Genomic DNA, 72089 nt, shown 5'->3' with positions numbered 1-72089 from the left:
TGAACATGTCAACATTCGTGGGCACCCCCATCACTGCTACTTCATTTGTCATGGTACTGATCATTAGCATGGCTCTGAGCGGGCATACCCCTGGAGTGGAGCACACTATCCCTCGTTCTGTAAAGGAGATGGTCATATTGAGTTTACTGAGGAGATCCCTCCCTTGCAAATGTATGGGAGAGTCTTCGTGGTATTGCAGGGGTGCTCGCACCATCTTCCCTCCCTCTGTTATATCCAAATCTTTTGTGTAAGGAACCTTTAAATTTACCCCAGAGAATCCCTGCATTTCCAAATTTTGGCCAGAGAGCGGAAACCCGCCTTCCATGAGGCACTGAGTCCACCATAAAGATAAACTGCTTGTTTCCTATCTTTGCCCCAACCAGTGGTTCCTCGTCTGGACGTAGGGTTGTCGACAGGACTGGACACGCAAGTGCTCTCTGTGGGTTGTCCTAATCTGGGTGGGTATTTGTTCCCAGGGGAGAGAAAACATTTTCCCAGACCATTGCTGTTCCACAAAACAGTGCAAGCGCGCCATTTGCTGTAGTAGCAAAGAGATTTGTGTGGGTGTTGCCCATGGTGTTTTGATATGCTAATTGTGGTTGCATGCCCTGTTGTGGTGCTTGTGGCCCTTTGCTGAATTGGTTGGGTCCCTTGTTGAAAATTATTATAATATTGCACTTGCTGCCCATGACCGCCCATCGGTAGTCCATAAGGGCTGCCCGGGTGAGGGTGGCCAAATTGCTGCTCATTTCCCAGTCGTTGAGGCCCTTGGTAATATCACATGGGTCGGGCGCGGCATTCCCTTGAAAAATGTCCCCACCTTCCACAAGTCCAGCATTTCCCTTGGCCTCCTCCCCGGGGCCCTTGTCCTCCAAACCCACTTCTCTGTCCACTGTACCCACCTCGTCCTCTTCCAGGCCTTTCCTGCATTGTGGTCCCTTGTATGGCTCCTCTCTGGCCCATTGCCCTTGTCCATTTGCAGACCACGTTGCTGCCATCTTGCCAGTGAAACTCCTGACCCCTCCTCTGGTCTCCCTCTCATCCTGTAGGCAGGGTGGTTTTTACTGCCGTGACCTTCACCAGTTTATTTTGTACAAGTTTGGCCTTGTCTGCCAACCTCTCAGGTGCAATTTCTTTTTCTCTTTCTTTGATCCTCCTACAGTGGTGTACTATAATGCTCTGTATTTTAGGCCATCCTTTGGCTTCTATCCCGGCAATTTTATCTAGGGCCTTCTGTACCTCCTTCGGGACGCCTCTCTTGAAGATAAAATAGAAAATGGAGGTTGATTGGTCCCAGGCCGTGCCCGTCTCTGACCTCCACAAGTCCTGCACTCAAAGAATGCATGCACTGAGCAGCCTCTTCCTCATCCCCCATGGTGCATTGCATCACCGAATATAAATCTGGGGTGTCAGGGAAGGTCTTCCACAGCACATCCCACCCTTGAGCCCGTTCATTTTTAAAGGCTGACCCATCATGACGGTTACAATCTATTGTCTTTCCAAGGAAACCTGCTTTCACCCAACTTTGTCTGCCTGGTCTTCCACAGCGAACACCAGCAAGCTTTTGACATCCCCTAAAGCCAGCGGGACCCCTGCGGTATGTTTCTCAAAAGCATATATCCACTTTCCTGCACCTCCTGAAAGTGGAGGCAATGCCTTCAACAAATTCTTCTTCTTCATCTGTGCCCATGGTATGTAATGAGGCCTCCCTGCTCCCTTGTGAATGAGGGACATTTGCAATTGCGTTACGCTACCTGTCCTACTTACCTTTACTCCCTTCTTCTTACTCAATGACATGTTTCCCAACCTGCTCGGAGCCTCCCATGCCACCTTTCTCGCACTACCCCATCCTCCGGCTCTACTAGCAGCGTTAGCGGCATACCTGCCGTGGCCACTCCTTCCTCATACTCATCCAAGTCACTCCAAACCTCATCTATTTCCTTGTTCCTTGTCAGATTCTGCACTTCCCTGCTCTTCACTTGCTTGGCTACCTTCTTGTCCTACTCGTACTACTTTTATTGGGGTATTGTTAAGGTGGAAGAAAAATTCCCCTAATTTTCACTCATCCTCTGTTAGGCTAGATGGTTTCCTGGATGGTAGTGGTGACGGTGTTGGCCCACCTGTTGAGATGGACACCGGCTCCCTTGCCCCAGGCAACATTGACCCCTGTAACACAGAGCTCGCAATCGTGTCAATTCCATTTGTGTGGTAGCGAGTTGCCTTTCTAAGTCATTAATTAGGCGTGTGAGATTTACTGGTGGGGCACACTTGGGAGCATATAACCCTCTAGAGTCATAGGGGGCGGGGCTGCGGGTGCAGAGGGCGTGCTTGGCAGGGGCAAGTATGATGGGTCACAGTACCCCTCGGCAGGTCTAGTTAGCAGTGGGTAAAGTCTGGTGGGCACTACGTCCCCTGTTTTTGTTAGTTCCCCTCCATCCGCTTCTCCTCCCCCCGACTGCTGGGCCCAGCACCTTCTCTTGCAGCGCTTCCTTATCTGTGCTACTTACAGGGGGCATTTCCTCAAACATCCTCCAAAGATCTAACACTTCCCGTCTATTTTGAAGTTGCTTTCCCCAGTATTTGGCCAACACGTGTGTTGTCATGAGATCTAATATGTTTTTATCAAATGATCCCCCTTCTGGCCTTACTTGGGACGCGCCCTCACTGTTATCTCAGTAAGCAATTGGTCATGGTACTTTTTAATTCTCTCGCTGTATAGAGGGAGGTGCTGGTAAGTATGTGCCAATGGTGTATCTCCCACCATGGTTCCTTGCTTGGCTTTTGTGTGTGTTCGTATCTGTGTGTGTCTGTGTGTGTGTCTGTGTAGGATCACGAAACACTTCTGTTCACCTTATATCACTTAATATGCCACTTATAACATCACAGTTTAAAGAACCTTTCACATACACCTTTTCGACTCCAACATATTTTGAAAACATAATCTGAACAAATTCAACACAAAACGTGTTTACATATACTCATAGACGTATGGACACGCTTGACTTTAACAACAATTAACATAAAACACAGATCTGTTACCCTTCTGGTCACACCTCCCCCTTTCCCTTGATCACACTGTTATATTCTCTTCCCACACTCACTCTTCTCGTTCCCTGGCCCTGGGCCCCTTTTGGGGCGATCTTTAAAGGAGTTGTGCACGCAAGAAAAAAAATGTGCTAATATCTCCCGAGTCTATTCATTACACAAGACTCCTATGTTTTTCTATTTTATCTCCACTTATTTCCTGCACTGGCACTCTTCCCGTATTCCGTTACCTCTATATTCACAACCTTATGGCCATATAAAGAAAAGAGAAGGAAAATGCCTACCAGTCAACATTCATAGAAGCCCTATATCCTAGATCTGACTCCCCCACTATTCCCTCACCGTTACACTTATATTCATCACTCCCTTTTTAAATCCCCCTCCTTTAAGGTTCTCGCAACCAATAGACATGTGTCCATGGTGATCCGAGAGCCTCCGTTCATGGTCTATCCACAATTGGGGCTGCCGCAACCAAGCTGTGACCCGCCCCGGCAAGCAGACGGGTATTTGCAATGGCCGGGACCCTTGGAACCTCTCTGATGCATACGCTCACTGGTCAGACGCAGGTGGCAATGGTTTTGCTGGGGGCATCCTGGCTCTCACCGCACAACACAGGGGTGTCTCTCGGGCAACCTCGATCACGTCCCAGGGGTCACGAAGTGAAGGTAGAAACTCTCCACCCTTCAATTAGAAACCCAGAATAAAGGACAAATCCCAGTAAGAAATCAGACCAGGAGATTGGTTGAGAGGGAAATAAAGGATTTTATATAAGATTCAGCATCCAGAGAACTCTGCTGCCTTGAGAGCGCTCTGGCACACAAATGAAAGCAATACATTTTTAAAGGGTTACAGCGTCATAAATGACGTTTTCGATATAGTCTGCAAGTTACATTTGGATTGGTGAGGGATTGGGCCCCAGTATGGCACTATAGGGGCAGGCTCCACGAGATTGGCTGGCAGATTGGTAGGCTGGTAGGCATCACGTGGGACAGCTGGGCTGGTTCGTGCGAGGTGAAGGTCAGTTCGGGTCCAGGAGAGGTGGCTGGTGCTGTCTAACTAATATACACGCTATCACAGGACATGCAGTAAATAATAACCCATAAACTTTAACCTTGGTATTAAGAGAGGCCTATAAATTGTACACACGTATTTACATTATCCTGCCTCAGATCATTGGCGAGGTGAAGGGTGTGGAGGTCTTGCCCTCCAGGTGGCTTACTGGTGGGTGAGATTTAACAGTTGTCGGTTCTGGCACTTCAGAGCGGGAGGGGATAGATTGATATGTGTTGGTTTAAGGCAGAATATATGACAACATGAGATTAGTTATATTGGGGGCACTCTAGAGTGGTCAGCAAGGAAGGGTCACATTTCTGTTACATCAAAAGAAGACTGGAGGGGCACAGGGTCAAACAGGCAGTAACTTTCCAACAGTGTGTGTGAGAGGTGCAGGAGCGGGTTTGTGGAGACGGATGGGCCATAAGTCATGATTCGGCCTGGTCACATGCAGGGCAGTGATATCAGAGGAAGGGTGAAAAGAATACACTATTTGCTCACAACAATTCGTGCCAGAGCATCCATGAGAAATGGGTTTGGGTGGCACAGGCGTGGGAGGAAAAGGTGGCGGCTGTCAGTGTTCGCTGTGCACAGCGCTGCTGAGGGTAGAGAAAGCTTCACAGATACCAGAATGCGGTGTAGTCCAAAGATGGAGTCTGGGCTCCAGAAAATGAAGTCCAAATGTATCTTGCAGTAACCCCACTTCTGTAGGTGCCAGGGACTCATCCACTGTGACCAGAGAAGGGCACGGAAGGCTTCCCCCAATAGTGCAAGAGCAGGTGTTCCCTTTCGTGTGGAATATACAGGGAGGGAGGTGGAAAACCGACCCCCTCCTTCCTTACATAAGTGGTGAGGCTTTCCAATGTTGCATTTTACCTATTTGTACCTGCATACTTGATGTAGCCCCATGCACTAAGTGGTGAGGATTTTCAATGTTGCTTTTACCTACTTGTACCTGCTTACTTGTTGTAGCCCTCCTACATCATAGGTGATGCTTTCCCAAGTCATGCTCTCAATCCAATTGTGTCTCAATTCCAGCCTTGTGCTGTGTTTTTGCACTTGTTCACTTTGCACTTAAATGCACTCTCCTCTTCCCCATCCCATTAGCATTGCTCCTTCCTCTCAGGCCTTCACTTTCCCTCCTTCCCCTCTCCCCTTCATTTCTTGTTAATGCACTTGTATGTTCCAAATTGCCTCATGGCCTAGTAGGAACTGTTTTTGTTTTGCTTCACCTCCCCTGTCCCTCCCCTAACTTCCTTTCCCCTCCTCCCCATCTCCCCTTCATTTCTTGTTGCTGAACTTGCATGCTCCAAATTGCCTCACGGCCTAGTAGGAAGGTTTTTGTTTTGTTTCTCCTCCCCTGTCTCTCCCCCACCTTCAGTTCTCCTCCTCCCCCTCTACCCTTAATTTTTTGTTAATGCACTGGAATGATCCAAATTGCCTAATGGAGTAGTAGGAACATTTGTTGTTTTTTGTTTTGTTTTCCTCACCTTCACTTCCGCTCATCCCCCTTTCCCCATCATTTTCTGTTAATGCACTTGCACGCTACGAATCGCCTCATGGCCTGGAAGACACACTTTTTTTGTTTCTTCTCCCCTCTCCCTCCCCTACCTTTACTTCCCTTCCTCCGACTCTTGCCTTCATTTTTTGTTAATGCATTCGCACAGTCCGAATAACCTCACCTAGTAGGAACATTTATAGTTTTTTGTTTTGTCTTCCTCCTCTGTCCCTCCCCTTTCTTCACTTCCCATCCTTCCCCTTCACCTCTACCAAGCACTTGCACGGTCCGAATGTCTCTAGTCTTAGTAGGAACGTTTTTGTCCTGTTTTTCTTTTCTTCCCCTCCTTGTTTTGATGCGCCTTGAAACACAATTTGCTGCATAGGCGCATTATGAATACCCAATAAAATAAATAAATACATATATATGCCATAATGTCAGTAGTGACCTGGGATGTGTTTTTTTTCGGTCATGCATAATTTATTTTGCCATGTATAATCAATTTTACAACATGAAATAGGTGACACTGCTCCATGGAGGATATCTGTGACTTATTAGCCAGATAGGGCCAGGAAGATAGTGTTTGTGCCCACTCTCCTCCTGATCACAGAATGTTTTCAGTGTCACCCTTGGTTTTATGATTAAATCACATAAATGCTATTAGGTGTATATATGCATCTTTCATATTGACATATATTTGTATGTGGTTTGTTTTATTTTGTCAACGTAGGACCAATGGCCTATGAAATAAATTAAAAACATTTTATATAAAATTACAAATACGTAGCACTGTGTGTAACATTCTTTGTGGTGATTAAAATAGCCTATGGAATGGGACTCAGTATGAGCTAAGACTGGGACATTAAATCAATTGTTGAATGGTTCATTTGTGGGACTCCCCTATGTGTGTTGATAATGTCAGTAGTTGCAGTGCTTTAAAAGTTGATATGAAGTTTGTTCTGAGGAAACAAGCATGTGCAATTCTTCCGAGGCTATGGGTTTGTAAAGAAGCAGATGAACACATCTGCAGGAGATTCTACCACCCTAAATCACCTCTATTGGAGCCATGAGACCATGCCCTGTCTAACCTCAGCTACTGAAACAATAATACAGCGAGCATATGATAGACGGTTTCCATCAAGAGGACCATATTGAATGTACCCTCGAGTTGACGACTGCCTAGAGGAGGAGCTCCCTGAAGGAATATGAGAAAGAGCTAAGAAAATGAACTGAGGACTATATGCAGATGATGTATGGATCCTAGACGAGAAAGGATGAGAACGTATGAAGTAAAGAATCAAGTGAACTCTCAAGTGTAAAAGAAGAAAATGACATGGTAAAAAGCTCTGCAGAAACCATAAGCATGAAGAATGTATAGACGCTGAAACGCAAGATAGATCAAGTCATTGTATAGATTGCAGGCTGAGCTGCCATGGTATAGAAACTGGACATTGGTATCATGAAATAGTAAGCCAAAGAATCCTTAAGAAAGAATGAAAAACTGTGTCGCAGTAGATTAGCAGGGTAGTGAAGCTGCATTGAGAGGCTGTCTGGCTTGAAGTTGAGAACTGAGAAGTCGAGGTCAGCTATCTACGCTGAAGAGGAATGTGTGCAGAGGAGGAATCCTCTAACGTTAAAGTGTTTTGGGGGGTGTGGAGGTTCCAGCATAACTGGCCTGGGGGGGCGAGTCGTCACAATATAAGTTTACACTGCCCCAGGGGAGGGCAGTCAGACTGTGATCCAGAGGGGAGATACGTGATTGTACATGGCAAACTGTCCGAAGAGGAGGTACTCCTCATTAATCATATGGTCCGAAAACAAGGACAAGCCCAACTATTACACCAAAATCTTTGAAAGATGCGCCAAATATCCATCTGCTCAAATAATCATGGGCGGGGATTTTAACACGATATCAAACTGGACCGCACGTCCAGCAGCCCTAGATCACTCACCCAAGCTACAGGCACTATTCACACACACATAACCGACCTAGACTTGCGTGATGTCTGGCGATCTATACACAGAGAGAAGCAAACATACACCTTTTACTCATCTGTGCACAACATGCACTCATGGATTGATATTTGGCTGGTATCTCAGGGAGTTCTGGGGTGGGTGTCTGAGGCAACGGTATTGACTAGAACGCTCTCGGATCACTCTCCGGTGGTGCGAACCCTACATTTTCCAAAAATCTCCCCACGCAGACCTCCCTGGAGGTTTAAAGCCACAGCTTTATTGGACCACGTATATAAGTCTAACTTGACTCTACATTTCGATGAATATTTCAAGAAAAAAGAGGGCACGGTATGGAGCCAAGCTACTTTATGGCAAGCCTTCAAGGTATACATTAGGAGGATCGCCATGCCGACGGTGCTGGGAGTGCTTAAAGACAATGGCAGAGAACTTGGGAGGCTTGAGGGAAACATAGCCCAATTACAAGAACAATATGCCATAAACCCATCCACCCATGCCAAACTACATATTAAAACCCAATTAGAGAAGTATACAGAGGCAGCTGAATGGGAAAGCCGTTACATTGACCGACCCGCAGCCGCTAGATGGTACGGTGAACAAGAACGGCTGGGTATACTCTTGGCTAGGATGGTGAGAAGGGAACATGGTAACTCCAACATTCCATGTATTACACACCCAGACGGAGTGGTAGTCACTGATCAGGAAGAAATGAGAAAGGTCTTTTATGACTTTTACGCTACCCTATACTCTCCCCAGAGCATAGCCACAGAAGAAGAAATAGATATATACCTAGCTGGGATACCCACCACACTACTGTCCCCAGAGACGAGAGAGTCACTAGAAAATCCCTTGACCATATCAGAGATAGCTGAAGCTATCAAGTCCCTGTCTAACGGGAAGGCTCCGGTTTTGACGGTCTAGGGGCCGAATTTTACAAAGAATTTGCTACAATCCTGGTCCCACGGCTCCTGGCCATCTGGTCCGAAACCCTGGACACTGGGGAACTAAACTAAACTACATGAGAAGCAATTATCACCCTGCTGCTAAAACCCGGGAAACCGCTTGAAGAGTGTGGGTTCAAGAGGCCTCTCTCATTAATAAACACAGCCGCCAAGATATTCGCTAAGATTTTGGCCACATAACTGAATCCTCTAATGCCCCAAATGGTCCATGAGGACCAGGCTGGTTTTGCACTAGGCAGGTCCACAGCAACTAATATCCGCCATTGCTATAACATTCTCGCAACAATACCTCTGAATACTCAAGTGGTTGCTCTGGCGCTTGACATGCAAAAAGCCTTCAATACGGTCTACTGGCCCGTCCTCTTCAGGGTACTCAATAACTACGGGTTCAGACCGAATTTGATGAGATGGGTGTGGATACTGTACATGAAACCCTATGCCAGTATTTGTATTAATGGGATCCTATCAGCAGTCTTGGAGCTGGCTGGTGGTACCAGGCAGGGCTTCCTGCTGTCCCCTTTACTGTTTGCGCTGGTTATAGAGCCCCTTGCGGATCTTTTGAGAGCTTGGAGCAGCAGGATGGGCATTTCAATAGCTGGCAGGATATATACCATTACGCTGTATGCGGATGACATAATGTTGTATTTGAAAAACCCTGAGACCACCCTTGGGAGTGCAAATTTATTAGTCAGGGAATTTGGGGAACATTCTGGGTTGAAATTGAACTCAACTAAATCAGAGGTCTTCCCACTCACAGACGCCACTCAAAAACCTGCAGAACTTCATGGGCTCGTATGGGCCCCTACTCGGGTAAAATACCTTGGTGTTGAAATAGCACATACTACACAAAGCGTCCGCTCTTTGAACTATGCAACAATTACCGAAGCTCTGTGTGCAAAATTAGAACAATGGTGGCCTCTGCCGGTCTCACTCATGGGAAGGGTGGCCCTGATCAAAATGATCATCCTGCCCAAATTATTTTACCTGTTCACCACCTTACCTGTATGGCCGGGAAGAACATTCTTCACCAGAATTCAAGGGGCATGTACAGCATTCGTCTGGAATGGGCAGCCCAGTGTGAGCTGGCGAAGATTTACCCAAGCATATCCACAGGACGGCCTCTCTGCCCCTGATTTTTAATTATATTATCTTGCAGCGCAGGCATATTACACCATATTCTGGATAGAGGGGAACCCTCAGGCACCAAACTCGGCAATTGAATCGCACACACAGGGCCCTCTGAATCGGTTGCACAGGTTGGTGGAAGCTAAGGTCTGGAACAACAACACTATTAACCCAGCATCGGTGACATGCTCAGCATGGTCCAGGATGGCTGGCCACCCTGGGCGGGAGATCTTTTATCATTCAAATATGCCACTGTAGGAAGCCAACTACCTCCACACCACGCAGGATAAGACCCTTGTCGCACACAGGAACGACAAGGGGGTAGTCTGTTTTGGAGATCTATTCATTGACAGAATGTTCATCAACTGGGAGTAGATCGCCAAGACCATAGGGGGCAACCCACTAAAAAAGCTACAATATCTGAGGCTGTGCTTCGCCATGGCTGAAAAATGGCCTATGTTTCCCGCCGAACCACAGATACATCTGGGACTGGGATACATGTTCACCTCCAACGTGTCCAAGACATCCATATCCACATTATAAAACATTGTGCAATCTACTAAAGAGGTATTACCCCCATAGGATAAAGGGAAATGGGAGGCTGACCTTGGCTATACTATCCCCGATCGGCAATGGGTAAGACTGTGTACACTGACACGGAATGTCTCATATAACTTGCGCTATAGATTAATACATTACAAGGTCCTGCACAGGGCCTACTACACTCTTGCCAGAATTAAAGCCATATATCCCACTGCCGACGGGAGATGTCCTAGATGTAAAAGCGAGGATGCCGGCATGCTCCACATGTTATAGTCCTGCATGCACCTATCTAAAACCTGGGCAGACGTATGCAAAGCACTAGATGAAATGGCGGATCAACCCATCATGTGGGATCCGGGCATATGCATGCTGGGAACAGTGTATTAAATGAATCCCACTTGGCGCAGGTTGCTCAATCTCAGTCTAATACTAGCTAAGCGAGCAATACTGATGTGCTGGAAATGTTCAGAACATCCTACAATACAAAAATGGAAAAGAGACATGCCATGGGCCAATGATTGCGAAGAAGTGTACGCCAGCTTATTATCCGGGCATACGGGCCCTAAAGACATCTGGAGCAGGTATAAACAATATTTGTCTTTTAAAGACATAAGAGAAGCGGACTCAGAAGATCTGTAACAATGTTTCAAAATGTACCAGCTTGTAGTGGATCAAACAAGAATGTCATTGATAATATGCTGTCAAGTTATGATGATATGTCTGTGTAAGTTAAAATAAAGGTTTAAAAAAAATACTCCTTACCTTGTACAGCCATTGCACCTCCATAAAATATATTTTTCAATGATCCCTGTGGATGAGGAATGAGAGAAAGTGTCTTAGTAGCGTACATCAGACCTGCTCCGGGAGATCTATGAGAGAGTTAAGAATAAATGGCCATTCAGAATGTTGCCTTTATACTGAGACCCCCAACAAGTGAAACTATTGCTGAATTAAATATAAATCCAGCCTTATGAGAAGTGTGGGTTCTTTGACTTTGTTTGTTTATTGATTTGTTTGGCGCACCAAACCCGAGGGTAACTGGGCGCAACAGAGGGCAGAAAAACATGGATACAAAATAGTTGAAGAATATACATATATACAGTCAGATTGGGTAAGATCGACAGGTGTTCAGGGGTGGACTGGCCTATACGGAACTCTGGAGATTTCCCGGTGGGCCTCTGCACCCTGGGCCTCTTTTCTGTGGTATTTCCAAATTTTCTCATAGGAAAAGCATTGGGCTTGCTGAACATGTGTCATTTGGGGCCACTTTTAACTTTAGTTCCCAGCCCAGCCGTGCAGGTGTTGTAGCAAGGTTAATCTCCGGAGTCGTTGGAGTGAGAATATTGCGAGAATATTCCGTCTGAAGCTATAGTAGGATTGGTCAGTTCTAATGTCAAGTGGGAGAGAATTCCAGTACTGGGCGGCCTTAACCGGGAAACTGCTTCCACCTGTTCTCTTCAGTCTGAATTTGGGTATCTGTAGGCAGTAGGAGTTGGCGGTTCTGGTAGGGCGGGTCAATGTCCTTCTCACTATTCTTGCTGCAAGGTAAGGGGGGGCTTCGTTGTTGAGACATTTAAAGGTAAGTGAGGCTGTTTGGGTGAAATTCTGTCGCTGATTTTTAGCCACTTATGTTCTCTTCTTATGTTGGAGATGTGTTCTCTAGTGGGTAAGTTAAGGGCAGTCCTAAGGGCGTTATTTTGCAATGTTTGAATTTTGTCAATGATGTATTTGTTGGCTCCCAGGTAAAAGGCATTGCAATAGTCAAGTTTGGAAAGTATAAGGGCGTTGGCAAGGATGATGCAACTGGCTTGGGTGAGGAAGGCTCGGCATGCCCTAATGAGTTTACAAGTGTAGGCAGTAGAGGATACTAGGGAGTTCACTTGTTTCTTCAGTGTCAGGGCAGAGTCAAGGTGAAAGCCTATTGTTTTCACTACCTTGGTAACAGTAGTTATGTTGCCATCAATGTTGAATGCAGAATAGTTGGGGCTAGGTTTTTTTAGGTTGGCAGTTGATCTGAGGAGCAGGATTTCAGTTTTGTCATCATTCAGGGAGAGGCCCTGCGTGGCCATCCATGCCTGAATGATGAGATATGTTTTGTTTACCAAGGCTGTATCAGAGTCAAAATTGCCCGAAAGGGGAATGAGGATCGGAGTGTCATCTGCATAATTTGTTTATGCGGCACCCAGTCTATCCAATTTATCAAATAAGGGCTTGGTAAAGATGTTGTACAGAGTTGGCGAGACGCAAGAACCTTGGGGTACATCGCAAACTATTTTGATAGGTCTGCTGATGCCGAAGTGGAGAAAACTCTCATTGTGCGGTTGTCCAGAAATGATTGGATCCAGGCTATGGCCTTGCTTGAAAAGTGGGCGGCCGATGCCAAGTGTTCGCACAGGACGGTGTGATCCACCAGATCAAAGGCCGCCTACAGGTCAAGGATGAGTATCATGGCGGGGTTTCCCTTGTCGTTGAGCTCATCAATCTGTACTTTGAGATCAATGAAGGCTGTCTCTGTACCGTGCTGCAGTCTAAACCCAGATTGGCGGGAACCTAGGAGCTGGTTAGATTTAAGATAGCACTGGATTTGTAAGTATGCTACTCTATCTATTATCTTGAGAAGGAAAGGTACTGTGGTAATAGGCCTATAGTTAGTGGGGATAGAAGGGTTTAGGGTTTGCTTTTTGAGGAGAGGTAAAACCCATGACTCTTTTAGGTTGCTTGGGATAGTGTTGGTAGAGAAGGATGCATTAATCAGTTTGGTTAAGAAGGGGGCTAGGTCCCTTGCTGCATCCTTAATTAGTTGGGCTGGCAGCTGTCACCCTTCCAGTTGGACGGTTTGAGAGATGTGATAATCCTTTCAGTTTCCTGAATGGAGATTTTGGCAAATTTAAATGGGTCAGGGCCTGGTGAGTTAGTCGTAGTAGGGCTAGAGAGGAGTGGTGTCTCGTTGGAAGTTAGGGAGGCTTTCCTTAAGGAGATTTTGGTTTGGAGTGTTTTTATTTTATTAGCTAGCACATTTTGGATGCTAGTTCACCATTGTTTGTCTTTGGCTATGTTGTCAGGTGGGGGTTCTGGGGATTCCAGCTCCCTTAGGATGGCAAATAGTTCCTTGGTATTGGAACTTGCATTGCAGATTCTTTCATTGAAGAGATTTTTTTTGTGAGTAGAATTATTTTTTGTAGTTATTAGCGAAGTGTTTAAGTTTCCGTTTATTTTCTTCAGACGGGGTGTGTCGCCACTGAGATTCTAGTTTCCTTTTTTGCATTCTTATTTTTTTTAGGTGAGGGGTGAATCAGGGATTGAGGTGTGCTTGTTGTTTGCTTTTTTGTAACTTTAGAGGCGCAATGGTATCTAATGCTTTCTTCATGGCATTGTTGTAACTTTCTACAAGGGGCTCAGGACCCAAGTTATTGGGAAGAACATTGATGGGAGTAACAGTGGCAGGAGATTGTCTGGTGTGATATTTTTTTTGGCTCTAGTGAGTAGTGGTGGTGCCATGATTTTCTCTTCGGTAATGTGTTTATTCAAAGTTAATGCAAAGTCGATAAGTGGTCTGTCCAATGTTGAGGGGTCATTTTGGTGATGGTGGTATCACAGTTCAAGGTAGCAACCCAGTTCAGGGTCCTTCCTTTGTCATGTGTTGGGGTGAGAACTTTTTTGGGTTAGGCCATGTTCAGCTAGCATAATGGCTATAGATTGGTCTGGTTTGTCATCAGGGTCATTGAATCCTAAGTTAAAATCGCCTAGTAATAGGATTTGTGAGGAGTCTTTCGTATTGTTGGCTAAGAGGCTGGATAAATGCTCCTCGAAGGTCCCACTAGGTCCAAGTGGCCTATATAATAGGTAGATTGTTAAGGTGTGACAGTTAGAGATAGGCAGTTTGGCTATGAGCAATTCGCATGATTTGAGGGGAGGTTGAGCTAGTGGTCTTAAAGCAAGGTTAGTTTTTGCTATAATGGCCAGACCGCCTCCTCTGCTATTGGGTCTGTCCATTCCAATTAATTGATAGTTTTCAGGAATGGCTAGGGAGAGTGCTGGACCTGTTGCTTCGTGCATCCAAGATTCTGTGACTGCCAGGAGGTCAAGGTTATCAGAGGATAGGGTGTCAGCTATTTCAGTGGCGTGGGCCACTAAAGACCTGGCATTCATCAAGGCTCCAGATAATATAGTTACGTTAGGCATATTCTGGATTTTTATTGGAATGAGTTTAGGTTGGATGGTGATGTCGCAAGGTATGGTTAAGTTGGGGCGTGGCTCAGGATACTCTAATGTGGATTTATGTTGGTTGTTAAGGGCCTTGTTACTATAGCCTGTGGGCTTGTAAAGGTGGGGTAATCTAGCTCGAAGTCTATTATTTCTGTCCAGAATGGAACAAGGTGCATATTTAGAGAAGGACATAATTAAGCCAATAAGTGGTATGGTGAGGCACAACAAGGAGGCCACCTGAGTCTTGCTAAGGCACATCATTGTAGGTAGATGGGAATGGTAGAAAATGCAGTCTAGCTCAGCATAGGCAGAGGGGGTATACATCAAGGTAGGCTGGTCCCGTATTGGCGGAGGTGTGAGAACAACACAGTGGCTGGCAATAGGCTAATTCAAAAGGGCACACAAAATCTGGCAATAGGCTATTTCAGAGAGGGCACACAATTACTGGCAATAGGCTTTTTTGATTGGCACACAATTACTGGCAATAGGCCATTTCAGAGAGGGCACACAATTACAGGCAATAGGCTATTTCGATTGGCACACAGTTACTGGCAATAGGCTATTTCAGAGAGGGCACACAATTACTGGCAATAGGCTATTTCGATTAGCACACAATTACTGGCAATAGGCTATTTCAGAGAGGGCACACAATTACTGGCAATAGGCTATTTCGATTGGCACACAATTACTGCCAGTTGGCTATTTCAGAGTGTTTTGGTGTTGATCCGTCAGTAATTTAAGCGGAAATATGCAAAGGTGGAATGAGGCCTGTTACAGTTAAAATACCCAGACGTAAGGCTGTAGGGTGACACATATAAGCATATAACAAGGTGTACAGTGCATTAGTTACGCATACAAATGCCTGGAGATACTGGTAAATCGTAAGGAGAGTAGTGCTCTGTTATTGGTAATAGTCAGCGAGGCACTTTTTCAGCAATGTTTTGCTTCGTAATCGGTGGTGGTATGTGAGTCGTTCGTGGGGATTCAGTGGGGAGTTCTTGAGTGGGCGTGGACTGTTTGTGTCGAAAAAGGTGTAACGCTGTGTTGAAGTGGCACACTTGTTCAGTGTTGATAGTTCTGTGCAGTGAGCGTACCTGTATCGAATACACATGGGCAAACGGTCACTTTAGTGGAGAAGCATGTCCCGTGGCCCCGCCGGCACAGACAGGCACTAACAGGATTGTGCCTTGTAATGTGTGCTGTAGGCATCAGGAAGTGGCCGCACAAACCAATCGTTGTCAGCTGATGTCAGGTTTAGTTGCTAGGCAACCAGGATGCAATGTCGGCGTCGGCCAATTTGTAATGGCTGCTGAACAAACTCGTGTTGAGGCACGAGTACATCAGAAGGCCGCAAGTGAGGATTGAGTGGCCACAGATGTGGTGGCTGGGCTTCTGGTGCAGGCTACTAGCAGAGGATCTGCTTACCCTCAGTTTGCTCACCAATCCTCCTTCTTATAGGGCTCCAGTGCACTCCGGTGCACTCTGATTGGGTAGGGGGAGTGGGCTCCTGTCCCTCTGAGGATCAGTGGCTTTAGTGGGGTATGGGCACAGTAGTATTAAAATTGTAGTACCTCTGCTGAAAGATTTAGGCCATTTCCCACTAACTCCGTAAGGGCCTACTTTACAGAAGTGCTTTATCAAGGCAAAACCCCATTGGAAAAGGCTCTGTGAATTAGGCCCAAACAACTTTACTAAGAAGTTATAAAAGTATCCATTGAAAAATAGCCTGTTGAGAACTGCTAGTGCGTTCCAATGAAAAGTATAACAACCTTTCTGCAAAGTGCAGGCATTGTTTCAATATAAGTACAACATGCTTGCTGAGACATACTTGCACTATCCATATTAAGGTAAAGATCTGTTGGTAACAAATACCATTACTGCTTTATTGACCTGCTTCAATTACCTCATTCGCCATACTCACAGCTCTCACCTACCTAAAGAACTCCAAAACGCCCTTAATCCCTGACCCAATTCCAATCACTACTTCCCATATTTACTACTGCACCATCCTATACCATAGTTCACGTTTGCCTTTGCACAGCAAACACTTTGGGTATTGAAATCATGCACCAATGTCGGTACCCAGATCCTTAGTAGTATTCTTCACGCTTTCATTAACCCCTACACTATGCTTTACTACAACTTCTTAATTCCTTTACTGATGCCTTAACATGGCTTTTCATTAACCCTATTGACAGTATTATTGTTTTATGCAATGACTTGATTTTTAGATGTGTTGCATGGAAAACCACATACCTAATTTCATCTATGCGCAGAGCAGGAGTACACCGATGAGTAGTGGCTAACGTGCCTACTCAGCCCTCACACTACTGCAAACCAACAGTGACCCCAATAATAAAGGTGAAACAGTCACAGTCAAGAGATGTACCTCCATAGCAACCCAAACAGTCAGTCAGTCAAAATCAGTGTTATTCGGCATAAAGCCATACAAGTGCATATTAAATACAATTTGGTGAAACATATACATACACAAAAGCAAATGTGATCAATAGCACATCAGATAATGAAATTACATTACAAAAACATAGATAACAGAAAAAGAATGGTTAATGTTCAATAAGTTAGCTAAAATACTGCATAGCTAAAATGGCTAAGCAAATATTCATAACACAAGAGGGGAGAGAACTAAAATTCGTAGCCACATAATACAAAATTTTAAATCTATGATAAACCCTTAACTAGTGTTGCTAAGATTATGAACATAGCTCTCACTGACAATCAGTCTTAAAAGCCAGGCGTGATGCATACACTTAGCAGCCCAGCAGACAATATTCTGCTATGCCTCCATAGCAGTGCTGAATAAAGAAGATCTTGATTGGGGTACTAAATAGAAACGTCATAAGACTCTCAATTTGAGGCAAAAGATGAGAAAATGTGTAATAGTCTCTTTACCAGTGCCACAAAGAGGGCAAATGCCTGAATTATTGACACCCCTAGATTTAATAAAAGAGCCCAATCTAAGAGTGAAGTTGAAGTACAAAATACAAGCAAACGGGGGTGGTAATAAAATCCAAATAACTTTCAGAACCAAACTCCAGCTTACTCCCCAGATAATCTGGGTCCAACCTCAGGCGTTGGGAATTCTCCACCATACTCTTCCCAGTTTTCTTGACAAACAACTTCTTCACACGGCCAGACATATGCTTAGTACTTAGCTCTGGTTGCTTCCCAATGTCGCACATCCCTAAATCATAAAGGGTGGTCTTGATATCTGCTACCCATGCTATAAAGACATTCCGCCCTCAAAACTGAGCAGATTAATTGATACATTGTGACACATAGACGAACCAGGAGAATACCAGAACCGAACCAAACCACTGCAGCTTTTATGGAGGTCAAATAACCTATGGGGCACATATCAGCTTTGAGGTGGCTGGGCATATTCTGAGTCCCTTGGGATAACATAAGAATGTCTTTGAGGAATGTATTATGAACTCTTTACAATCCTAAAGTATTCACATATCCACAGAGTTCTGCCCTGAAAAGAGCAGAAGTGACTGCTTGTTTCCTGTAAAGCTCCACTGCAGGAGTAATAGCAACCCAAACAGCAATAGTCCAAATGTTACAAAATAAAAGAATGTCCAGTCAAGATTCTATGAAAATATATATATATACCGTAATAAAACACAGAGATATGCAATATAGGTGTACTAGATAAAACACTAAGCAAAGCTAACCCCTGTGGATAGAAAACCAAACATTTAAGAAATAGATGTAGCAAACACACCAGATAATGCAGCAGAGGGAAAGGAAATAAATTGCAACAGTGTCACTTAAAAGAATATATCTTTGTAGAAAAATGTGCTAATGGTTGACTTCTAATTATCTAGGACCCCAACTGTCGACCGTGGGGGCTGAACCTCACAAAGGCTTCAGTTTGCTCTATTTGTGTATCAAACCAGATTCAGATCGCATGCCGGTCTGGGCTGTGAGTCAGTGCTGAGTCGTTTCAAAGAGAAGCACGTGGCATTCTCAGCTGGCACGATGTGGTAACAAACCAGTTTGGTGCATCAATACAGCAGTTCAAGGTTTGAAGAAAAGTGGTCAAGAGAACGGTCAGACTGGCGGCTCTCAGTCCAGACATATCGAGCTCTGAGGTGCCTATTCAAGCAGAAGGGGGCTCAGCAGCCACTGAGATGTCTGCAGATGTGGCAAAGGATTCTATGATCTCAGAGTTGCCTGCTGACCTATAAAAGGAACCAGAGATGGTTATTAGGGTTGTTTCAGACCTGAAAGGACTGCTAGAACTGAGTGGGTTGTCCAGAGCTGGAGTCCCAAGTCAGGTTGACATTCGCTAGGAGCAGAAGGACATTACCCCTCTGGGAGGTCTGTCGATCTAGACAAGGGAGAAATTGCAGGGCAGAGACCCCGATCCACTCCAAAAAGGAGAACAGGAACAGCGCAAGAACCCATAGCTCTTAGAAAACAGTGAACAGATGTAAGTCGAAGGCCCTGAACAGTTCACACACAGCAAGCCCAAGAATTCTGAAGCAGGGAACAGCCAGTAGTTGGTTGTGCACACGGGTCCTGCATGTTTCCAACTGGACCTGACTCCTAAAACACTTGCTGGCCACTTAGAGGTAACTTGGACATCTGACCACCTGTCAGATAATTTTTACAAGCCCTTGTGGATGTAGAATGGAAGAAACTGCACTCTGCCCAGTCATGCCATGGTAATGGTACAACAGGCAAGGCAATCCAGACCCCTAGGGACTCAGTTCTTTAACTCCCAGACTATGGGCAAGGGATGGAATGTCAGACCAGCCCCTGTAAACCTGTATTTGGAGCAGGCTAAGCACGGATGAGAGGAGAAGAGGTTGATCAGCCCATTGGTGACCTTCACAGGCACCTGATTTGGAAAGAGAAAAAAAACGATCCACAGTTGAAAAGAATCCAGAGCACAGGCAATGGGCTAGATCTCTGCAGAGATTTCAAGTGAACATGCAGCGTAAGCCTGGATCTCAACAGTTCAGTACAAATCGCATCAGTATATTTTTTTTAATTGAAAATGAGCCTGAACCTTAGAAGGTTGGTTCTCAAAGTTTTAGGCTGAGGGACATGTGAAGCATTGCCACAGAAGAGCAGAAGCAGTAGATCTGATGGTGCAGGGCACATGTGTACACCATGCTTTTTGTTGGAACTTTCTGGAATGGTGGGTCTGATTAGCAGACCACCCTTTCTGAGGTGGTTTATCCAGTTTGTTATAAATAACAAAATCAATCAATTCCAGGGCTTCTACATCCTTGCCTTACAATACATTACAGCCAGAAGCAGTTTTCAGTAAGTGAAGGTTATAACAACTCAACAGTAAAGCATAGGGCTATTGAAGCAATGGAACCAGAGGAGGGGGCGTTACCCGACCAGTAATGCCCCCTCTCCGAGTGTTCTATTGCTTTTAGTACCCCGGAACATTATATCGGGGTACTAATGGTATTTTTAGTAGTCCCTTCTCCATTTCCATGGTGGTTATTAAAAAGATATTTAAAAAAAGTAAACAATCAAAATGACCGCAGTGGAATTGGGAGAAGGAACTACACATAGTTCCTTCTCCCTTTGTATGGCGGTTAATGGTGAGGTGGAGATGCACTGGGAACAGTACTTTTCCCTGCACCAGCGAGGGACAGAGCAGTACAGGTAAGTGGGCTTGGGCTAGGAAGGTGAGTAGATATGTACAAAAGGGGTTTGTGGGGAGAGTCAGGAGACACAGGGAGTGCACTTACCTTCATTCCCGTTGAGGGAAGATGGTGGCCACCAACTGTAAGGAGGCGTGGGCAGGGTCTTTCCCTGTGTGGTAAGACACCGTTCCGAGCCTACTCATTGGCTGGTAGGCTGCAACACAGAATGTTTTCTACTAGCTTGCAAAGGACATATGTATATTCAGAATGCAAATCTTCAAGGTGAGGGAATTATACAAGTGGGGGCCTCAGACAGCAAATCTTCTGTCACCTCTCCATTTAAAGTTAGAAGGGAGGCACTAAAGGGTGATACAGATCCTGATTAGAGTAAGCAAACTCCTAGTAGGTACACACAACATTATGTTTGTGACTAAATAGGAATAGACCAGTCCATGTAAGCATTTTAACACATTATTTTGCATCTCACTGGCAACCACTAAAGGGGGAGCAGTGAAGTGACATGATAGAGTCTCTTTTCTCACTGCAAAAAATAAGGTGAACATCAGAGTTCTCTTCTGAATACCTTGAGCTGGAGTATATACAATGAGTAGTATGACAGCAGAGTGTATAGGAAATTGTCATATTCTAATATAGAGTTTGGTGAGCTTACAACCTCGTCCACCTCAGTATTTTAAAACATGTGAGAAAAATGATACATCTAATATACAGTGAGAGCTCGGTTTCTGTTTTTAGCAATGGAGACTATACATTGAAAAGCAGCATGTGAACGCAGTTGCATAATCCACTCACACCCCAGCATCACACCCCCGCCTGCACCACGCCCGGAAATAATATTTGACTGATGGGCTCGTACCACACACAGAAGGCAAGTACATTTCCTGCAGAGGTGCCCCTGCTGCCCAGCTTCCTCAAAAGAGGGGGTGAGCGATGTAACAGTCTTCAAAATGAAATCGGTGGTCAGAAAAAGGAAATGCCTTGTAGAGAAACTGAAATAGTGGTATCTGATAGGCAGACAGTCTCCTGAAACGTAAAAACAGTCCCTAATCAAGAGAAGACATGCAGAGGAGGGCCATTAAGACTCTGTAAAATCTACATGCTATCAAAGTGGCTGTCTATATGAAGCAAGTTATCTTTATGGATGAACTAAGCGAGCTTCCGATTATTCATGAACTTCAATTTACCTGGGAGTTTGGAAGAATTCACAACTCCTTGTGGTCACGATGGAGAGTGTATGTATTAGCAAAATCACTATACATTATTTTGCCAAAACGCGTCACAGATGTTTTCTTGGCTTGTACAAGGACATTGATCGATGACTGGATGTACCTTGACAGAAATAATCACTATGGATCACTTGAAGGTCATTGTCTGACAGCTGGCAAATAGGAAATGACAACAGGAATCATAGAGAATCTGAAAGAAGCCTCAAATGACACACCTGTGTCCCTGGAGACAGTTAATAAAAACACTGCTCTGCCAGTAATATTTCACTAACAAGGTGAGAGAGCAATTATCTACAATGAGAAAAGACATGGAACATAAACTAGACTGGGTGACATCGTCCAAAATGCATCTTTGTTCTCTTTTTTAGACAGACAAAATGAAGTAACCAAACAAATTACCTAAATAAAAAACAACTGTGATAGTTCCAAATTGCAACTATCCGATTCACAAAGTTACCATTCATAAGGGAGCGGATACAACAGATAGTAATTGATGTTTTTTGGTAAGGCAGATGACTTTACCTTGGAACTCACTTACTCTACTGTGTGTCTTAACTGCCTGTGTGTGACCGTTAAGATATATACCCTACAGTGTGGTTTAGAAAGGGGTCTGGTATAAGAACTGGTGTTCCAGGTAGATAATACACATACAAGCATAGGAATGAATTCTAGATGGTGTCTTTGTTAAACATTTTTTAGAATATGATTGTTAAGTGTAATGTTTTTTGAAAAATTAAAATATGTATATTTTTGATAAATCACATGGTTAATTGCTCCTTTTTGAGTAGGGGGTGAACATGACATTACGCGTTTGAATCTGTGAATACTCACTCTTAGCAAAGAGGATAGGAAGCTAGTATGTGGGAATTTGTAGTTTTGGTGCATACACTGCCTGCCAGTAATGATAATACCGGTGTGGCGTTGTACCATTTTCGGCATCAATCCTCTGGTATTACCAGCAGAAATCTGCCGGAAATAACTGCAGGAATCACAGGTGGCAGAATTAGCGTCAAGGCCACAACGGGAAGGTCGCCGGCGGCAGTCTTTAAAACTCAATCCACTTTGAATCCACCACTTCCAACTGCCATCCACTGCCACAAGAGTTGCAAACCTGTCTGGGAGCAACAAGGCATGAGTGCCTGATGTCCGCCTGCAGAAACCAAAGTTCTCGGAGGCATAGCTGACTGCACTGTCCGAAAATGTGAAGCAGTATGCCGAAACACACTCTTTGAGGCTGGCCACCAAAGGACTAGACCAGAAGGTGAAGATAGCCACCTGGCAGGAAGTAGCAGAAAGGGTCACATCCATGGGCATTGTCCTCCACATGCAAAGAGACTGCCATAAGCAGTGGGATGACCTGTGCCCGAGGGTCTGCAACCTCATTGCAACACCCAGGAAGGATTCTGCTACTACAGAAGGAGGGACATTGGCACCCGCTAAACCTCATGCATTGGGAGGAGAGTATCAGCTCCATCCTGAACACCTGCATGTGGCGGGATAGAAATGGCTGCATTCCAGGTTTTAGCAACCGTGTCCCCACAAATACCAGGTGATCTGGGCCCCAGCTGCACAAGAATGAAGAAGAGAAGGGGTCTCGGAGGACCATACAGGTATCCATGGCCACACAGTTAGCTGGTTATCTCCCCTTAAACTGCTCATAGCCAGTACCCTGTTTGAGGCCAGGTCTTCACAGTTATACCTTACGTTATGCATCAATAGTTCCCTAACTCAAGGCAGCTACCCTTCAACCCTCAAGAACGGACACATCCTTCTGCTTCTCAAGAAATCAACAATGGACCCTGACAAACTCAGCATCTTCCACCCCATCACCCATCTTCCCTTCCTAGGTAAGATCCCTAAAATAGCAGTAGCCCCGCAATTCCTTCAACACATAGAAGCCAATAACCTCCTTCAGTACTACCAATCTGGCTTCAGACCTAGATGCAGTACAAAAACAGCTATCATCAAGATGAGTGATGATGCCATGAACATCCTTGATGATGGCCATCCTTGCTTCCTGCTTCTCCTTGACCTCTCAGCAGCCTTTGACACAGGAGAGCCCTGACACTCACTGACAATCTGCATCATTGCATGGGAATCAGCAAGATTGTCCTCAGTTGCTTCAAATCCTACCTTGCTAATCGTCAACAGTTCATACAAACTGATTATTCATAAGACGGTTCTGGGTTTTTCACTGCACCCAAATCTTTCCCTGTGTTATAATTAATCAAAAACATTATAAATCACGTATACTCCACTTATACTCTATCACTTCTCTGAAAGGTAAGTTTCCCAGAAATGCGATTGCTACGTCATTCTTTGCCCGATGTAAGTGTTTCTATTCAAAGCACATATTTTCATTTTGATCCAATAAAATACAAATACAAAAATACAATGTATATGATATGATAGGTTATTTATACGCGCTTAATACCCAGAGGTCTCTAAGCGCGGACCCAGTCATCGAACTTGTTTTGTTCCGTGTTGTTTTGCTTCCAAGGCGAGCACATTGTCCCTGAGCTATCCTCCCAAGACAAGGTAAGTATGAAAGGGCTGAGATGGAGGACCCTTTTAGTGGCTTGCCTTAGCTAGTCACAGTCCTACAGGGTCTGGGCTATGTTTAGGTCTCAGTTGCTAGAATTGAAGGGGAAGACACGTAGCCATATCGTCATGTACTATGATTTTACAAACGCTCCCCATCTGCATACACTAATGTATTCGGTTATCAGAACATGAGATCCCTGTGACTGTATTTTCATTTTCAAGGCATTTATTCATATTTAAATATGTTATATATTACAGAGCCTAGCTTATGCAAGTACAGCCAGGAAAAATGTACACTAGAATGGATGCCGCGATGGTGCATGGGTACCATACAGTAACCTGATAGACATGTCTAACTACACTCTGCAACACCTGGGACGTGAAATGCAGAAGCATTCATATTGACTGATAGAGCTGCAGCTATAGAGGCCAAAAAAGCAGAGCCACACGAAGAGCAAAACCCAAAAGAATATTTACCGGGGAAGCTGGATGTTATGTCTTGAAAGGAAACGGCTAGCAAAGGAACCGTTCTAATGTCACGTGCAAATATGAAACGTATGTGAAGCAAGAATACAGCATGAGGGAGCGAGATAAAAAAAGAACAACCACAGAAGCAATGCATGAGACCTTCACACTAAGCACCCACGATGGTCACATGTTAAAGGCGTTGGGCAAATGCTTTCAGTGATATTTATATAATAGTATACATCATTCCCCTGCCTTTCAAACTGACCGATCACTAAGTGCAGCAATGTGTGATTTAAAACAAATATGATTGTGTATTAGAACCGGTGCAGTCAGGCGGGATTGTGCCTTCAGGACACTCAGCATGCATATGAAAATGTTCATTTTTGCTTCAGAAGTTTTCAGCAAATCAGCTGCACTTGCTTCCGTTGGTTCACACCTGCACCTGAAGACATGTTTGCTATTAGGAGCTGTAACCATATTTTCAAATCCACAAGCCCTTTTTTTTAGAAAGCACTGTGAAAAAGCACACGTCTAGGCTTCTTTAACTATGAAAATGGAAGCATCTTTTGAAACAGTGCGATGTTTCTAATGGCTCGATCTGCCTGCAGACAGCCCTGCTGTCTAGACTTCCTGCAGGTAGAAAAGAGGATCAGGGAACTGCATGCTGTGAACGCCGGACTACTCGTGGAAAGGTTACTCTGCTCTCAGATTTGGTTTTTACCATCTGGAGAAGGCCTTCAGGACTATGACATCTAACGCATTGTTCCAGTGCAGTATAATATTTTCAGTTAGTTGAATACAATTTAAAAACTAAAAAAAATGTGTGCTCTACAGTAAAAGCCTTCTACTAATAGAACACAACATCTACAGGCAACAACCAAAACACGGGTCTCCTCAAGGCTGTTATATAGTTCATCATCTCCTCCCCAGCCTTGTTATACCACCATATATCAAGACATTTGCCACCAGGAGCAATCTCTTTATTCACAAGATCTGCAAGATCTAAAGAAACATTGATTCCAGCGCAAATGCAGACAACACCCTACTCATCCAACCATGCAAAACAACCACGTGCATTACCTTTGGACCACTCAACATGGAAGGTCTGACACTTGGGCCTCATTATAAGTTGGGTGGTAATTCAGCAGTAAATCTGCCAGTTTACCAGCAACCTTGACTACAGTTACTGCCACTTGGTCCTGTGGAGTTACCATTTGATGACAAGTGGTGGTAATTCCCCATTCCAGGAATTCAGAGGAGTTCATGAGGATGTTTGTTGGATTTACTGCAGGTGGATTTAGCACGTGGAAAATATGCTGACTTTTAGAAGTAAAGGGGTGGATTTACTGCTGAAGGTAAATCCTTCCCTTTAATCCCAAATGTATAATTATGTAGCGCTGGAAAAAAAAATGGCCTTTATTCCAACACTGCAAAAAAAGTAGCAGTAACAAAATGATCATCGCTCCACTCATATGACATCTTTCCATCCCCCATCCTCAAGAGACTGAACAAGGAATCCTTTTATTCCATCCTCCAATATAGACACATTTTTACCCTGCTCAAGAAATTAATGATTTACCTCTTTATGCCATTAGCAAGTACTTCAGCTATCACACCCACATTCTCGGGTGGACAGGGACAGTAACGTGATGCCAGCGCAAACCTACTGTTGGCCCAAACACAGGACTTCAGTGAGGGTGTAGGTCTGTTTCCAGCCCTCTACACACCTGGCGATGTGGCTGATAGCTATTACCACCCATTGGCATCTCCTCGGGTGCTGATAGACATTTCTGTGATTGGAGGAGACTATGGGCCTCACTACAAACATGGCGGTCCAGGAATTGCGGTACCAGTAAGCATGCCGGTACCGTAGTTCCCGGCCCGAACTACCATACTATGTGCTATGCTCGCGGGTACCGTTTCACCCGCCAGGTTTTTCCTGGCGGGTGTAACGGCACAAGTGAGCAGAGCACGTCAGATGCACCGGCACAACTCTGTATGTGCCGGTGCATCCGACCACCCCGTCCCCACTCAGCCCTATGGGGCAGAATGGGGATCGGGAGGCCCTTGATTCCGGCACCTGCAAATGGGCAATTAACGGGTACGCCAAGCTCGTCATGACCCAGTTCTTGCCCATTCACGGGTGTCGGACAAAATGCAAATCCAGCGGCAGCCGTGATCTTAATAAGGGCACAGCTACCGCCAGAGTTGTAATTATGCCCAATGTGTCAATGTCTTGTGATGACCTGACTCGAAACAAAGTGTAAAGAAAGATACAGCAGTAGAGGTGTTCAATTTCACACACATGCACCTGCATGAAGCACGCAATAGCTACCCCCAAACTCTGTGGAACTGGCACCCATTCAAAACCCACCCTTTCCCTGAAATGTCTTGCCACAAGAAAAGAGTTTGAAGAAATATGAAACATTAGAAGAATTCTCTCCCACCCTGAAAGAGTTGTGTGAACTGGACAAGGCCACCCCAACTTTGTGGTGACTGGCACCAATTCAAAATCTCCAAACCGCTACCTTAGGAAAGCGACAATTCAGTCTGTAGTGTGGCAGGATTCTGGGGAAGCAGCGAGAGACCGTAATTGGCTGCTTCCTATTCAGCTCAAGATGAGTAATGGCTGCAGTGTGCTGTGAAATGTGGGCCAAGGAAACCACAGAGAGGAAAGATGGGTGAGGGAACTCCAATTTATGAGAGGCATTGGCAGCAATTAGAAACAGCCAGAAAGGATACACAGGCATCCCCCAAAGGCCACCCAATTACAGCTATGTAGCACCTACAAAGGAGAAGTAGGTGGTGTTGTTAGAGCATGTTTACATTTTTCACTCCTTTTTACACAGTAGTGTGACATGCCAGGACAAAACTATGAGTTAAGCCAATTCTGAAGATTTGGCTGAGAAGGAGATGTTAGGACAATAGAGTTAAGTTTAATACAGGTGGAGGATGGAATCTTGCTCTGGATTGACCACAGTCAACAAACACAATTGGTGAAAGAAATGTTTGCGAAGATTTCAGGCCTGACAGTAGTAATGGCAACCGCAAGTGAGGACACTTAGGTGCACGTGATTGGAAAGAAAATGTGGGTCACAGGATCAACAGCAAGAAACAGAGTGTGCAAGAGAATACATGCAACAACTTTGTCCAGGTGCAGACGTGATTGGATTGGTTGAGACAGGATACCAGAGTGGTAAACCCTCAGCACAAACCTAGGCAAGATCAATGAAAGATCCATAGCCACCCAACATCAAGCATAAATCCATGCCACCAGCCCTTCTCAGAGCTGTGAATTAGGCTTCAGGACCAGATGAGCATGGAGACAACACATTAGATACTCGTGATACTCGTTGATCACTATGCAGCCATAGACGACATAGACCATCGCACCCTCATCAACATATTGACCAACTGCACGGACATCATAGAGAACATCCTCCCCAACTGGATACCGCCCCATTACCAACTCTAGCATCACCTCTGGAGTCCCAAAGGTATGCATCTTTCCACCCCATAACTTCAACTCCATTTAAACCCTGCAAGCACTCCTTTTCAGCCACAACAGCAGAAACTAACAATCCAAAAACCATACACAACTCTACCTAAAAATATCATCACTGAAGACATCCACCAACTGAAGGTATGTATTAGCCAGGTACCCGTACTGAATGACCAGCAACTACCTGAAACAGAACCCTGCTAAAATGGAATGCTGCTCCTCTCCAACATGGGCAACTCAACTACCAAGATGGATAAATCTTTCCTGACACACTCAAACTATGGCATCTTCAGACCCTCAATCTATGGCATCTCCACCGTTGGGGCAATTGTGGAATATCAAGTGGTGATAAAAGGAACCATAAGGTTTGTTTCAAGGGAGTTTATTGGTCACACAGAAGAGGAGGAAATTACCTTTGGTGTCAAGGGGCAAACTAGAAATATTAATCTATGAACCAAAAGGATCTAAGATCAGGACAACACAAGATAGAGAATCACTGTATGCATTGGCTGAACTTTCCTCCCCCTTTATATATTTCCCTATTCTGTAGAAGTCCTTCTCTGTCTTGAAATGCCCTACTCTACAACTGAAAGTTCCAGAAGATTCTCCAACAAAAAGTCTTAAACCTTAATTTTAAAATATCCTCAGCCAGGTGGCTTCCCTACTCTATATAACCTCCAAGGTTTGGTGAAAATCAACAATTCCCAAATTCTCTCTGCTTCATGAGTTCATCCCTCAACTAATATATAACAAGCTAAGGAACAAGGTGCAGACATAACACGTCAGATAGATGTCTTGCCACCTAATTAACCCAAGCTCTCTAATTTCCCATGACTTAAGCTAAGAGTTTCTCTTTGTAGTTCGCCCTTGCAGAATGTTAACTTCTTTAGAATTAAGTACTCGCTATCTTATCTGGAGTTGAAGAATAAATCCTATTTTCAGTCTTTGAGTCACGTCACAGGATTCCATGAATGTGTCAATTTTGTAAGTATTTTCCATGTCTTTTATTGTTCAGGGCTTGGCACCAACAGTGTTCTCTCTTGTACCTAATACAAGAGATTGTGGCCCAAGCACACATCTTCTTTGAAGCTTAAGTAGCCCACCTTGATGTGCCAGTCTTTGACTTCAAGCTAGACAACCTCCCATGGTCTTCTAAATGAACCTGCTATTCCACTGTTGCAGCCTCAGCTTTTCTATTCATGATTTCATGCTTACTATTTTCACAATACCGACCTCCATTTTCTTCATAATCTTTGCAGTCTTGCTGAACAGTCTGTGTTCTGCTGGAATATCGTCATAGTCCACCTTAGAATTTCTTTGAAAAGTAGTTTTCCTCTTAATCCAATGAAGGTTGAGTGCTTAGATGATTGTCAACTTTTGGAAAGCTATCAATCTGTAGGTCACTCTGGGGAATCACGAGTGCTGGAACATGTATGATCACAATAGAACATATTCCTCCCCAGTCTTTGGGCAACTGCATGTAAGATATGGATCCACAGGGCCAATTTCGGTCCATTAGCACAGCAGTTCCCTTGTTCATCCCTGGCACATCGATAATGGGCTCTATCAGAGCCATGACAGTATCCCAGCGATAATACTGCTGGGATACTGCCAACGCAAAGAGCGTTACCACTACACAGTGCAGCAGTAAGTTCCCATTCCCCATAGGGTCCAGTGGACTCAATGGGGTTGGGGGCGCTATTACTGCCAGTGGTAATTGTGCCAGTGGTAATAATGCCGAAAATGGGCGGTACGGGGACATTTAAGGGCTAAGGCCTAACTCATGATGAGGCCGATCTCTAGCTTTTATTTGACCTATGTTTCTGAAGCATGTTGTTGCATTAGTTAGGAGTTCTATAGCTACGGGTAATGCTTCATCATCATCCCATGTCAGTAACTTGGAATACCTGGCACATGGTTTTAGGCACATGTCATTTACCTTTTGAACTGTTTGTACTAAGTCTTACCTCAATAAGTGTGCAGCACAGGACATCATTCCATCTTCCCATCCTTTGGTAATGACCACTCATCCATACACCAATGGATGAGATCTCTCCCAACATACTGACATTCCAGTTTTCTCAGTTTTGTCTGAGAAATCAATTCTCTTCGTCCCCACATTTTTCACTTTGTCTCCAACCATGGAAGGATACACAAGCATCTTATCAGTCCTTCCCATTTCTTTTTCCATCCTCTTCGTCTTCACATAATCATCCTGGTATGAAAAGGTTTGTCTTAATTGCCATTGCAAGGTTGCCCAATACCCTTGGAATTGTCCTCTGGTTGTACATGCTGCTAAATGGCTGAAGCACTTTGCATCATGTGAAGGCATTTCTTTCGCAATACATGTTCACACAGTGCTCATGGCATAAGGGATGAGAGAGCAAACATAACAGCTCTCCTCTGACTCTCTACTTCCCACCCTTTTCATGTGCTATTTCCTAAATGAGCTGAATTATCAAGATACGTATTTATCCCATGATTATCTTCCTTTGCGTCTTTTAGCACACCTGGCTTGTTCAAACATATCAGAGAACACATCATCACTCATGCTTATGCTACAAAATACCATATGTGTCATGTTGTCAGGTGTTTTGTCTGAATAATACATGCTACAAAGATACATGAAAGAAGAGATATATTATGCACAGAGGTTCAGACAATACTTTCACATGCCACTCCATCTCTGGTTGATTAGCTGGCCTTCTTGTCAATGCATCTTTAATATACTGAATCATTCTTATTTTTTCTACTTTATCTTTGATTCAACTTTTATCTGCTATCTCCTGTGGAAAAATCACACTCTAACTTTGTAAAATCTATGATATTATAGCAATGAACACTCTTCGAATAATTGGAAAAATGTTGCAATTTTGGAGGAATTTAATAAGACCAAAGTCTCTTCTCATAAGGGCTGGATAAGAACGAAGGATAAATACACAAGCAACGTGCATATGCCTATATGTTTCTTTTTCTGCTGGTGTCATGTGATAAAATCTAATGCGTTTATTAAAAAGAATCAGGATATTGATATCACTTCCAATTTTTTATCAAAAACTGTTGTTTACATATTCTGGAAGCTGTCTCGATCTTCCTCATTTTTTTAAAGTACTTTATAAGATCTCTGGGATTTGCAGCAAGTGTGTTTACTCCATTCTAAACTTTAGGGAATGTCCATTGAATTCCAGTCCAATTTTTTAAACTGCTTCTTCTTTGTCCTTTCTCTTGGCTGCTGATCTGGTATGCATGTGTGGAACTTCTTCTTTTCTTGTTTCCCTGTCAGCGGCTGCTAAACGGAGTGTCTCACCTTTGTAGATCTTCATGTAGCCCACTGTGCAACCAGGCTCTACTTCTAGCAGCCCTAACTGCAATGGGGGAGACTTCTTCTCTTAAATGCAGTCCGTGTAAACGGTGCTTATGCAAAATACAGGCAAAATTTCGAATTAGTAATTGGTCACCAGGATACGATTTAGGCGGTATCAAAAGTTCACGAAGATTGGTTGCGTGGCTGTCCTCTTCTGTTTTCCTCAACCACTCCCTCCATCATTTGATTTGTTCTGTAATAAAAGAAACACTAGCCATCATACAAGTCAAATAAACATGCATCCCATCACACAGTGGCCCTCATTACGACCCTGGCGGTAAGGGGTTTACGCCAGCGTTAGCTGCGCCGACCCCTTACCGCCAACTACGAGTTCCCAAAGCGCCATGGTCACTTTTCCGCCCGCTTTTTGCGGGCGTAAAAATCCATGGCGCTATGGGACCTTGGTGTTAATTACGCCACCGTAATGTACGGTGGCGTAATTAACGCCTTCCCCACTCCCATTGAGCCCTATGGGGCCGAAATGGGAATGGGGAAGGGTAAATGGGTCAATGGGGACTTACCGCCCCGCCAACCTCGGAATGGGGCGGTAAGTCCGCCATCCGCCATGGCGTAAACGGACTTTACGCCATGGCCGAAAAGTCCGTCAATGGCGGAAAAAATCCGCCAGGGTCGTAATGAGGGCCAGTGTCTTTGCTACACTCTGGGCATCTCTCATAGCCCTGGTGGGAGGAGCAAGGGGTGTTCCCATATTGCATCCAGTCACCAACTCATGTGAATCAGGTGGTAATGGGAGCCGTGCTGATTTCTAAGTAGATACAAGGCAAGGGGTCGGCAATATATACATCCCTTTTGCAATGTTATTTGAATCTTGGCTACCCTATCTTTGAGAAGCCCATTTAATTTCTCACAAAGTCTGTTTGCCTCTGGATGATAAGCTAATGAAAATATGTACTTTATACCTATCAGATGTTCGATTTGTTCAAACAGGTCATTAACAAAGTGCAGTCCATTATCGGATCACAGCACTTCACACAACTTGCACACTAAGAACTTAGCTGCACACATGGCATCTGGATGTGTACAAGCACCAGCTTCGATCCATCAGGAATCATTTTAAATTATGAAATTAAATTAAATTAAATTACATTTTGTATTTGTATTTATTAAGTGTATATAGCACCTTACACCAAAGCACTTTTACACCAAAATTAAATTAAATTAAAATTAAATTAAATTAAAAAGGGCACATTATCACTAATATGTAACTGTATCCATTACAGGTTTGCAACATATCCACATAGTCTATATGGAGATGCTGAAAGGGACCATTTGGACGGGTTATTGCTCCTCTCACTGTCATCAGTGAATGCCCTGCCGTAAATTTCTGGAACATAATACAGTTCACAATGAACTGTGCAACATACTATAGCAGATTTGGCGTTAAACAGTCTTCTGTAATCGTGGCAGCAAGACTTTCCCTGGTCATATGTGCGGGTAATGGAGCTGCTCAAGCGTGACTTTTAATAGCTTCAGTGGCATCACTAGATTTCCAGTACTATCCTGCCTCCCAATCACTTCAGTGGTGGTTAAAGAAAACCCCCTCCATTTTCATAAATCTTGCTCTTCCTGCAACGCTCTGCCTTGGATCTCTATCATTTGTGTAATGGACAACATATTAAAGCCTTCTCTCACCAAAATGCATCTGCCTGACCATTTTTTAACATATTAAGTTTTGAAACTAGAAATCTCTGAAGAATATGCTACCCTCTCGGCTTCTAAGTCTGCTGCTTCATTTCCGAAAGAAATAAAATCTCTCCTTTTAGTATGTGCTGCACATTTTATGACTGCAATGGCCACTGGGAGTTTTAGTGCCTTAGTGAGCCTGTCCAATAGAGACACATGTTGCACTGGAGTTCTCCCTGTGTGGAGGTAGCCCTTCCTTTTCCAATGTGACACCCCTGCATGCACGATTGACATCACATAGGTGGAGTCACTATACACAGTTACTTCCTGATCCTTATGGTTCTCAAGTGTGACAATAAGCGCTACTAATTCTGCTGCGTGTGCTGAAAAAATGTGATGGCAATATTGCCCTTGCCACTACCTGGAATTCATCATTTAGTCTATATCGTTCTATTGGAGATCCCATGTCTTTCCCCAGTAGTTTGTAAATTTTTGAGGACCCATCAATAAAGAGAATCTCCCCTCCTCCCAAAGCCTTTTCTTTAATGCTGGTGATGTCATCATAAAACTCAACATAGTCTATGCATTTGTGTACATGGTCACCTTCCTCTAGGAGTTCAGCTATAAATGTGGCTGGATTCACTGCATTACATCCCACAATTTTAATCGATGTGTTCAAAAGTATCACCTCCTATGCAGACGCTCTTTGTATTGTCAATGTGCTTTTGGGTTTCTCTAAAAGAGCGAACAAAGCATGCTCGACGTACAAAGTTATTGCACACTCCATAGTTATACTTGTAGCCTTTTCAATCGCAAAAGTGTCAGCAGCCAATGATTGCACACAAGGAAAGTGCACTCTCAATACTGGGTCTAAAATCCCACTCTAATATGCCAAAAGTTTGTGTCCTAATATCGTCCTTTGTTTAAGAACTGCTGTCATCACTTCTCCATTTGTACATGAGAATAAATAAAACTCCTCACTATAATTGGTAATCCCTAACACATGAGCTGTGCAAATTGCCCTTTTAGCTCTTTGAATCCTTCTTCCATCCCCTCTGTCCATGCTATCCCGTCCTTGCCTATCTGTGCTTTCTTGTGTGGTAGTAAGAGTGGTTTAGTGTATGTTCTGTAGTCAAACACCCAGTACCTAGAGTAGTTAAATCGGCCTAAAAATTGCTGCATTTGCCTCACTGTCTTAGGTTTTGGAGTCTTCATGATTGCTTCAGACCTTTCATGAGTTACTTTTTTTGTTCATGAGATACTAACAGACTTATATAAAACACTTCTTCCTGACAATACTGTAATTTCTCTTTGTCTACTTTGTATCCTTTCTCTGCCAATATTGTCATCAACTGAATTGAGTCTTGCCTGCAGTGTTCTTCTGTCTCACTGCAAATTAATACGTCATTTACATGCTGAATAATTGCTCTCGAGTTGGACATTGCCCAGAACCATCTGGAGGACCCTATTAAAGATTGAGGGGGCTTGCAGTACCCCTGGGGCTATCTCCTATGTGTTAATCTCATCTCTCTAAACGGAAACAAAGTCAAGTCTTGAGAATCTTTGTGAAGGGGAATTGAGAAGAAGGCATGTTTTAAATCGATCACAGTAAACTATTTAGTTGTGACGTGGATACTGCACAATACATGTTTTTAACAAACTAGTAGGCAACATTACGAAGTAGGCTTTGCTAATAAAGCTTGGTTTGGTAGTGACTGTCAAAGGGTGAAAAATGATTTACTAGACTTTATAAAGAATACAGCCCAGATATACAGGTCACATCTAAAAAAACTAAGGTATGCCTATAAGATAATGCTAGTAACCAAAAAGGCACATTTTAAAGAGGAAAAATTGGCTATCATATTAGCGTGTTGTAGAAAAGGTGACCAGGTTCATTTCTGGAAGCTTTGGTGGATGTAAGACAAAAAAGAGCAACAGATTGTCCCGTCACATCTCCCAGAGTAATTGCTACCAACATTTCAGCACATGTTCAAGGTCAGAAGGAAGGCTAAGCATCTATAGAAAGGAGAAAAATGGGGGGCAGAAGGGGTGAGCATGTAATATATTCCATCGTTGAAGTAGAAGAGGCTATAAAGAGTTTGGGTGAAGGGAAAGCTCCATGGCCGGATGGAAAACGGACTGATCTGTTTCAGTATGAATCCTGTGTATGGGCCGCATTGCTCAAATGTTTGTTTGACTTTGTAGCTGTGAGGGGAACTGTTCCTCATTCGAAGCAAAGTGCTACTATAGTACCAATTTATACAAAGGTGGAACATAGGGAACAGGCTAATTATAGACCGATCTCTCTTCTGGATGTTGTGGGCCTGATTTATGCCAAAGTACTACTAACTCGCCTACAGAAGTGAGCAGTTGAAGGAAATATTTTAAATCCCCTCCAAACATGGCTTTTACCAGGTGTAAGCACCATAGACCAGTGTGTTAGGCTGAATGTCATCCTGGCAAAATATGTCACATCCAGCACTCAAGAGTGTATGCAGTCTTTACGGATCTTCACACCGCATTCAACACTGTTTCCCGCAGAAAACACTGGCCTGTGCTAAGTGAAAAGGGTATCCCACGATCTCTTCTGACTAGTATACAATCCCTTTATAGTAACAACAGGGCATCAGTAAGATGGGGGCTGGATGGGGAGCTCATCGATTATTTTGCAGTAGAGAGGGGGGTTTCCAGGGGTGCATGTTGGCCCCCTCCTATTCAGCTTGTACATAGACGTCATCATGGAGGGATTGCTGGCTGCTGGTCTTGATCCAACTAGATTGGGTCAGGAGAGATATCCAGCACTCTTCCATGCTGACAATGCTGTGCTACTATCCACCACCCAGATGGGCTTCAGGCACAACCTGAAAATATTTATAGGGAAATGTAAAGAGCTTTCAATGACATTTAATATAGACAAAATCAAGATGATGGTTTTTGACAGAAAGAATTGGACAAAAAGTAAGCTGAAGGTGATGGTCAGGCACATGCACTAGAACAGGTTTGTTACGATGACTATCTGGGGATTCGATTCTCAGAAGATCTTACTTGGTCAGCTCATCTATTAAATGCTACCGCAACTCTGGAGAAATACAGCAGCAGAGTTCGCTGTTTTTACAATGAACTTGGAAGCGATTATGTGTTCCCAGTCTTTTAACTTTATCAAGAACAAGGTTGGTCAGCCACAATGTAAAGGAAATTAGAACAACTGAACAGACAGTATTATTTTGTAAAAGTACCTGAGATGTACATTTAATGTATTGCATTGCAAAATTTGTACACAGAGCTTGGCTATATAGAGCAAACATTGTCTAGTAATTGTGTACCTTGGATCTTGTTTTAATCCCTTTGTCTATTCGTATATATGATATGCTGTTTTTACTTATGATGTTATCTATGTGATGATTTAGTGCTTTTATGGTTTTTACGCTGAATAAAGCTATGTACAACAAAACACAATATTTCTGCAGTATTGGGAACTAATGGAAACTCTGCCTCCATAATATTCTTTAAGGGGCACAAATCCTGCATAAATCTCCACAAGCCCCCTTTTGATGTCTTAATTGGTTTGACAGCCGTGTTGCATGGGGACTCTGACAGTACCAATATTCCTTGCTTCAGTAAAGCGGAAATGGTTTCGAATATGTCTTTGTTTGCTTCTCAGTACATAGGATAATGTTTTGCTTGTGGTAAAATTGCTCCAGGTTGAAGCTTTATTTTTTCTTCCCCTACTCCCTTCAAAAGACCCATGTCATATGGACCAGTGGTCCAAAGGTTGCTTGGCACCTTCACTATGTCCTCCTGAAATAATGTCAGTTTCTGTCTCGCCAATGCCATTCTCTGCGGAATTTCCCTTTTCTCAATTCTTATCCAATGAATGAGATTTATGAAAAATACGAACTCATTGTCTGAATATTTGTCTTAGACAAGTGTTCGTGTGTCAAATCGGTCAGTCTGGATCCCTCCTCGATTGGTATTACCCTTCTCCAGTACTATTGCTGCTTCAAAATCTATGGGAATTTCCTGCCCTTCTTCTTAGTCTGTAGGTACTGAATAAAATGTGTCTGCTATTCTCAATACTTTTCCTACTAATCCGGGGAGCTATGTTAATAGAATGCTCACTCCATACAGAAACACGTCTGTTCCAATGGATCTCCTCGTAATGCCACTTGGCCTGTAAATGCTAGTATACATTGTCCCATAAGTAGTGCATAGCTGAAGTGGCAAACACTATCCCTTTGACATACTGAGTTTTGCCATCAAATCACATCCTAATATATTAACTGCCATCTTCAGAGAATATAAAAATGATACAGAAATATTGTGTCCTTCAATAGAGACTTGTAATTTATCAGTAAATGGAACTAAATTGGCCGCCCCAGAGAAGCCTCGCACTTTCATGGCAATGCCCAACCTTGGATATCTTCCCTCTCGAGCACAAGAACGAGTCGCTCCCATGTCTACAACGAATGAAAATGTCTTGCCTCTTATCATCACCTTAACCCTTTGTTTCTCTTGGGTGTCTGGTGTCACAGATAGTACTGAACACATCAATTCATCTTGTGGGCAATCCTATAGTGGATATAAATGCATCTCTGTACCTTTGAAAGAGTTTCCTCCTACCATGGTAACACTTCCTAACCTAGGTCTAGGCATCTGCATTTGCCCTACGTTTGTGTTCCACTGTGGTGTTGCTGCTTGTTGCATCAGTGCATGCTGCTGTACCTGCATAGGTGCTTGCCGTGATGACACTGTGGTGGGTTAGCCTGCAGTGGAGACTGCTGCTGAGTGTGCTGCATTTATGGAGCTTGTGTTTGATACAATGTGTGTTCTTGGGCATAACATGCATGTTGCTGTGTACTGTATGGCAGAGGATAACCCATCCCCCACTTGGATTCTGGCCATTCTGTTGCATGATGCTCGGCTTCTACACATGCACGCAACATGTTCTGCTCTCCCACAATTCCAAAACAGCTGTGGCTGTCCTCCCATAAATCTGTCATGAATCCCTCCATTAAATACTCCCTGAGTATTCTGAAATCCACCCCCTCTACCCCTGAACCCACCACCTCTTCCTCGTGGCCAAGAATTATAGCCACTTTGATCTGATGGGTGTACTACATTTCCTTGCTGTGTATACATTGGTTCTTATGCAATCACTCCTTCTCCACTTGTCAATACTGCCCCTTATTTAGCACATTTTGACTATTCTTTCTGAACTAACTTTGTCTCTTCAGGCTTCCTATTTTCATATTTTTTCTTGTTCTTCTCGTGTGATAATAGGCAATGATGTACAATAGTCAACTGTATTTCAGACCATGGCTTCTCTTCCATCCCTACCGGCTTTTTCATCTTCCTCTGCACTAGCTTCGGCAGTCGCTGACATAGAATATGATATAATAATGCTACTCTTTTATCCCATGGTTCACGAGTCTCCAGCCGCCAATATTCTTGAATGTCTTGAATGTATGAAATGGGGTCTTCACTCTCTTTCATCTTGCATGTCATGATCACACCCATGTCTGACATATCAGTATACTCTACTCTCAGTGCCCTCCATGCAGCTGCTCTACAGTTATTAAATGGTGCTCCACCATGTACTGTGTTTTGTGCTGTCACACTTGCAAATCCCTCTCGTCTCCAAATGTCAACAGCTCTTTCTCCTAGATTTTCTGCTAATAGGCCTTTTATGTATTTATTTATTTATATATTTTGCATTTTTAAAGCGCTCACACAGCCCAGGGGCATCGGGCGCTGTTACAGGAATATGTCTTAGTTGCGTATTTATAACATGCTTAATACCCAGAAGTTTCTAAGCGTGGACTCGGGGATCGGACCTGTTGCCATTGCATGTTGCCACTGAGCTATCCTCACAGACCACTGAGCTATCCTCCCATTATATCACCTACCATTGTTCCAGCCGTCATTCTCTCTAGCGCATATATCCATGTTCCTGCTCCCGAAGTCAAACTGGCAGTTTGCATTTTAGGTTATCTGGGGCCATGGCATATATTGTTGTCTTGCTCCACCTTTCTCTAGCAATGGGAACTGTGTAAACCCCACTCCACAATCATACCTTACTCTTCTCGCATTTAAAGCAGGGGGGATTCACCTGTTTGCCTTCATCCTTCATCCTGATAATGACCACAACCTACTTAGATAAGGTAGGGATACATTGCCTGCACTATAACACCATCCTAGTGGATGCTCAGGATATGACACATGGGGCCTCATTCTAAGTTTGCTGGTCCGGAAACAAGGATGCTGGTAAGCTCACTGGCACCCTTGTTTGCCTGCCATGGCCGCTGTTCCCGACAGGTCTGACCCTGCCGGGCTCAGCGGCCATGGAAGTCAAACACTTCACAAGTGCTGACACCATTAACAAAGGTGCTGTCACTTACTATGGTACTCTATGGGAATGAGGACTTACAATTTACCGGCGGCTGACTTCTCGGGCCTCGTAATGAGCCGATGGCCCCGGGAAGTCAGGCGCCGGTAAATTATTACGAGTCTGCCCGCCATAGATGCAGCCAAACTTTCATTGCTACAGAAATCCCAGAATACAATGCCAGAAGTCTCGTTCATCTGCAGCATGCATGACAAGAGGCCAGTTTCAAGGGAATTGGGCCACTTTGCAGTGGAGATCAAAATGGTTGTTTCTAATCTAGGATGATTATATCACAACTATGCAAATGGAAAAAGACACTGCATGGAAAAGCAAGATGCTTACATATCCTAGGGAAGGACAAGATGAAGTGGTCCTAAAGGAAATGAAGAAAATGGACTGCCCTGATAAGGTAGAACAGCCTTGGGCGCATGGATGCTGCAAAAGATCTCAGACGTTAGTGCATGGACGGGTGAAAACTAAGAAGGAATGGGAAGAGCTGATGTCCTGTGCATCTTCTATTGAAGTGAGGATACATGCGAGAAGTGCAAAAGGTGAATGATGAGTGCTTAAAGTCATGGGCCGAACATGGAACTGCTGACATGGGTAGAAAGGACATCAGGCCCAATGATGGTGATTCCATAGATGAATGCAACACTGTGCTTTCGAAGAGAAGGAATAATTTGTGCCAGAAATAACAGAGACTGTAAGAAAATAGTTGATGTATCCGAAATGGGAGCAGGGACAGCTGTCCTGATGCACTCATACTGGGCTTGTGCATCCATAGCTTACCAGTAGCTACCCAAAGATTGGGGAGGAATGTGCTCTATAGTGCTTATTCATATTCCAGCGTTAGTGATTCCTAAATGTGACCTGAACATTGAAGAGTTTCCAAAAGCAGATGCTCGTTTAAGAAAGAGAAGATCATTCAGATTTCTCAACCAAACAAGGAAGGAGTATTACTTTACCGCTAAATCAATAGAAGCCTTTGATTCCATTCCAAATGAACACAGGTTGTTCAGTCAGTCCACAGCAATATTCACAACTATCTTTATGCCAGGAATTCAGACAATGGGCAATGCTAAATGGTTACAGATAACCAGATGGGAGCTCCTGCAGACAATCAACACCACCATAAAGCGATTCAATGCTATCAAGGAGGAATTGAGAGTTATAAGGCTGATGACTCTTCAGAATAGATGTGTCCTGGACATGATCACAGCAATGGATGGAGTTGTTTGTGCCAGCCAAAATTGGGCCATCATGTTGCACATTCATACCTTCTCACGATGACGAGAATGGGACCTTCACAGAGGCCATAACGTTGCTAGCAAACTTGCAATACATGATGAAAGATGAAGTAGAAGACATTGCAGATGACAGTTGGTTGGCATCAATCTTCTCATGGGTTCCACAATGCATGGCAAACATATTCAAGTTCCTGGGAGCAGTATTAGTGATGGTGATGTTTATATTCTGGGTGATCAGGATAATAATCACACAGTGTAAGAAGACAGCAAAAAAGGCAGTGAGAATGAAGATTATGACCGATGTTGAAACAGAGTTTGGACCAAATGGGCTGACAGATGAAGAAATCAGAAAATACAAAGAGCCAGCATTCAAGCACCTGAGGGAACAAAGTTGTTGCATCTAAGAAATCATAGTAAATATATGGGACGATGGATCTGCTGTAAGCTGAATGGACAATGTGCTACATGACCTGGAGCATTAATGACCATGTTAAATCAGCAGGATCTCTGAAGGGAGTAGTGAAGATTTGGACCCAAAAGAGACACTTTTTCAAGAGAAGAAATCCAGATGTGAAGACTGATGAAGGAGTGGTCGGTGAATCAACCAGAGGCGGGAGTGTAGAGGAGTAGCCGAATGCTTCTGCAGGAAATCCCGCCCCATTTTGACTATATCTTAGAAATCAAACATTGCGACCTGCACAAAGCCAGTAATGTTGCCTATACCACGAAAATCCTTTGAGACAAGGTATCCATTGAGAAAACCCTATCTAATGTTCCTCCAGAGAGCTGATGGTCTCCTGGAAGAACTTCCCGAAGGAATATAAAGATGAATAGAAGAAAAGATTGGTGACATGACAGGAAGTAAAGGTGACACACTGAGAAGAGCGATCAAACGAAAAGATATATAGCCCTTATAGAATCTGACAGCGAAATAAAGAATCGAGTAAGATTTCATAAGCGGAATGAAGAGTGCACGTGTGAAAAGAACTGCAGAAAATGCAAGCCATTTTATAACTGTACAGATGAAGCAACGCAAGTAGACTAAGTAATCATGAAGGCTGGCTAAACATAGTTAATAGACTGCAGGCAGTGCTGCCACTATATATACAGAATCTGGATATTCGATGTTGCAACTTTAGTAAACTTAGATGCATGGAGAAGGAAGGATTACCAGCTGAAAGTGTGGCACAGCTAAGAAAGCAGCTGAAGATCGAGGAAGGATTGAGAAGGCTTTATGGCCTGATGTAAAAGGCTGAGGCAGCCAAGAACTGGTCATCTATCCCTGAAGATACAGAGAACGTGAGAAGCAGAACCAGCCCCTAATAAGGTGCGAAGAAAAGACACCATGAGTGCCAAGTTTCATTAATTTAATACTATTAAATACAAAAAAGGAGCCACAGCACGGTCTCCTGTCACATGGGTTGGATGGAAATAAAAATTGGGCATGCAGCACCAGACCTGAAGATAAGAATGTGCTTGCACTCCCTTCTATTCTCCGGAGAAATGATCCTTTGCAAGGCCAAGTTCAACGACAATACTAATGGCAGAATGCATGAGCGATGATAGATGTTGGGCTAATTGGGTGCAGAGACATGGTCAAGTTCACCCACTGACACCTGGGGTACCAGCTTACGTGCTGCTAGCGAGTCGAATTTACCAGAAGGGTAAAAGCGTGCCAACTAATTATAGGGGCATATAATTAATGGCCTTATAGTTTGAGAGCCAATGATATACTGTGTGTTAAGTAACTGTTGAAGATGACTTGAACTAGGGGTGAGCATAAGTTGTCCACCTGACTGTAGAGACCCTATCACAATCCAATCCCTTGTAGAAAGTATGCATAGATGTTCCCTTAGTCCAATCACAATCCCAGGTAGGCTTTCTTAGTTTGCCACGTAGTATGATGTCACATATGACGAGTTTCCATTATAAGAGTGTGTTTTTTATGAAACACGTTCAGTTGAGCAGACTATGTGAGAGACTATGCTGTGTGACATCTGTCGATGTCCGTTGTAACTCCCTGTTTTAGACAATTGAAATTAAAACAGTCTTTGGGGACACTTTGCCAACTTTCTGAGTCGATCTTATCATTTAGTTTAAGAGTAACTCTGCAACTCCCTCCATCGTACGATGTGTTACCTCGATTATAAGGACCAAAAGGGTTCAGCTTGCGTCAGTGTTGTGGCAAATAAATAAGGATCAAGCCAGTCTGCTTTTTGTGCTCACTGGGATTTCAGCTTAAATCACTATCAAAGTCGTATTTGTCTAATATTACAATCATATTTTCTTTATACATCCAAAATGCTCTTTGATGTTATGAAAAATCTTCAGGTGCTATTTGTCCTCTTCTCTTTCTCATTGATGATTTATATACAGCATCTGGGTGATTTACTTACTGTGGCTCTGTTTAAATAGCTATGCATGGTCCAATAAAATAAGTGCAAAATGCATTCAGTCTTTATCATTGTTTTACAGCTCTGGGACATTTGCAGGTGGAGAGGGGCAGGGTGGAAATACCTTCCGGCTTTCGGCTAGGTCCACCTGCAAAATCACTTAGGGGCCGATTCATGGATCAAACGTGCGCCGAAAATCCCAGCACAAGCAGGCGCAAGGTGGCGCAAGCGTGAGAAAGCCAGCGCACGCGCACGCGTGCGATTCAAGGAAGACGGTGCGCGTGTTTCCCGCTGTCCGTGCGCCAAATATTGCCATGGCGCACGCGGGCACACACGGCGTGCGCTACGTGCACAGCAAAAGCGCACATAGCACGGTGCACACAACCAAAGTGTGCGGAACAGTGGGCATAACACGCGGAATGGGGAATAACGCGTGAAAAAGAAGGCATAACTGGGGAAGTACTGCAGGGAACTACACGGAACGCCCACATGCACACGAACAACCCGTATTCATGGATTTGAATACGGGAAACCCACGCACGGCAAAAGACGCACAGAGGCGTCAACGCGTCCGCCACACGAAGGCAGGCGGAAGCGTCCCCGCCCACAGTATAAAAGTGCGCACAAACAACAAACACGTATATACAGCTATGATGAATGCCCCAATTGTCGCAGCACTGATCGTGGGACACCGCAGGAGGAGGAGAATAGCCAGGGCACGCATTTTCGCACCATGGACAAGCCTTTTTGGGATGCCTGACGAGCAGGTCTATGGCAGGTATAGGTTTCCACCCCATATCATCATAGACCTGGTCAGGGAGTGGGAAGATGACCTTACATCCCCCACCCTTTGCTCCCAAGCATTGAGCCCCTTGGAGAAGGTGCTCAATGTCCTGCATTTTTTGGCCACTGGGTCATTTCAGCGGACTACTGCCATAGTGGGGGGGGGTCTCACAGGCCACGCAGTCACACTGCCTACACCAGGTCTTGGCAATCATGACAGCGCGCCCCTCAGTCCGCAGGCACATATGCATGCCCAGAACACCCGCACAAAGGCAGGCCGTTGTCCTGGATTTTTTCAGGGTGGCCCACTTCCCCAAAGTGCTCGGTGCCATAGATTGCACCCATGTGGCCCTACCTCCACCTAGGGCCACTGAGCACATCTACCGAAACCGCAAGCACTGGCATTCCATCAATGTACAGGTGGTATGCGATGAAAAGGGAATCATCACCTCTATCTATGCAAACTACCCTGGCTCCACCCATGACAGTTTCATATACAGAATGTCCACCCTGAGCCGGGCCCTGGAAGCTGGGCAGCATGGCGACACATGGCTCCTAGGTGAGTAAAAATGCCCTTGCACATGCATGCATGTCACACACACACACACAAATACACAAACCCCAATAATCACAACCATTTACACCTCCCCAGGGGACAGTGCCTACCCTCTGAGCAACCACATGATGACGCCAATCCGGAACCCCACCACACCACCCCGGGTAAGATACAACGCCGCCCATATTGCAACCAGGGCCATAGTGGAGCGCACATTCGGAGTGCTCAAGTATCGTTTCCGCTCCCTTGAACGCTCTGGCGGGCAGCTACTCTATGCACCCCCAGTAGTGTGCAGGATCATTGTGGCAGCATGTGTCCTGCACAATGTTGCAACACGGCAGGGCGTGCCTGTGGTTGGGTATGTCGGGGCACCACCATGTCAGGGCGGGGCGTACCGGTGGACATGGTGGTGCCCCGACATCCCCAACCACAGGCACAGGCGCTCCCCATGGGAGGGGACAGGGCACGTTGCGAGGAAGCCCGGACCCAGCTTGTGGCCACATTTTTCACCTAAACTCCCACCAATGCGAAGTGCACACAGGCCTGGCACATATCAGGTGACAATCGATGATGACAAAGAGACAGTCAACTGTCACAACCCTACCACTCTGAGATAGTTGCCATGGAAGTGCCACATTGTCTGCATCCCTAGCTACTTAAACACAAGCTATCCTGTGTGACCAAAAGGCACACATATGACATGATATGGCATATGGCATTTGTAACGTGCCTATACACAAGTATTTCAAGGTGCGATGAGGCAGGGAGGGGGGAACAAGGGAAGACAGACAACGATACTACTAGGCCAGGTGTCATTTAGATTGTGCAAGTGCAGGGGTAGGGGGAAGGGAAAAGTGCAAGGGGAAGGGGAGGGGGGGAGTGCAGTACAGGGTAAGTAGACTAAAAAACAAATAAATAGGCCAGCTGGTGGCAACTGCAAAGGTAAATGCAGACAAGTGCTGGGAAGGGGGGGTGTAGGGATAGAGAGACAGTCCTGCATTGCAGGGGTTGCCAGGGAGGCAGTGCAAGTGAAGAGTGGCTGGGCCAGGGACCGAGGTCGGTGAGAGTGGCCCAGTTGCAGATCCAGTGCAGTTCTAGTGAAGAATTTTGCAAGGGAGAGGCAGAGAGAAAGCAGAAGCAAAGAGGAAGGTCTTGAGGTGCTTCCGGAACCAGAGATGGTTCTCCTCAAGTTCCAGTGAGGCAGGAAGGCTGTTCCAGAGGGAGGCCCCTGCCGCGGAGAGAGATCTACCTCCAGCTAGTTGCTTTGAGAAGCGGATGACCCTGACATGCAAGGTGTGAATCACACACACCTGCAAAACAGGCCATGGCCATCCCTGTTATGTCACTCAAACCCTCCCAAACCACAACATGACATGGCAAGCAATACCCATACACCAACACAGTACCAATAAGGTACACATTGCCATGTCAAAAATGTACAGTGGCATCAGATAATGATGCCTGACATGGAATCAGATGAAATGACTGACCAACAACCTCCCACCCAAAATAGGTCATTTCCAAATGCATTACAAGAGTTGTACACATAACATAACAATGAATGCCTGTCTACATGCACATTGTGAATTGCAAAATCAACACTGCAGCTTCTGTGTGCTGTGTACAACTCCTGCAACACACTGCTCAGCGCACAGCACAGTGAACAGCCATTGTGTGTGATGCACACCCTGAGCATCACATCTAAGCGAGAGACCACATCAAAAAGCAAATTAGGCATGTACAGGATCCATAAATGGTCACAGAACATGTGCTGCAGGGACACAGTGGGCACCAGAAGGCAAACAGAGTGTACACGTGGATATGCAAGGGTGGTTGTACATGTAGTGCATCATAGTGCAAGTGTGTGGGTCAGTAAGGACATGCACACAACATATGCATGTGCAATCAAGTCACCATCAGTGTCCTCTACACATCACATGTGTACACCCCAGCATATCAAACCACAACTATCCATTCACACCTGAAAGGTAAACACAACACATGAACAGGCATTGATCAGCAGAACACAACATGTACATAGGATACCACCATTACAATGTCAGGGTTCCCATCACACTGCAGGGCAAGGCAACTATTAACAACAACCACCCCCCCTCCCTCACAAATGACCATGACCCACTGAACAACTGCACCTGGGTCATGGAGCCTTCAACCCTTAATTTCACCTGGCCACAGGATCACCCTTCTCCTTCGTCACCATCTCCCACCTTGTGTGTAAAAAGGTACCTGCACCCTCAGAGTTCACCCTCATTTGCAAAATTACAAAATCCAACCCAGAAACCGAACCAGAACACCCTCCAGTAGATGACTTGACGTAGCAGTACCTCTTAAAGGCCAAGTACTACCACAATGATGTAACAACCAAGGTAGCACAGTAAAACAATGTCACAACAGGATGTGAGCCATGTGTGGTACATAACATAGAATGATGCACCATGAACGGATGTGTACTGTCACAGGTCCAGTGTACAGGCGTGGGAGTGTCACTAAACAACCACCCCCACCGTGTCCCGGGTGCCTGCAAGGTCAAACTCACACTGAGACCCTTGTGGGAAGGAGGGTCAGGGATATGCAGTCGGGACAGGTGTTGGCACATGGGATAACTGGAATGAGTGGCAGGAGAGGGGAGGAGGAATGACACATGAAAGTAGGGAATGCACGAAAATGTACTACCTGCATGAACACATACACAATCCGAACAAACTTTGACATCATTGTCATGGCCTTCTGTAGTCCAGGCTTAGGAGTGGCACGAACCAACCACCCCCTCTAGGGTTTTGGCGCCTGCAAGTTTGGGGCTTACACAGGCATCCGCAACCCCAGCAGGGAAAGAGGGTTAGGGAACGTTGCTTGGATAGGTATGGGAAGCAGGAACACCGGGTAGGGGGTACAGGGTTTAAAATTGGATAGGACTCCGGGTGATTAGGGGAAAACAAACATACCAAATTGAATTACACATTCATCCATGCATTAGTGCACCCCCCAGCAAGCCTATGCAGAGCAGTTTGAAAGAAAAACAACAAGACACTTAGCTCTGGTTTTGAGTGCTGGCCTCCTGCCTGCGCACTTTCAGGTCCAGTCACATGAGCACTGCAATGCTGCAAAGAGAGCCACAGTTAATAATCTGTCCGTGCCCATTACACAAAAACACACCACCAAACATGCCCCATAGCAACAAACTACTCTACAAACAGACAATCTGGTGTAGATGCTTCGTACCCATATATAACATTACCCCTGTGATGGGTCATACACAGTCAATGCAGTAAGTCAGCTGCCGGTGGGTGCGTGGCAAATGGAACACCAATCTGTCACAATTCACACAACATGCAATGTTCCCTGGGTAAGCAGACAGACCCATATAGCAAGGCATGACTTTAGAACAAGTCGTGTTCCACCATGACCGAAACAAAGTTGCCAGTGCATGTATCAAAATGTACATGGAAATGAAATGCACTGCACCCGAGGATGTCCCTTGCTGTATGTCCCTGTGAGCTGCCCCTTTCCATGTCTCGGAAGGCTACATGGTTGATACAAGTGCCTCAATGGACCTTGGTGTACCAGATGGTATGTGCCACTGACCTTGCAGGTGTCCCAGACAACCTTACAATCAACAGCCATCAGTCCACCAACACATCTGAGCTGCATTGTGTGCTTCAACACCAATATTCGTCCAAGCTCACCCTCAGTGCTGTGACTAAGCCTGCATGTGCAACTCGCCTGGTGCAAGCTTTGCTGTGTTGTGGCCCCCCTGTGCTGCTCACCTTGCCTGGAGTTCCTTGGAACACGTCAGCAGTTCTAGGATGTAGGTCTGCAATCCCTGTGCCTCTGCTTGTGCACACATGTGCATGTGGGCACCAACAAACGTATCCAGAATTCAGACGTCCAATGGGCCATGTCTGCTGGCAAAGGTGCTCTGGAGGCTCATCCCCCTGCAGAAATGGCATGAAACACATGATTAATGCTTTAAAGTCATCTGTGTGTGTCTCTTCAGGCATCTCATTACTGGACCATGTCAGAGACTTAAATCAGAAATCACACCATCAGTCCGTCTTTCACATCCAAAGTGTGGAACACACTATCTACGGCATGAATTGCAACAAGCACGTGTACAGTAAAGATAAGAAACATACTACACAATGCATAGCAATGAATGTACACATTAATTAAGGAACACCCCATCTAGCAAAAGCTGAACAGTGGACAATAACACCGCAATCATCCCCACTAGGGGTGTCAACACAAGTCACACAGCACCAGACATGCCACAGATATGACAGTCCAAAGCCCTTTGTAATAGGTTGTCACACCGAAACATCCTTGCAAGCCCATGGATAAGGGAGGCAGGAGTGGCATATGTGAGTCAAGGACCCCAAGCAGCAAACACATACACAAGACAAGCCTGAAGGGCCCAGCTGGAACAGACAGTGGATGCCTTCAAAAGCCACAAAGCACCGCACCGTCACATGAAAGCACAATAGACAAGTAATTTTAAACTATATTAACTAATTACACTAACTATGAAAAACCTACATTACCTAATTAAACTAACTATCAAACAGAAACTTAACTAACTAAACTAAAAGAAAAATCAAAAATGGCCATATACGACCCGGGGGGGAGGGGGGGCACCCAGGAGGGGGGAGGTACAGGGTGCTGCTCAACACCCACATGCGATGATACTGAGCCAAAAAAAAAAACTCCATGGGCTCAACGCCTGCACAGCCCGACCTATGTGGGAGATAGATGGTCGTCCGAGTCTGGCTCATCCTGGAAAGGAGGACGTGGCACAGTAGCCTGGCCACACCTAGCCGCAGCTTACCCCTCGTCAGCAGCAAGTCTGCCGGACGGGTGAGCCTGGTTCTGTGTGGCGATGTGACGTAGGTCTGCATGCAGAACCTCACGTGATAGACGTGCTTCCTCTTGCAAGGTAGCACGTGTAACACAGAGTTCCTCCTGCAAGGCCTGGCTGGACAACCGCTGCACCTCCTGGCAAGCCTGTAGCTCAGCCGAGATGGTACGCTCAAGCTGTGCAAACCTCTCCTCTGCCCGCTGCCTCTGGGACATCATAAGGACACCCAGAGTGGATTTGAGGGAAGTATACTCCTCCCTCAGGCATCCATGTGCGCCTCTGCGTGAGCAGCAATTGCTTGATGCAGAGACGACATTTCAGCCTGGCGTGCCCTGTCTGAGGCTGCCATGCCCAGCCTGAGCAAGCGGGCCGTGGACCGTGCCGCCTGATGCTGGAGAAGCACCTGCCTAGCAGGAGGGAGAACAGATCGGGCCACACGCTCCATGCTCTCAGCGATGTTCTCCATTGCTGCCCCCTGCCTTTCAGAATTGGCAGTCATGTCTTGCTCCCACTCAGTATACTGCGGTTGCGTGCAGTGACCGCGTTGCCGGGCTTGACCCCTGCTGGACCCAAGGACCGGGGGTCCTCGCTGTGTTGGCACCGCCCGCGGCTGCATGACTACATGCCCCCGTCGACGTGATGTCCCAGGCACATCAGTGACTGGTGTGGAGGGTGACCCTGCGTCCCAATCCACCATGGGCGGAGGAACCAAGACTGTCTGATCCCTCAGTGCAGGTGTCGCAGACAGAGGAGTGTCCACATCAGAATCACTCACCCCTGACACATGGACTTGATGCTTATCCAACTCAACATGGACGTCGGAGTCGTCATCAAGGCTGGACTCATAGGCAGCCAGAGACAAGATGGACTGTAGCACTTGGGGATTTTCGTGGCCTAGCACCCCACGACCCCCACTTGTGCCGGGTTGATGTAGTGGTAACAACCCTGTGTCTGGCATGACAACACCATCCTCCGCCTCCATTGCGTCATCACCTGAAAAATAGAGAGAAAAAAGGTCACTACACATGTCAGAAGCACACAACAAACACACACACCGACAACAAACGCATCAGGCAGACATGTGACACACAACATATAACCTGGCATGCATGCTGGGTCAACTTTGAATTGCTTCTGTGATCAGACCTGTTGAAAGGTGGCAGTTTCCATGGAAGTGGGTCTATGCAGTGCAGAAAATGTGTACGCCACTCACTACCTACATGTACAAGGACTCCACGGTGTGTGATAGGAAATGTGAAGGCAGTGCAAGGTCAAATTCAGGCATCACGTGCATTGTGCATTCAATGTGTACCATATCTAGAAGCCAAGCACCCCTCCACCCCAGTACAAACGCAGGGATGCCTAGCATGGTATCAAAAGACTGACCATACACCTGTGTATTGACATGCAGTGTTGACTGGCATCACCAGTTTAACGTGATTCAAGTGACAACACTTCAAATGATGATGGGACAGTAAGCAGGACACATGATGAAAACTCTGGAGGCCGCCCACGTGTGAAGAAGACACAACAACAGTTGGACAGAGTCATTGGCCATTGAACAGGCTGAGGTCTGTGAGCCACACAGATTGTCAGACCCTAAACATGTGTGCAACTCAGTACTGAGCCACAGTTGACATGGGAAGGCTGATGAGATGCCATGCAATGTATGTCACCCAGGACTTGTATTACAGTGATCATCCAGTCAAGGACACATAGGGGCGTGCATGCAATGCACATGGAGCATGAATGGGCACTCATGTCTCTACGGGACATCTGACCTATGCACAGTACAAGTGAGATACCCTGCATCAAGTACTAAGGCTGTACCACACGGCATATGTCTGGCAGATTGTACGCTGGAAGTTAGCATCTACACAGGACGCATGAACAGGAAAGTACACATTGGCAAGATTGAAGCAGACCAGTGCAGAGGTGGAACTGGGGTGCAGAGTGGCGGAGGAGGGGCAAGGGAGCATGCCTACATGGAGTCCCCGCATGCAGTCAGAGGAGACATGCAAGTCAGTCATGCAATGACATTGTGCCTGGGCTGAGAGGAAGGTCACCCCACGCCACATGCAGAAGGGCCAGTGAGCTGGAACATGGACCGGAGGGGCATACTTGTAACCAGCATGTCAGTAGGGTGCAATAGTGGTGATGCGGACAGTCCTCGTCTGCTCCACATGTCCACCATCCAGCAGAGCAGTCATGCATCACGGAAGCATTGCATTACTTACACATCAGAACCATGTACACGTCACATGTAGTGGCAATCATGCACAACACATCCCACAAGTGAAACACACACGTCCTCAACAAACACGCATCAACACTCACTGGACTGGGCATCAAAGTCCAGCATCTCTCCAACTCCTTCGACCAATTCAGGTGGTATGAACTCCGCAACGAGTGCCTCATGCGGAGTGAGCTCTTCCTTCTCTGGTGCAGGCCCACCGCCAGTCACCAGAGTCAAGTTGTAATTAGAGGCACTCTTAGCCTTAGTGCTGCGTTTGATGCCATTCCAACGCTTTTTGCACTCTTCGCCGTGCGCACCTCATGGCCGAATGAACTGACATGTTCTGCAACATGCTTCCAGTGGGTGTCACGTTGGGCACAGGGACGTCATTTCACCGAAACGCCAGGGGTAGCGGAAGTAACATCACAATGCCATGCCCCCAAGAGTGACATCCATGAAGTGCTGTCATTTAAGCCCGCCCCATGTGACATCACAGGAAGTGGCATCAAGAAGCATTATCTTTAAGTACACTAAGACAAATATGGTTACGATATCACTGTATTGTGACATTTCATACATGAATGGATTATCATATGTAGCAGTGTGTCAAGGCCCATGTTGCCACGGGAAATGTATCTACCCAAATCCCCTATATGTGGATCCACCCTGTTATTTCAACAGGTCTACCGAGCGAAATCACCTTCTGGGGGGACAGGGCGAACTTTCGTGTCTGGCAAACCAACACTGAATGCCCCCTTTTAAAGTCTTTGTTAAATAATGTAGTAATTGCAGAGCTTTCCCTGTGTGCCGCTTTATTACATAGTTTAACAAGTTCTCCCAAAACTATTAATGGGTATTAGTTTACAGCCCTCGCAGCCCTACCTGTTGCTGGATTGGCGCTGGTCCTCCTGTTTCTCCGGTTACCAACTGTGTCTCGAAGTTCCCTCAGCTCCTCCTCTAGCCATGCTTCAGCCATCAGCCCAGAGTAATAAAACTAAAGATAAGATGGTAGCTGATGTGGTCCACTGTGCAAACTAGAGAGATTTAAGAAGGTCGCCTGTGCACGAATCCCGGCTTCTCCACTTGACCAACATGTGTGATCCTGGACAAATCACTTTATGTCATAGGGCTTAATTATCCTTAACTTCTCCAAGTGAGATCACCTAAAAGTGATTTGTTCACTTTGCACTATAAAGAAAAACAAGCGCAAATATGTATCTAGCGTATGAGATTTTGCCCATCATAAGAGGACTGACCTTGGGCAACTGAGGCCACACGTGGCATAGGACCACAGCTCCTGGGCTTGTGTGCGCTTAGTATGCCTAGTGCACAGGGCTTAAACGGGCATAATTTGGAAGTACTTAGGTAAAGGACGGTGTGCTGATCAGAGTCCAGCACTGCATGCCATAGAAGGCAGGATTTAGTACCGTATGGCAGCAGTAACTGGCCGCCAGAGCTTGCCCTGGCATGGGAAACCTGTGCCACCATGACTAAACCCAGTACACATCGACACACCACTGTTGTTAGTACATGCTCGCCCACTTTAGTATTGGTATTTCATTAATCTTAAGTGTAGCATTTGTAGGATTCAGCAGGGTCAAAGGTCATGTGACGCGACTTGCTGTGATGTCAACTGGTACCTGATGGTCATATCTTAGCAGGTTTCATGTCCCCCAGCAGCAGAAAAGGAATCGCACATAGCGCCTTGAGGAAGGAGAAGGGGAAGGAGGCAGGCGAGTGTCCATTAGGTCTTTTATGGCAATAGTTTGCATACCTGCTTCTTTACCACAGTTTTCTCTCCCAGTATTAACGGGGCATTCTGCCCTGAGGTCAGAGTTCACGCCTGCACAGGAATAGGGGTAGGGGAAACTACCGCGGGCAAAGCAAAATTGGTGCACTTCACCATATATAGTTAACTGTTGCCATTTTAAGAAAAAAAGCAGGGATGTCTCATGGTATGATTTGCAACGAAAACGCACGTTTTAAAGGCATGCAGAACGTGATGAAAGAAACCAGAGAGGGGCTCGCCCAACCACACACCGGCTAAAGCAGAGCCAGTGCCCTGTAGCCAGGCAGGGCTATGCCAGGGTGAAGGTCCATGGGCGCAAAAGGTCAGAGGAAAGTCCAGGGCAAGACAAATCAGCAAGCAGGCACTAGGGAAGGCTATCCCTGACCCCCGCTATGATATACAAGGGCGGATGCAGCACAGAGCTAGCACAGGCTGAGCAGAACTCTGACTCTATAGAGTATAAACTTGCGAGGGAGCAGATACCCTGACTTTGAACTCCACCCGCTTCCGAACGCAACCCCCCTTCCGTGTCTGTCCGTTGCGTTGAGCTCCCTGTGCCAGTGTTAAGTGATTTTCTCTATGGTCTTATCTCGTCTCCAGCCCTTCCTTGACTGAAAAGTTTTACAAGTCACGCAGCTGATTCAGGGTTGCGGCTCTGCCTGTTTCCCCTGCGTCTTCCTGGGATGCTGCAGGGGAGGGGACTGGGGCACACCCACGCAGGCAGCCGGGAAGGTGAAGTGAAAGGGTACTGCTGCCTCTGCCTCTTGTGCACTTCGTTCAAAAACATTCTGGTGTCAACAGCACAGGGGCCGACTTTGTGCTCACACGCAGCACCAACAAGCAAACAAACTGGGCTTTGGCCACGCCCCCCCAGAGGTCGCAAGAGATTGGCAGAGGTCACTAGCCAATCCGCAGAGGTCGCTTATGCGACCTCTGGCGACCCCTAAATGACGTCCTTGGTTGGGCAGCCGTAGTCTGACTATTGGCACCCACTAGCATGTCACGGCTGTGGCCCCGCACGTAGCCCACGAGGAAGTCCAGTTCCTGCTTGCAGAAAGGCTTCTTCCTCGACGTGCAGGAGGTCGTGGCTGTGTGTGGGGTCCCAGCCTGTGCTGCAGGTGCAACCTTCCTCCTCTTGAACTGTGGCGCACACCCTGGCTGGCTAATGCCGCCCTGACCAGTATGGCCAGTGGGTTCGGTGGATTGAGCCAAGGGAGTGGCAGGTGGAGGGACGACCAAAGGCCTGACTTGTGTCAGTGGCATTTGGGTGCCCTCTAATGGACCCTGCGCAGCAACATCAGCTGTGGCAGGGTCATTGACCGCAACGGTCCTGGTTGGAGACTCACAACCGGGGTGTTGTTGGGTGCATCTGCCCCTGCACTTGCCAACACCCGGCTGTTCGGGGCAGCAGATGACATAACTGCCCCAGGGACACGTGTCTTGGTCTGAGCAGCCCGGCCTGCTCCTATGGTTTCCCTCCTGGCCTGTTGGAAATCTACCAAGGGCTCATCAAGTGCCAACGCAGCCTGCGCTGGCAGACCCTGAGCCTGGGTGGCGGTGTCCACAGCTGCACCTGCAGCTACCACTACCCTTGGGCCTGTGGCAGTCGATGGAACGGACTGCCGGGTCACACGGGCGCCAGTGCCAGATGCAGAAGCTGCATCCCCCGGAACCACAGGGGGTGCGTGCATGACTGCACCGACACATGGCACAACATTGTGCTCAAGTGGCGCACCCCTGCCTCTTCCCCCTCTGTGGCCACCCTGGACACCCTGGAGTCCCCCTACTCCCTGGTCACCATGGCCACGTCCCCGACCACGCCTGCCACGAGGAGTACGCCCAGCTGAGGCGCCCCTCACCTTTGGTGTCCTCCCAACCATGGCACAGATGTAGTAGTGCCGGCACAGATGGAGTAGTGCCAATGGGAGGTGTACACCACAATTGACCTGGGCAATTGGGGTGAAGGGGGTGGGAAGCAAGATGTTAACAGCCCCCCTGCACCTGCAAGGCTGTATGTGACCCCGGTGATGTAGTGACGGGTCACGCAACGCTCAGGCACCCCAAAACTGCAGTAAAACCGTGCACGCAACCCTGCAGCCTATGTGCATGGATTCAACCTCCCACAGTACGCGGTGGCACCCAGTAATACGAATAACGCATACACGTGGGACACGCAGGCTACTATGACATCGAAAATTGGTGCGATACACAGGGGCACCCGCAGTGGGAAAAATAGCATGTGCGACTCACCCTATGACTAGCGTGATGCAGAAAAACACGCATAGCCAATAGCCCCGCCAAAAGAAGAGATACGTCCTTGATAGCTGTGAAGTAGTGATGGCGCGCGAAACAACAGGAAGCAGCAACACACGTCGGTCTCCACGAAAGGCACGTACAGCGAACTGCTGACCCCGCTCACCTTTAACCCGTGCTGAGGGAAACGCCCGCGCGCGTCATGTCACTTACGCGCATGGGCCCTTTCCTCGGATTACACGCGGACGTGCAGTTTTTCACGCGTGCTGAAACGCCCATGCACGCCTGCGTGCGTCACGTCACAGAGGCGCTTGCGCTTGAAGGGCCTTCTGTCCAATGAAATTGCGTATGCGTGCAGACGCGCTTACGCGCTAAGGGCCTTTCCTCGAATTACACGCTGATGTGCAGAATTTTCACGTGCCAAATCACTCTGTATCAAGCTGGCCATGCGTAAGCACATGGAAGACCACGCTCCTGCCCAGAAGGACAAATTACTGCCCCCAGAGCCCCGAGCACGCTCCCACCTGCCATCTGCTGCTGCCTGACTGCCTGCTGCCCACGTGAGCTGCCATTTGCTGCCTGCACATCAGCCAGGGGTGCTGTTGCTGTGACCACCCCTGCTGGAACCGAAGACTCCCGACTAGGATTCCATCGCTCCACAGTCCAGCCCCAGGACCCAGTTGCCCGTCCCACTCCTGCCTCTGGGGTTGTCATGTCGGGCACTGCAACATCTGGCACCACTGACAACCCCTGGCCAGAGAGGCAGAGGGGCACCAGCTTCAGTGCCAGGGAAGTTGGTGTCCTGGTGGAGCAAGTCCTGGGGCAGTATGATGCCCTCTTCGGAAGTTCCCGCGCCGACAAGGAAGGACAGACTCGGATCTGGACGGACATCGTGACTACAATCAATGCGGAGGGGGTGGCAGTCCGCGACTTCTAACATGTCAAGAAGCGCTGGGAGGACTTCAGGTCCAGGACCCTCAACAAGGCCCGGCGCCTCTTGAAGGCAGCGGATGCTAAGGGGCGCCGGGGCCACTTGTCGGAAGATCAGATGAGGGTCCTGGAACGCATATCCCCAGCGCTCCATGTCCAGGTCCTTGAGAGGCAGACCCGTCTGGAGTCGAGCGGTAAGTGTACATGCATCATGATTGTAAGCTGTGCGTGTGGTGATGTGCCAGTAGTGTGCAGGTTGCACATTTGTTTGTATGGGCCCGAGTATGGGTGGGGGTGTACAGGGCCGTGAGGCTAACACATGCGAGGTCTGTCATGTGTGATACATGGATGGTGCTTGTGTGTGTAGACTTGCATGCCAAATGCAGTTGTGTGGGCACACATGTTTCGATGAATGTGTATGTAAGTAGGCATGTTCGTGATGTCACGCATGTATGTTGTTTTCAGCTGCATGTATCAGAACTGTGTACATGTGCATATGTGTGTATTTGACAAGGGTGCAACAGTGATGCAACATGGATGCATGTGACAGCGGGATGTGGAAGCCTGATTGGCAGATGTGACATGGATGCCCATCTGAACACTGCGACAGTTGGCTGAGGTGTACACATGCATGCAAGTGTAGTGGTGTGCGTGCATGTGTAGTGCACTCCCTGTGTTCCATGTGATGTCTGCCTCACCTTTGCCTGCTCATGCTGTTGTATGTGTATGGATGGTGCTGGCAGTTGCGATATGGCTGTGGTATGGTTCATGTGTGGAAGTTGAAATGACATGTGTGTTGGGGATTTGTCATGATCTCTGCTTCCAAAAGGTCAGGACTTACCAAACTCCCTTGGAAGCAGACCCATAACCCAGGTTCCGAGTGCCAACCAGTCCCAATTGGGACCTTTTGGACCGTGTCCTGGCGCCAGTGGCACCAGGCTCATAAATATGCCCAGTCCCAGCGCTGGAAGCGCCGGGCTCATAATGCTTGGGTGGATTTACCTGCAGCAGACCATGCTGCTTACTTACCTGCCAGTTGAGCCTCTGATCCTCTTCTGTTTGGGGACTACTTTTCCTGTTGGGTGGGGCAGGAGCCACTCCCTAGGTTCAGAACACTGGAACTCTTCTGGAAAGCAGGAACTCTTTTCTTACCTAGGCGAGGCTGTGGAAGGAGACACCTAAGCACTACAGGAGGCTATTTAAACCACACCCGATGGATGAATCTTGCTTTGCACTATTCTGCATCCTCTGCAGCAGAACGCTCATCGTGTCTTCTGCATCTGATCCTGGGCCTGAGGGAAAAAGGATAACCAATCCTCAATCCAGTCTTCAGTAACACCTATAAAGATAAAGACAAGAAAGAACAGGTTAGCACTACGGTCTTCAGTGACAGCGCTTCTCTTACCTGGTCCATCGGCTGTCACCAACGCCTCGCGCTGCATTCCGGCATCTGAAAGACAAAGGCTTACCTACTCTTCGCGTGCTCCGGAGGTCTTCGCACTGCATTCCGGCATCTGAAAGACAAAAGCTTACCAACTCTTCGCACGCTCCGGAGGCCTTCGGCGCTGCATCCTGCATCTGAAAGACAAAAGAAGGTGCGTTTAAAGACATTGGGTAACTTTATACTCACGTGCCATTACTCCTTCCCACGCCGAACCCAGTGGGTATTCCGGCACCCTTCAGCAGCTCCGAACTTGTACCTGCAAGATAAAAGGACAGTTAGTGCGCATCGTGAAGCAGGCAACAAGCGCTTACTTACGTGCTTCCAGGCGCTCCTATTCCTCACACGGGTTCCATCCTCAACTCACTTCAGCCCGTCATCCGCCATTGCCGGAACCCTGCAAAACAAGAGACATCATTACAAAAGACTTTTAAAGACATTTGAAATACTCGGAACTTACCGTTCGTGCAGTAAACGACGGACAGCAGTCCTCTGAGGTCAAGAGGCCTGCACCCTTATCCAGTGAAGAAACTGGTTACGGCACCCTGCCCCGAGGCAGATGGAGAGCTCGGCGTTCACTTACCTAAGGTGAGAGCGTTAACCTTTGGGGTTCTACAGGAGAAGAGAAAGGGAAGAAGAGAGAGACACCCAATAACCCCAGTTCATTAATCCCATATTTTCTATCCGCAGACATCTTACTCTTCGAGTCAGACACACAGTGCACAGAGGTCCAGCCCAAAGAGCCAACCGGGTGTTACACATCACCTTTGAAGACACGGTATTCGCCTAGCCAAGACCGGGGCCTCTGCGGGAATCAGGTGAGCGTTACAGAACGCAAAGCCTACCGCAAAACTCCCGCCCAGGCGCTATGGAAACCTCGGATACCGACCGGCTAGCCCAGTTACTTGGGGAACTAAGAGCAGAAGTGCATGCAGCCCGTCAGGAAACGAACGCTCTAAGAAGGGAACTGATTATTTCCAAGGAGCGAACAGACGATCTCGCTAGACAATTGCTACAGTCACAAGCCGGACAGACCCCATTACCCGCATCAGGGACAAATCTTCCTTCAACATCCTCTATGAATCCAGTGCAAATCAACCTACCTGGGAATCAACCTCTGGCTCCGCCCGAACGATTTTCTGGTGACCCAAAGAGGTTTGCAGTATTTATTAATCAGTGCCGGTTGCATTTCTTATGCCGGCCAGCAGCCTTTCCAACGGATCAAGCTAAAGTAGCTTTCGTGCTTTCGTACCTTAGTGGCAATGCGGCAGACTGGTCGATCCCTCTAGTTAATCAAGATGATCCGGTTCTCCATGATTTTCAAGCTTTTCAGCTCAGTATGGAAAAACTGTTCGCAAGACATTCACAGGGGCAGGCCTTGGACAATGAGCTTCTTTCGTTGCGACAGGGTAATCAAGACCTTTTGGCTTATATTGCGTCTTTCAACAGGCTGATAGTGGAAACTCAATGGCCTGAGGACAAAAGGATTACGCTGTTTTATAGAGGTCTACGTGGAGAGCTCAAAGATGTGTTAGCCCAAGTAGTGAATCCCCCACAAGACTGTTCGGACTATATAGACTTAGTAGTTCAAATAGATCACAGACTGCAGAACAGGAAGGCTGATCGTTCCAAGTTTGATGCTCGAGTATTTTCCAAACCACCAACTCCTTCCAAAGGAGTAGACTCCGGGGAACCCATGCAAATAGGGGGCCTGAAAGGACCGCTAACACAAAAGGAGCGGGAAAGGAGAAAACAGTTGCAATTATGCCTCTATTGCGGAAACTCAGGGCACTTTCTTCGAGACTGTCCAGTGAAACCAGCCAAGAAGGCAGTAGGAGCTGCAGTTACCAAGGTCACAAACTCTGAGCAGGGAAACGACCTCGCCCGACAAGAATAGAGGTCCTCTTGCCGAGCGTTAAAACCATTTCCGTGACCTCGCATTTTGTGATACCTATGGTCCTCATTAGCCCTGATCATCCGGATCGATTACATGCGATTGAAGCTTACGTCGACAGCGGTGCCATCGGCAATTATGTGGATCAGGAAATGGTTTTGAGGATGAATCTAACTCTTTGTCCCAAGGCTGTAAAGGACGTCAGTACTACGGTGGATGGTACGGAGATAGCCTCCGGACCAGTAACGCATACCACTCAAGAAGTGACGCTAGTAAGTCAAGATGGACACCATGAGAAGATCGTGTTCGATGTGATCAAGGCCCCTCAGTTCCAGATTATTCTAGGAATACCTTGGTTAGAGAAACACAATCCTCAGATCGATTAGCGAGCAAGAACGGTTCAGTTTCCAGAATGTGTCTCTACTTGTCACCCTCCACCTGGTGTTGCACTGGCAGCAATTTCTTCGGAGACTCCCCAGTTACCTCCCGAATACCTAGAATTCCAAGATGTTTTCCGGAAGGATCAGGCTAACTCTCTACCTCCTCATAGGTCTTATGACTGCCAGATAGACCTGATACCTGGATCTACTCCTCCTTGTAGTAGAATTTATGCCCTCACCGAGCCTGAGAACCTTCACCTCCGACAATACCTGGATCAATACCTAGCGAATGGGTTTATTCGTCCTTCCAAGTCCCCTGCTTCTTCAGCTTTGTTCTTCGTTCCAAAAAAAGAAGGGGACCTTAGAACTTGTATAGATTATCGCGCCCTGAACCAGATCACCGTTAAGAACAGATATCCGTTACCTAGCATGCATATATACAAAGCTGGATCTTAGAGGAGCCTACCACTTGGTACGAGTAAAAGAGGGCGATGAATGGAAGACGACCTTCCGCACCAAGTATGGGCTATTTGAATATCAGGTCATGCCCTTCGGACTTTGCAATGCCCCGGCCGCCTTTCAATATTTTATGAACGATGTCCTCAGAGAGCTCATAGATGTGTGTGTTGTTGTTTACATTGACGACATCCTCGTTTATTCTTCATCGGAATCTGAACATCGGAAACACGTGAAAATGGTCCTCGAGAGATTGCGTCAACACAAACTTTTCGCCAAGTTGGAAAAATGTGTTTTCAACGTGACTGAAGTTGAGTTCTTGGGATTCATATTATCACCTAGCGGAGTGCGTATGGATTCAAAGAAGGTCGATGCAATTCTCAAATGGCCATCACCATCCTCCGTAAAAGGTGTTCAAAGCATGTTAGGCTTCGCTAACTTTTACCGCAGGTTTATCCCCGAATTCTCTCGAATAGTCCAGCCCATCACCGCCTTGTTAAAGAAAAACAAACGTTTTGAATGGTCTACCGAGGCGGAGCAAGCTTTCCAGAATTTGAAGACTAAATTTATCTCTGCACCAATTTTAAAACATCCTCGCCCCAAACTCCCCTACATCGTTGAAACTGATGCTTCGAGCCTTGCCATGGGGGCAGTTCTATCACAAAAGTTACAGATGGATGGAGAGCTCGGCGTTCACTTACCTAAGGTGAGAGCGTTAACCTTTGGGGCTCTACAGGAGAAGAGAAAGGGAAGAAGAGAGAGACACCCAATAACCCCAGTTCATTAATCCCATATTTTCTATCCGCAGACATCTTACTCTTCGAGTCAGACACACAGTGCACAGAGGTCCAGCCCAAAGAGCCAACCGGGTGTTACACATCACCTTTGAAGACACGGTATTCGCCCAGTCAAGACCGGCGCCTCTGCGGGAATCAGGTGAGCGTTACAGGATTGTGATGGCATCTATGAGGTTTGCCAATGCCACTCATGTACAACTGTCATGTGTGTATGTGTCCATTGTACAGTGCCCTGATGCCTGTGTTTTATTTCTCCCTGTCTGCAGCGTCAACTGATGAAGAGGGCGGAGAAGGTGCTGTGGAGCACAGCGGCGGGGATCACACTGTGGAGCACAACGGCGCGGATCGCACTGCCAGCCAGAGACGCAAGGCCCGGCTCCCCTCCCAGGTTGTGATCTCGTCGGGGAGTGAGGAGTCCGGTGCCGCGTCCCAGGCCGCAGCTGCCGTGGGGAGGTCCAAGAGGCGGAGGTTGGAGTTGGACTCCTCGGCAGCAGAAGGGGCAGCTGGGACCCCACAGGGCCCAACGGGGGAAGATGGCATGGAGTCATCCAGGTTGGTGGGGGGTTTGGTGGAGGAGGAGGCCGTGCAAGAAACAGAGACGGGGTCTGGAGGTGTGGATTCCACTGGTGCTAGTGGTGCAGTGCAGGACCAGGGACAGGAGGCAGCACAGGTCGCCGCGGAGGTGCCTGTGTGCAATCCTGTCCCTGATCCTGTCACTGCATCATCTTGCGCCAGCAGGGATGCCTACGTCCAGACCCGTTTTCAGGCAGGGGATGAGCTCACGACAACTGGCCTTCCTCTGCCTGCAGACGTGGCTATCCGGGTCCGGGTTGAGCCTGTCCTGAGTGGTGTGGCGTTGCGTTAACAGGCCATGCGAGGTGACCTGCCGTCTTTTCATGAGGAGACTGCATGTCATCTCGAATGACTCGTTGACCGCGTCGGCCTACTGGGACAGGTCACCCAGGCCGGATTCCTCCGTTTGATGGGGCTTGCTACGACCCCCTCCTCAACTGAACCCCCTATGCGCCAGTCGTCCTCTGTGCTATCTTCCCACTCATTAGTCACCTGGGTGCCCTGTGGAGCTGCCTCTGACGGTGCGGCCAGGCTGGTGGAGTAGGCATCCCTGCCACAGTGTGGAGTTGGACGTCCAGCAGGGGTGGCCACATCAACGACTGCACCCCAGCCAGCGAAGGATTTGCAGGCAGCAGGAGGCAGTGCACGTGCAGAGGCACAGCAGCAGCAGCAACGTGGTGGGAGCCATGATGGCTCGGGGCCTTCGACATCGGAGGGGCAGGCATCGGCCGGAGGGCAGGAGGACCCAGGACGGGAAGTGTCTTCCGTGTGGCAGCGGTTGGGCCACGCCATAGATGTGGAGCGGGAGGAAGAGGCACGGCTCACGATGGTCAGGGCGGAGAACTCCATGCGGAGGGCCCTGAGGCGGGCCGAGTGTCTTGAGGCAATCTGCAGGGGGTTGGAGGTGGACACGTCGACGGCCCTGCGAACTCTCGGGGCCATGGAGGAGGACCGCCTCCGGGACATTGAGCAGGAGTTCGATGATGCCCTGGCCCTGGACATCCAAAAGTGAGCCGTCGGACTAGCCCGCTGCCCTTGTAAATAGTTCTGTAGTTAGTGTTAGGTTTTCTTTGGTTTTGAATTTTTTTTGGACCTTTTGGACAATGGGCCACATTTTTGTATATAGTTTTTTTTTTATTAGGTAGTGTTATTAGATAGGTTTCATTTCTTCTGTTGGGATCATGGACCCTGGATTGTTTATCTGTATATAGTTGACTGTTGGATTTTCAATTTTTTTTATGATTTACCCATGGAGCAATGGTTTTCGATTTTAATTTTCCATTGGATTTACTTTTGTGGACTGTGACTTTGGACACCTTTCCTTTGGATTATGATTTGTGGTTTTGCATTATTTCACGGACATGCTGGTTTTTATTTTTTTAAATTCCCATTTTTGTTTGTTTTTCATTTTGATTCAATTTATGTTGCTTTTAAAACATATTTCTTGTTCAAACTTCAATGTGTAGTATCATCTCATTTGTTTCATGCATATCATGATATGGGTTTTGAGATTCACTGACACCCATTGGGTGTATGTGAGGGACATGTGTTCATTTCCAAACTTGTAATTGGGGTTCTATCATGTTATTGCCATTTCTAAGTTGGTGGATGCAATACTCAGGTGGGTGTTTGGCATTTGGAGGCTGACCATAAGGGCCAGGGATCTAGATTGTGATGACATGTTGGCTGGGGGACATGTGTGGGGGCCTGGTGGAGGGTGCCCCACAGTGCTGGGGGGTGGGGTTCAGGGGGACATGAGTGGGGGCCTGGTGGAGGGTGCCCTGCACTGCTGGGGGGTGGGGGTGCTGGGGGACATGAGTTGGACATGAGTGGGGCCTGCTGGCAGGTGCCCCACAGTGCTGGGGGGTGGGGGTGCAGGGGGACATGAGTGGGGGCCTGGTGGAGGGTGCCCTGCACTGCTGGGGGGTGGGGGTGCTGGGGGACATGAGTTGCACATGAGTGGGGGCCTGCTGGCAGGTGACCCACAGAGCTGGGGGTTGGGGGTGCAGGGGGACATGAGTGGGGGCCTTGTGGAGGGTGCCCTGCACTGCTGGGGGGTGGGGGTGCTGGGGGACATGAGTTGCACATGAGTGGGGGCCTGCTGGCAGGTGCCCCACAGTACTGGGGGGTGGGGGTGCTGGGGGACATGAGTTGCACATGAGTGGGGGCCTGCTGGCAGGTGCCCCACAGTGCTGGGGGGTGGGGGTGCAGGGGGACATGAGTTGGGGGCCTGGTGGAGGGTGCCCTGCACTGCTGGGGGGTGGGGGTTCTGGGGGACATGAGTTGGACATGAGTGGGGGCCTGCTGGCGGGTGCCCCACAGTGCTGGGGGGTGGGGGTGCAGGGGGACATGAGTTGGTGGCCTGGTGGAGGGTGCCCTGCACTGCTGGGGGGGTGGGGGGTGCTGGGGGACATGAGTTGGACATGAGTGGGGGCCTGCTGGCAGGTACCCCACAGTGCTGGGGGGTGGGGGTGCAGGGGGACATGTATGTAGGCCTGGTAGAGGGTGCCCTTCACTGCTGGGGGTGGGGGTGCAGCGGGACATGTGTGGAGGCCTGGTGGAGGGTGCCCTGCACTGCTGGGGGGTGGGGGTGCAGGGGGACATGTGTGTAGGCCTGGTGGAGGGTGCCCTGCACTGCTGGGGGGTGGGGGTGCTGGGGGACATGAGTTGGACATGAGTGAGGGCCTGCTGGCAGGTGCCCCACAGTGCTGGGGGGTGGGGGTGCAGGGGGACATAAGTTGGGGGCCTGGTGGAGGGTGCCCTGCACTGCTTGGGTGTGGGGGTGCAGGGGGACATGTGTGTAGGCCTGGTGGAGGGTGCCCTGCACTGCTGTGGGGTGGGGGTGCAGGGGGACATGTGTGGAGGCCTGGTGGAGGGTGCCCTGCACTGCTGGGGAGTGGGGGTGCTGGGAGACATGAGTGGGGGCCTGGTGGAGGGTGCCCCACAGTGCTGGGGGGTGGGGGTTCAGGGGGACATGTGTGGAGGCCTGGTGGAGGGTGCCCAGCACTGCTGGGGGGTGGGGGTGCTGGGAGACATGAGTGGGGGCCTGATGGAGGGTGCCCCACAGTGCTGGGGGGTGGGGGTGCAGGGGGACATGAGTGGGGGCTTGATGGAGGGTGCCCCTGGATGCTGGGGGGTGGGGGTGCAGGGGGACATGAGTGGGGGACTGGTGGAGGGTACCCTGCACTGCTGGGGGGTGTGGCTGCAGGGGGACATGAGTGGGGGTGCAGGGTAGTCCCCCCTGGTGTGGGCTGCCTGCAGGGACCATAGAGGTTGTAGAGCAAACACCTGGGAGGACCCACACGGCCAATTCACGTGTAGTACTCCACGGAACCCCTGAAATACACGTACCCTGATGGAATTGCGTGTGAAATTTCCCGCGCACCCCTGAAATACACGTACCCTGCTGAACTTGCATGTGAAACTTCCTGCGCACCCCTGAAATACACGTACCCTGCTGAATTCACGTGTGAAACTTCCCGCGCACCCCTGAAATACACGTACCCTGCTGAATTTGCGTGTGAAACTTCCCGCGCACCCCAGTAATACATGTACCACGCTCGCACAGGGCCAATCGCGTGTGATACTTCCTGCGCAACCCAGTAATACACGTACCCTGCTGAATTCACGTGTGTAACTTCCCGCGCACCCCTGATATACACGTACCTTGATGGAATCGCGTGTGGAACTTTCCGCGCACCCCTGAAATACACGTACCCTGCTGAATTCATGTGTGTAACTTCCCGCGCACCCCGAAATACACGTACCCAGGACATTCGCGTGTGGAACTTTCAGCGCACCCTGGAATACACGTACCCAGCTGAAATCGCGTGTGAAACTTCCTGCGCACCCCTGATATGCACGTACCCTGATGGAATCGCGTGTGGAACTTTCCGCGCACCCCCAAAATACACGTACCCTGCTGAATTCACGTGTGTAACTTCCCACGCACCCCAAAATACACGTACCCAAGACATTTGCGTGTGGAACTTCCAGCACACCCCTGGAATACACATACCCAGCTGAAATCGCGTGTGAAACTTCCCACGCACCCCTGATATGCACGTACCCTGATGGAATTGCGTGTGGAACTTCACGCGGACCCCTGAAATACACGTACCCTGATGGAATCGCGTGTGAAACTTCCCGCGCACCCCTGAAATACACGTACCCTGCTGAATTTGCGTGTGAAACTTCCCGCGCACCCCAGTAATACATGTACCACGCTCGCACAGGGCCAATCACGTGTGAAACTTCCAGCGCACCCCAGTAATACACATACCCATCTGAAATCACGTGAGGAACTTCACGCGCACCCCAGTGATACACGTACCCCGCTTGCCATGCTGGTACAGGGTTAGCGCAGCCCTTTGCACTGGATTGGGGATTTTGATGGCTTTTCCCTGCGCAAGGGGTGTTCTTGGGGGCGTAACTGGCGCTGCTGCAGGGTCGCTGCGCCACTGTGCGCCACGGCTGGTTTTGGTGGCTGGAATCCATGAATACTCTGTGCGCGGAAATGTATTTTAGCGCACGCGGCTGGCACAGGGATTCGCACGCGCACACTGTGCACCAGCCGCGTGCACCACTTTTGCGCTGAATTCTATGAATTACCCCCATAGTTTTATGCCTGCATGAGATTGGTGTAAAACTGATGGATTTCTATGGAATCTGTGTGCATGTACCACTTAAAGAAAGCAGGCACTTTCCGGAATACACTGAAATTATCATCTACAAAGCATAATTTGCAAGCAGCTTTTAATCCTTTTACAAATGGAAGAGTACAATGTAAGTGTAACAGTGGTTTTGCCTGCATTCACTCTTTCCCTCTGCACTCCATTTTACAAATGTGGAAAATTCAATACAGGGGCTCAGCAGGACATCAATATTTAGGCCACTCTCCCTTGGTGAAGCAACCCTCTATGATGCATTTGCTCGATCTTTTCATGTGTTGACATAGAAGACCAATGTTAAATTGTATAGCATTTTACCTCATTATCCCCACAAATGATGCTGTAAAATGCACTCTATTAACACATTATTTAAAAAGAGTTCCTCTGAACTTGCCAATATACTTAGGGGTCACTTGCTAAGTTCTGTCGCTCATATTATTTTGCAGGAGAAGAGTTAATGCACCTCCCCTAAAAAAGTTCCACAGCTGCCATTGGCATTGAATCATTTACATTGCCAGTAAGCCTTCAGGAGAGGCCGGCCCCCAGCACCAAAAGCTGTCACAGCCAGTGACATATGTATAATGTTATTGGTCATGCCTAGCAGTGGTCGAAGTGTGCGAAAAGAAGTAGAGGAGCTATGTTCCTGCTGACTTGGGAATGCTGCACTGTAGGGTTTCTTTTCTGAAACCACCTGACATGCCCCCAGCAGAGCGAAAAAGTCATGTTGTTTATTATCTTTTAAACAATGATGCAGATGACGCTGAAACTGCACTATACTTCCTTAGCCATGAGGGTATATTTGTGTGCATTTCATATCGCTTTCCTTCCTTAATGGAAGACGTTCTCCAAGCAGAACATGGATGTCCTCGTAGGGTCAGAGCAAAATAAAGCAGGTTAGGAATACCACGGCAACACAACGGAATTAAAACACGGGTTTTCAAGAAATAGAAAAAAACACAAGTAAATTGAGCTTTTAACTTTTGTATTTCATGAACGTTGTTATGGCAATTCAAAGATCACTGTTCATATGCCATGTAGTACCCAACCTTCATGAAATGCAAAAATAAAAATTACCATTCTTGCGTTTGCTGACAGATTGCCATAGAACTTGGCTAGGCCCAGGGATGAAACGACTGGTTAATGATAAGGCAGGCTTACCTTTAAGTGTGGTGCCCTGGGGTGTGCTGAAATCGCGCAGACTAGCAGCAGAATTCTAAAGGCGTTCTGTGTTGTTAGGGAGAATTCTCTGTTTAGGCTGAATTTCCTAACCTAGTGAGTCCCCCAGCAGCTTTGCTGGATTTTCGAGGTTTATTTTTTTCTCCTGCCAAGAGTGAGACTCTTTTACCCTCACTCTTGGACATGATTTGAGAATGTTACTGTGACTTGCTATGTGCTTATGGGCTAGGGGGTATTTTTTCCCCATAGGCTATCATTGGTTTTTGAATATGTGTTACACAGCACCCTCAGTGCAGTAACACAGGGGTGTCATAGAGACCCCCAAACATAGACTCCACACCCTGGGACTGACTACTGTCTCCCTGGGTCTGTAAAGTTGCCATTGACTTTACTAGTCTTAAATTAGGAACTTAACCAGTACAAACCATCTTACTGTGGAAGTACTGGTAGGGGCAATTAGATTGCCCCTGGGTCTGTTGTTGAGGGGGTACTGTCCCGTCCCCCCTCGCCGAGTATCTGGCTGGTGGCAGTGGATACCACAGAACTATTCCACCGGAATATTTCCCAATGGGATTTCCCATTGATTTTAATGCACCACTTTTTGGTGCAATGTTAAAGATACCGCCGGTTTATTTATTTAATATAAATTCACTGGTTGGGATTTTTTGCCAGAACTCGCCGCCAAAATGGCGTCTAGGTTCACTTCAGTAACCCTGAACCCGAGTCGAGCCTTTGTTCCACTTTTGGCGGGCTTCTGCACAGAAGCCCTCCAAAGTGGTGCCATTCTGTCTGGGTACCACAGGGGGTGTCTGAGGGGGTTTAGGCACCCTGGACTGAGTTGCCTTGCCAACTCATGTCGCACTCTAGTGTGATTGGCCCAAGTGGTGAGCCACCCCGCTCACCACTTAGCATGTTTGAGTGACAGCTAGGCTGTATGAATGGGGGTTTGCTGAATAAAAGCAGGGGTTTTGGGACTGGTTCTTCAGAAGTCGCCACAGGACCTAAGAAGCCGAAGAGGGAGAAGCTGAGACGACCTGCCAAGACGACACCACCGGTGAAGCCCTGCGGAACCGTCTCACCACTTTTTCCGACGACAGAGGAGATCTCCCTCCAGAGAGTCTCCTTCCCTTAACTGGTGGGGACAACCAGTTGCTGCCTTCTTTTCGCCGTCCCGAAGCATCTCGTGGCCGCCTTGCCTGTGCCAAGCACCCCGGCAACCGGGATACCACTTTTTACCTCAACCGCGAAAGAGGGGTAAACTCCCTTTGTGACCGGAAAACTCCACGTCTGGCCTCATCCCTGGTAGTGCAACGACCTGCAGCTTTCCTCCACGTCGAGCTCACCTCTTCCCCTGGACGACGCCGCAACTTGCACCCACTACCAGGAACAACTACCACCGCTGGAGGATCCTTTCCACTTTTAAAGGTACTATGTTCCGCCCGGCCTCCCTTGCCACCGATTGTACGTGGTAGATTTAGCCCTCGGCTCTCGAACCTGGGTAGGTCGGGGACACCCTAACTAAACTTTTCAGAACCGTAGTAAAACCTTTTCTACTTACCTGCAAAGACTTGCGACATTGTGTGATCTTGGGCATATTTTTACCTGGCTCTCTCTGAAGCGGGCCCCGAACGAATTCTCCTTATTCCACCATTGACTGTCTTTGCTAACCTTCTGTGAAAAGTGTTTTACCTTACTGCTCTCATTATTTCTGCTTTTCCCTCCCTTTTCTAATAACTTGTTGGAGTGCCATCTAACGTTAAGCGCTCACCTCTGTTTGGAAATAAGTGGTGTTAACTTAGACTTGTCCAACAAATGACTAGGGATGTACATATAAGTAATAGTGACTGTGTTTTGACTTACTTACCTTTTTCTGTGCTAGTGTAATTTTATGAGTGTGCCTTTAAAATAAATAAGTATATACTTTTACACCTAGCTCTGGTCAGTGTTTGTTTGTACTACTGTGACTCTGTACCTATCCTGTATCCTCTATATACTGCCTAACTCTTCTTGAGGGAAGTCTGACTGCTCAGCCACAGCTACCACAATGAATCTGTGTGGTACAGACTGCTACCAAGTGGGTTTACTACCAACACCTGTAATCTTAAATCTTTTGCAGTGGTCCCAGAGGGAACTGCACAGGTTTCTGCTTAACACTAACGACTGGTTAATGATAAGGCAGGCTTACCTTTAAGTGTGGTGCCCTGGGGTGTGCTGAAATCGCGCAGACTAGCAGCAGAATTCTAAAGGCGTTCTGTGTCACTCTGCAGACTGGAGGGAAACTCGGGCACATACTCAACATACCTTTGTGACCAGACCCGGTGAAATTGCCTGCTGAGACATTTTGCTCGCCAACACGAACATATGACCTTTGTAGTGAATAGTTCGTCCAAACACGTGCAGTGGCTGGGCCTGCGCCCTTGGTGGTCGCATGTATTTAATGTAGAAAAGCACAGGCACAGCTGCAGAGACATCATGAACCTTACTGGGGTCAGACGCAGACGCAGACTTTCTAATAGTTCCTATACTTTTATTTAAAAAAGAAACCACTTCGGAGCGGTTTCTTTATAAAATAAAAGTATAGGAACGGTGAAATGCAAACAAGAAAAGCATGGGAGCACCGCTGCCAACCGCTCCTGCACACTTTGACCACTGATGCCTAGAGATGTTGGGGACATGTGGGTGTCAGTGGACAGGCAGTGCTTCCACTTGTTTCTTTGCTATGCGAAAGATGTAAGGTTTGATACAAAAACATACTGACGTCTTTCACATGGTCATGCTGCACGGGATACTCTGCTACAGTGAGATAATTTTGCTCATTGTTCATGTGTTACACCCTAGGCAGGCTTGGGAGCCTGTGGCATTGCATGCGCTTCATCCAGGAGCTTGAGGGCTCACATTTAGTCACCCTCATTTTGTGTTATGTCACTGACAGAGACAGACTTTAATCTTAATGATTGGCAAACACAAATACGATGATGACATTGTCTAAATCTGCTCATCTTATTTAACTTGCCACTACCTATATTTGACTTATCATGACTGTTTTATTTCTTGGACCTCGAATACAGCAGCAAACTGATTTTTGCTGAATCAGCATACAGCAAATAGCACACTGCACAATCGCTTTTTTTTTTTTTGCATTGATCAGGCTCATGCATTACTGTCTACTAGTGCATTGACTGCTACAATGCTAGGCCTCTAAGTGAGAAAGAGAGATAGCGATTGTGTCAGACACAAGGTTGAATTAGTTCCTTGTGTTGAAAAAAAACAAACTTCAAATGCTGAATGATAATGAGCACTGCTGGAGCCAAGAAATCCTCCCACTCAATAACGTTTAAGGGAAACGATAGGACAAAAAGGTATGCTGTGGGGCTTCACATGGGACCATATTCTTCATTCTTCTCTGCAGTACAATTTTCTTTGTTTTCACTTCATGTTTCTCCATGCGTTATCCTGCCGCCCTGGATCCTAAATTGCCCACAGCCCAGTGAGAGCTGATCCTATAAAGCAAAATGATTAGAAAAATAGAGAGCTGCAGTAATTCGACATTCGCTGCTCAGCTAAATTAGACTGGGAAAATGCATGGATAGTGATGCTAGATCATGGAGTCTTTTGTAAGATGTTCTTCCTTAATTAAATGTTTCCCCTATTACGGTTGACGATCTGGCTGTGGTGGTGGAGCAGTTGAAGGCAACCAGATGTAAGGCAGATCCCTGCTCCTCTATGATAATCAAATCGTGTCCTCCCGTACTTCGGGATGCTATATGTAAATTTGTAAACTCCTGACAGGAGGGTTATGTTCCAGCTGATATAAAAAAAAGCTTTGTTTACTTCCATTTTGAAAAAACCTAGCCTGAGTTTGGATGATCCGCTTAACTATAGGCCCATAACAAATATGCCTTTTTAGTTAGAAATTCTTGATTGTACTGCTTACAGTCAGATCTCGCAACATCTGAACAAATTGCCTAGCCTTAATCGTTATCAATCAGGATTTAGACAAGGCTTTGGAACCAAGACCTCTCTATTGGAGCTGAAGTCGTGGCTTTTGGGGCGTATTGATAGGGGTCTATCTTCTCTGCTAATATCACTAGATCTGTCAGCCACATTCGATTTGGTTGACCATGCCTTTCAGGTTGCCAGAATTGCAGAGGTGGCCAATTTCTCTCCATATGCAGTGAAATTGATTAGTTTTGTCTTGGGCAACAGCCAAAGTCAGGTTTTCTTTGAGGAGGCAAAGGGCTTACTGGTCTTAATTAAATTTGGGGTGCCGCAGGGAGCGTGTATTTCTCCCTGCCTATATAACATCTTTTTGCCCCTTTGGAGCAGGAGGGGGTTGTGTTTTCCGACTATGCAGACGGCACTCAATGTGTCGTCACTATGATCGGTATTCACTCACAGGATGAAGAGGAATTTAATAGAGTTTATAGTTTGGTAGAAAACTGGATGGTA

The sequence above is a fragment of the Ambystoma mexicanum genome, chromosome 1p (genome assembly GCF_040938575.1).
Source record: "Ambystoma mexicanum isolate Mex_15411 chromosome 1p, UKY_AmexF1_1, whole genome shotgun sequence".
Lineage (NCBI taxonomy): Eukaryota > Metazoa > Chordata > Amphibia > Caudata > Ambystomatidae > Ambystoma > Ambystoma mexicanum.
The sequence above is the reverse complement of the archived record's forward strand: the minus strand, read 5'-3'. Positions refer to the sequence as shown.